The sequence below is a fragment of the Silene latifolia genome, chromosome 9, assembly GCF_048544455.1.
Source record: "Silene latifolia isolate original U9 population chromosome 9, ASM4854445v1, whole genome shotgun sequence".
Classification (NCBI taxonomy): Eukaryota; Viridiplantae; Streptophyta; class Magnoliopsida; order Caryophyllales; family Caryophyllaceae; genus Silene; species Silene latifolia.
The window spans coordinates 18,832,686-18,904,774 of record NC_133534.1 but is presented as its reverse complement, the minus strand read 5'-3'; the positions used below and the strand labels follow the sequence as shown (position 1 = coordinate 18,904,774).

The 72,089-nt window shown below is 37.3% G+C and overlaps 3 protein-coding genes, 1 long non-coding RNA gene and 1 other non-coding gene across 10 annotated transcripts; 3 read left to right on the top strand and 2 right to left on the bottom strand.

Moving 5' to 3' along the window:
- Window positions 1-29,582: 29,582 nt before the first annotated feature.
- LOC141599319 (universal stress protein PHOS32) lies at window positions 29,583-32,354 on the top strand. 2 transcript variants are annotated; one of them, XM_074419302.1, is made up of 5 exons: window positions 29,583-30,065; window positions 30,550-30,629; window positions 31,813-31,931; window positions 32,026-32,102; window positions 32,181-32,354. In XM_074419302.1, the coding sequence occupies exons 1-5, from the start codon at window positions 29,828-29,830 to the stop codon at window positions 32,204-32,206; spliced, it is 540 nt and encodes a 179-aa protein (XP_074275403.1). In that variant the 5' UTR covers window positions 29,583-29,827; the 3' UTR covers window positions 32,207-32,354. The 2 variants fall into 2 exon arrangements, with proteins under 2 accessions (XP_074275403.1, XP_074275404.1); XM_074419303.1 differs by having other exon boundaries at window positions 29,610-30,065; window positions 30,550-30,633; window positions 31,817-31,931.
- Window positions 32,355-34,780: 2,426 nt separating this feature from the next.
- LOC141599318 (uncharacterized) lies at window positions 34,781-37,932 on the bottom strand. The gene is made up of 7 exons (XM_074419301.1): window positions 36,987-37,932; window positions 36,415-36,684; window positions 35,997-36,131; window positions 35,836-35,907; window positions 35,521-35,730; window positions 35,338-35,437; window positions 34,781-35,037 (listed from the first exon to the last, which is right to left on the bottom strand). The coding sequence occupies exons 1-7, from the start codon at window positions 37,563-37,565 to the stop codon at window positions 35,000-35,002; spliced, it is 1,404 nt and encodes a 467-aa protein (XP_074275402.1). The 5' UTR covers window positions 37,566-37,932; the 3' UTR covers window positions 34,781-34,999.
- A 3,705-nt stretch (window positions 37,933-41,637) lies between these two features.
- On the bottom strand, window positions 41,638-67,645 carry LOC141599316 (uncharacterized). Of its 5 annotated transcripts, none has more exons than XM_074419298.1 (7): window positions 67,455-67,645; window positions 67,191-67,332; window positions 64,679-64,773; window positions 59,471-59,728; window positions 55,112-55,184; window positions 54,113-54,215; window positions 41,638-42,074 (listed from the first exon to the last, which is right to left on the bottom strand). In XM_074419298.1, the coding sequence occupies exons 4-7, from the start codon at window positions 59,528-59,530 to the stop codon at window positions 42,005-42,007; spliced, it is 306 nt and encodes a 101-aa protein (XP_074275399.1). In that variant the 5' UTR covers window positions 59,531-59,728; window positions 64,679-64,773; window positions 67,191-67,332; window positions 67,455-67,645; the 3' UTR covers window positions 41,638-42,004. The 5 variants fall into 5 exon arrangements, 2 of the variants coding, with proteins under 2 accessions (XP_074275399.1, XP_074275400.1); XM_074419299.1 differs by having other exon boundaries at window positions 54,113-54,149; XR_012523798.1 differs by lacking the exon at window positions 54,113-54,215.
- On the top strand, window positions 61,595-63,644 carry LOC141599317 (uncharacterized). Its single transcript, XR_012523800.1, has 2 exons — window positions 61,595-62,657; window positions 63,433-63,644. It is a non-coding gene; the product is annotated as an uncharacterized LOC141599317 (long non-coding RNA).
- On the top strand, window positions 66,970-67,042 carry TRNAR-ACG (transfer RNA arginine (anticodon ACG)). Its single transcript has one exon. It is a non-coding gene; the product is annotated as a tRNA-Arg (tRNA).
- Window positions 67,646-72,089: the final 4,444 nt, after the last annotated feature.

The window sequence follows — 72,089 nt, the reverse complement described above, 5'->3', positions numbered from 1 at the left end:
GATAACCCCAGCCGGAACAGAAGGTCACTGTTTCATCTTAGTGGCAATCGACTATTTCACCAAATGGGTAGAAGCAGCTTCCTACACCGGTCTCACGGCTAAACATGTAGCAAAGTTCATACAAAACAACATCATCTGTCGATACGGTTGCCCACATGAGATCATTAGTGATAATGGATCACATTTCCAAGCTGAGACCGAGCAATTGCTAGCCAAGTATAAATTTCGGCATCACCACTCTTCGCCTTACAGACCACAGACTAACGGCACGGTAGAGGCGGCAAACAAGAATGTTGTCACGATTCTGAAGAAAATGATTGACAACTATCGAGATTGGCCAAGCAAAATACCCTTTGCTTTGTGAGGCTATCGTACATCTGTCAGGACGCCCACTGGGGCTACTCCTTTTTACCTGACTTACGGCATGGAATCCGTACAACCAGTCGAGCTAGAGATACCATCCTTGCGTATCCTACTCGAAAGTCAAATCCCAGAAGCCGATTGGAAGAGGGATAGATATGAAGAACTTATCCTCCTGGATGAACGTAGGCTACGCGCCTTGCATAATGTCCAAACATATCAAGCACGTATCAAACGAGCTTTCAACAAAAGGGTTAGACCAAGAAACATCAAGGAAGGAGACTTAGTACTTAAATCGGTTAGAGCTCTTCTACCTGTCGACCCACGGGGAAAATTCAAACCTAATTGGGCCGGACCATTTCTAGTCAAATCCATACTTCCAGGGGGTGCGGTTAGAATCACAGACCTAGACGGGAATGAGTTTTCAAACCCAACAAACCTTGACCAACTAAAGCGGTACTATGCCTAGAATAGGAACAAAAACGCGCCTCGCGTAACCCCACGTGTCGCTCTTGTGACACTAAATAAACGGCCCCTGGCCAAGCTGAAATAAGCTAATGTCACTGTGCTCTTGCATTTTGACAATTTCGTCATCCTCATATCATCAAATAAACTAAATTTGCACCTTCAGAGTAAGCAAAAAAGCTCATGCTTATTTTCTAAGTTCATTACAAGCTCTTGCTTAGAACAATTATTCTTTTACATTTACTCGAACTACGCGCAAGGGTTTGATTTCATTTTTTTAAGTGAATACGTAGGCAATCCTTCACAGGACACAACCCATTATATTTAAGATGTAAATAGAAGGACATTTGCATTGCACTTGGAATTCGACAAGAATAATAAATAGAAAATCACAACGGTTTCATAACCATTCAACCTTTTTTATTTCATTTTCTAATAATAATAGTACGTTACATAATAAAAATAGAATAGGCTAGGATTCTAAAAACCCCACCTTTTTATTACAACAATAAATAATAATAATAACAAATAATAAATAAAGACTCGGGCTATTCCTCCATCTTCCCTTTGCCCTTGTCATTCTTGTCATATTTCTTGTCACGACCTCGAGCCGGTCGCTCTTGCGCCACTTCGGACCTAATCACCAAAGGTCTTTCTCGAGGCCTAGACTTTCCATTCTTGCCAACCACCATCTCTGCGACAGGAGAGGTCCTCGATTTCTTCGAAGGATGAACGACTCGAAACCCGGCTTCTTCCTCTCCCTCAGTCAAATGTTTCTCTTTTTCTTTCTCTACCTCGCGCACCTTGTAGTCAACGGGCTCGCGCTTCCTCAATCTCTCGCGCTCTTCCGGAGTAGTAGCTTTCCTCCATCGCAGATAAGAATCCGACACCCACAAGGCATTTGCAGAAGAGTTCAAGAACCATACATTTCTTTGAGCCCATTTAATGGCCCACTCTCTCCCGGCTTTACGTAGTAAGCGCCACGGCGAGTCATGGGACAAGATATCAAGCTTAGGGATTGTCTGCTTGATCCCACTGTCTCATCGCCCTCTCCGGGAAGATGCACACCATAAACTCCAAACCAGGAATGCGCACGGACCGAGTAGGATCCAAAGAAGACACTCCAAAGTGATGATTTGAGGTGCCACCACGGAACAATCCACCTAATCAAGGGACCATCATCGCTCTTCAGTTTGTTCTCCCAATAATTGCAGATTCGGGTGAAATCCACCATGTAAAGCCTAGTCCTCATTGCAATGGAACGAGCATGATAGGAAGGAACATGAACTGGGGGCTCGATCAATCGGAGCCGTTCCATAAGACAAACCTACCAAAAGCGGGTATTAGACATAAAAAAAACGAAAAAAAAAGGAAAGAAATGTCTTTTACCTGCAGAATGACGGGACTTCCCAAATACGGTAGGTCACGATTGGCTTTCCTATTATCCAAGCCCAACAGGATCTCTCCTAAGCATAAACAAGCTGGGCTCCTGCGTAGCTCCATTTGCTCAATAAGGCCCAGAAGACGGGGATCACCTCTCAAGTCTTCATCAACATGCCCTTGGAAGACATATACATGCAACAAGCAAAAACCAAATGCCCTTCGCCTGGCAACATGAGAAACGGTGGGGTCAGCCCTGTTGATGAATCGATCTATGAAATCCAACATTCGCACTCCCTTCGAAGTCACTAGACGGTCCACCTCAAGTCTAGTCAGCCCAAGCAAGTCTCTAAATTTGCTCTTGTACCCCTGTGAAGTGGAAGGAATAGCAGGCAAGTGTTCAGGGTCCCACCCACCAATAGCGGCAATTTCTTCAGGAAATAGGCAAATATCGCCCCCAAGGAACGCAAAAACATGGTAATTCGGGTCCCAATAATCAAGACAAGCATCCAAGAACGGTTTGACAACCTTGATGAGTTTTAAATTCAACAACGACCCAAGATTATAGGCACCCATATCATATTTCTCCATGTTCGAAAATTCGTTGGTCCATTCCTTCAAGCGAGTCTCCAAAGTATTCATGATGAAGAATTTATTTTTAAGAATTTTATGTAATAAGGCGAAGAAGAGACGGAAGAATTGTGTGAATAAAAAGCTCCATCGACGTTTCTATTTATACTAATTTCTGTTTCCAAAAATCCGTCGAAACGAAACGACTTGGAACAGTAGCGGCCCTGCTGCGCCTCCTTCAAAGGGACGCAGCTCATGCTGCGCCTCTTCCTCAGCTTCACTTCTGTAATTTTCTGCGATGGATCTTTCCTAATTCCATGACGAATAATTTCCTATTCCTACGAGTTATTGTTTTGGTAAATACGCGAAAATTACCATGTTTCAGGTTTCCTAATCCCGCGGGCACGCATTTCGAGGCGACACCGACATTTTTGTCATTTTACCACACTTGCACATTTTCATTTTAGGAAATAATTTTCATTTTCTTAATTCATTTTAGGAAATAATTCTCATTTCAATTCACATTTATTTTATTTTATTTTTTCTAACTTATAGATTTCTGTTTTTTCTTTTTTTAGGAGGTAACCCTCCCTACCGTCCGGTCATTTCCGACAAATTTTTGCAATTTTTTTGCATTTTTTTGAGTCTTTCGTTTTGCGCTAATTAAAGCCATATGTATATACAAATGTATGTTTTGCGTGATTTCTATGTAAATTTCGGCGGCATAACGGCATAAACCGTCATCTACCAAACCTGTTCAAAGCTAACCTGCAGACACAAGCAACGCAACCCAGCAGCAAAGGCACTCAGGCCATCGTATATACAACCAAAAAGGGAAACGTACAACAAATTGGGGGCTTGAGCCCCAAACAAAGTCCAGAATGTTCAAAATGAAAGTCCAAAATGTACAACTGTGCAAAATACGGCCAACAAACAAACAGAAACTGCCCAAAACTACTGCTGGTTGCCCTCTAGCTCTGCAACCCTCACCGCAAGAGCAGCAATCTCGGCGTCCCGAACCTCGAGCTCCCTCAACAAGCGAGCAGTCTCCTCCCGAGACTGGGTCAACTCTCGCTCTAGCTCGCGGTCACCCTGCAAACAACAAAATTGGCTCATGTCAATCGTTTCAAGAAAATTTGGAAAATCAAAATTCAAAGAATAGAACAGTCACAAGGTTCATACCTAACGACCTCGACCGCCGACAAGTGCCTCGGCGGCAGTAGCTCGCAGCCGGTTTGCCACCCTCCATAACGCCACGAACCGAGACGGCGTGACCTGCATTTTCAAAAAAAGAAGTTCTCAATAATTGAACAAACTCAATCAAATGTGTTCTTACACAAAAAGTCATGCAAAATTAGAGGTTTACCCTCCGAATCAGATGCTGCCAGTCGTCCAGACCAGCATCCATCACAGCCACGTCAAACTCACGCAGCTCGGAGATAGTCGTCCTCCCAGTCGCGTAAGTGTACTCGAGGGTCTCGGGGTACTCTGGGGGCTCGATGCCCGCCGCCTCAACCTCCTGCAAAACCAAATGTCTCTCATTAACCGATGATCTTTCATCATAAGTTTTCAAAAATCAAGTAAAGAGAAAGGGCAAAAATGCTCACCACTACCGGCCAGTACGCCAGCCTCAGGTAGAGGAACGCCGAGTAGTCCTCGCCATGAAGAAAGAGGGCGTCACCACTAGCGCCAGCCAGGTCCGCCTCCCCCTCTACCTCAGAAGGCTCCCTGAACACCGTCCTAGGAGGATCGATGGGAACCGTCAACACGTCCCGAGAGCACTGATGAGCCAAGCACTCGCCCAAGTACCACTCATGACCCATCGACGTCCTCAACAGCAGCCGGCTCGAGCTCCTAGGTCGAAGGACCTCAGCCACAAAAGGAGGCACGTCAGGGTACTCCGCCCAGGGCCTGGGCACCCACTGGGACAAGATAAACAAAGGAATCATTCTTATGATCAATTTAAAAGCAATATAGAAGCAAATGAATATAATTGAGATGCTTACGCTATCTAGATGAAGAGCGTTCACGTCCCGCCGGTAGACGCCGTGAGAAGAACGCTTGCTCTTCGTCCTGCACATCACTCAATCCCTCACCACGGGATAGGCCTTCTCCAGCGGCTCCGTCCTCTTGGGCGCGAGGCCCGGGAAGTAGAAGTACACCCACGCCTACGAGGCAAGATAGTTAATAACAATCTTTAATAAGGAAAGGAATTGATTTTAATCTAAATGAAGGTTCATACCTCCAGCAGTAGTCCAGGTCCGACAGCGCCAGAGAAGTCCCCTTCTCCATCAACTCCGGACGAACCATGGCCCTCATGAAGCGGATGAGGACCGCAAAACCAGCAATGACCCAGTCCCAACGCCCTAGCGAGCTCAGGTTAGAAAGGAAGGGAAGAAGCTTCGTCGACAGCCTCTCGCCCTTGTCTCTGAGGTAAATCGAAGACAGAAACCACCAGAGCCACAAAGGAGCCCTATGCTCAGCTGTGCAGGGAGGAGGAGCCGTCTCCCTCCCGTCAATCGTCACCAGCGCCGGGATATTCCCGCAAAGTAGTCTCGAACGTAGGAGCTGGGCTCCAAACCCGGCACTGTGACAGCCCTCAGCGACAACTTCCAGCCGATCAACCCCGTAGCCTCGGCCGAGTCCACCCTCATGGCAGTCTCCGGCCACTCCACAGCCTCAGTCCCACACGGCAGACCAGAAATCATGCCGTAGTCGTCCAGAGTGACTCCCACCTCACCAAAAGGCATGTGAAACGTGGAAGTCGTGTCCCAGAATTGGTCCAAGAAAGCGCGGACCAGGCTAAGGTTAGCCCGCAGCTTCCTCTTCGCGATACCCCTCCAGGCCTGCACCAAAGAACCGAACGCTCCGCGCTCGATCATGGCGCGCTCCGCCGCCGACAGCCGCTCGTAGTACTCCATTGCTGTCGTGTAGCCCGAGAATGACCTGATGTTCCCGGACTCCTATTATGATTTGAAACAAAAGCTATCTTCAGTTTTGAATGAAAATTGAAAGAGATGTGAACAAATAAATGAAAGAAGATGGGTAATGAGTAGTGAATTCCTATTTACCAAACTCTTCACCGTCCTGTAGGACAGATGACCCTTTGCAGCCCACAACAAGTGCCTACTCTCCCAGGTCTCAGCCCACGCAGGAGCTCCTCTCAGCTGACGACCTCCTCGCCTAACGTTGGCCCGTCTCGGGGCCTCCTCCTCCTCGACAGCCTCCTCCTCATAGACCTCGTCCCCAGCAGCCGTCACCGCAGCGGTGAAGGCCTGCTCTAAAGCCTCCTCAACAGTAGCAACGTCTATCTCCATGGGAGTCCTTCCAGAAGTAGAAGCCACGTCACCTGCAACATTAAAGTAAATTTAGGCCGCGTCACGTGACGACAAGCCTTAGTTAAGGGATTTTCGAGCTTTCGGAAACCCTGAAACCGCTCTTTTCTCGCCATCTTTGGCCGTATTCTCACAAACCCGATCACTCATGTGGTAATTTGGGTCAAGTCAAGCCTAATTTGAAGCCTAGTTCCGGGTTCGAGTCGAAATTTCGGCAGCATTTCGTTATAACGGCGATTATGCCCTAAAAAAAGTGTCCTGAAAAAGCCGTCACAAACCAAAATTCCGAGAGGGTAGGAAGTTTACCCATCATTCAAGGATACCAAATATCAAGTTTCATCACAAATGGGCAATCTTAAGGCTATTTTCGAAGCAATTTACGGTTTAGCTGTGAAATCGTCTCAAATTCCACTCAAAAGCTCAAAACTCAACGAAAATTCGAGACAAATACGTGGTTATATTCCTTATACTACCAATTATCCATTTCTAAATGTCAATTTGACAAGGCAAATGCATTTGGGGGAAAAGCCCCAAATTTTCGATCAATTGGGTCATAAACCCTAAGATTTTCGATCCAAAATTGGCCAAATACCGAAGATTAATGCAAGAATGAGACACATACCTCGATTAGTCATGATTAAAGCAAGCTTTTGGATCAAACCTTGGCAGATATGGTGAAGATTTGAGAGAGAAATGTGTGAATTATGTTTCGAAATAATGAACACAAACCCTTCTGATTATCGCGTTTTTACGCAGGAGATACACTTTGGGGAATAGACGCAGCAGCGGCGCGCGCTCTTCCAAGAGACGCAGCTCTTGCTGCGCCTCTTCCTTGTGTTCCCTCCATACGAATTTTCAAAAATTCGTTATGAGTTCGTTATTTGTGGGCCCATCTTTGGTGCGCCTCTTCCCCGATGATACTTTATCTTTTTGGTCCGTTTGACGATTTTCTTTCGTTCCGGCCCGCAATTTCCAAGCCAACTGCAGACTATTATAAGTTATTTATTGCTTCCAGACTTTGCTTGTCGCAACGAGCAAGTATTTCTTCACAGGTGTTTCGACACACCTTCGTTATAACGAGAGTAAGCGGATATACTTTCCCTCTCAAGACACGGAGATCAACATTGTTTTCTCTCAGCAGTTCCCGCATGTGTCCTACTACTCGCAATTATTTCTCGAAGATTACCCAAGCAGTTTTCTCTAAGCAGTTCCCGCCTATGTCCTGCTACTCGCAATTATTTCTCGAAGACTACCCAAGCAGTATTCTCTCAGCAGTTCCCGCCTGTGTCCTGCTACTCGCAATTATTTCTCAAAGACTACCCAAGCAGTCTCCTCTCGGCAGTTCCCGCATGTGTCCTGCTACTCACCTTATTTAGCTCCCACGCTTGACCTTAGCTCAATAGCTCCTATGCACCTCCGGAAGCATCTCTCAAGAAGTTTTAGGTATGGTTTCTTCTTATGGCTGGCGAGCCTCCTTACGTAGTCTAATGGACTTTAAACGACCCTCCCCGATAGTCGACAGACTCTAAAATGTTCCCGACGACAGGTCCTTGGCTCAGACCCCTTGAGCGCCTCGCGTCGCCATAGTCGTCGAGTTGTAATCTTTGATTGACCTGATGGCTATACTTTAACTTTCGCCTTGTCCAAGCTTCGATCAAAGTGGGGGCTCAGAGATACCTCATTTCTGCACCTCTCGCAAACCACCCGGTGATGATTGGGCCGCATGTTTGCTACGCGGAACGATTTGTGACAGTTCGTAAGTTTATCGTCAAGTGATTGCTCAAATATTAATGTCTACCTCTTAGTTGTCATCTACGTGCCGATACGGTCGTTTTGACAGTAATTAGAGTACATTTGGAGTCCGGGCCTAAAACCGTCTTCATTTTCTGATAACCGTTGAATCCCGGGTCAGAATGTTCTGGAATGTTCCGGATATTTCTATTCCATATTTTATAAATATTTCACAATTTTTATCCTTTGGCAAGCAATTTCCCGTAATATTTACATAAAATACTAAGGAAAACCAAATTATTCCATCCTACCATAACTTAAACACGGAAATCTTTCTTCCGCAGGAGGAAAGCACTTGGGAACAGACGTAGCAGGTGCTGCGCCTCTTCCAAGAGACGCAGTGGCTGCTGCGCCTCATCCCAGATCCTTCTCTGCATATTTCTCGTATCTTTTTCATATCTTTCCGAGATTCACTTCCAAAGAGTCTCCGAAACCCTAATTCCTTCACGTGATTAGTATAAATAGAAGCCTTCGCTCCTTATATTTCTCACGCGAGTGTCCGCCCTTCTCTTCTCCCTTTGCATTCTAGACCTTTGTTCTTACTTGTTGGCGTCTACGTGCTTGAACATTCGACCACGTAAGCTCGGATCCTTCTGAGTACCAGCCTCGTTTGCATGACCGACCAATTTGACCAACTCCACCATAATCAACTTAATTAATCTAATCGTTTTCCTCTTACGAGGGCACTTTCGTTACATTCGCGCCGAGCATCACTAATCGATATCTTAGTCCTTCTCGTTTCGTCAACATGTAAGTCTGAGGGTGTAAAATCTCTCTTTTATTATTGTTATTTACTTTTTGTATCACTAATGTAAGGTTTATGTCGAAAATACCAATTAAAACCGATTTCTAAAGCCTTGTTTAAAACCTCTTTTTACGGTTTCCGGTGAGATGACGCGTCGAGAAAAGACGCAAAGAATCGTTGCGTCTCTTGAAGGAGCGCAGATACTGCTGCGCCTCTTCGTGAGGGCCGCCAGCTTCCTCGCTTCTTTTCTTCTTCCTCCGTCCTCTGTAATTCGTTTATTTGTTTTATTTTCGTTTGTTTTCGTCAATTCTTTGATACAATAGCATAATAACCTCACATGTATATTAATTATCATCTTTAATATGTTTAATTCGTCATAAATTCGACTTAAATCCCTAATAATCTCATATTTGCGGGTTTTCGTCATTAAATTCAATCCGGGTTGTAGAAATTCGATTTGTTCATATTGAGTTTCTGGAATTCGACCTTTGATATATTCTCATCTGTCTATCGTCGTGTTCGTCATTAATTAATCCCCCCTACTATTAAGAGAATAAAAATTCTCTTAGTTTTCCCTCCAAAAACCATCTAGCTAAATAAGGTAATAAATAAAATTTTCTTTCATTACATTATTATCTTTTCAATTAATGTATTCTTATAAATAAACTCTAAATTTTTAAATAAATTCATAATTATAATTTTTTCATTAAAATAAAATAAAATTGATATTAAACTATAAATTATAAGTTGCTAAATTTTTCAGTAATGCAATAATTATTACTGTAGATAATAACCTGACACATGCTTACTATTAACTTCGTGACAAAAAAACATTTACTAAAAAAAAAATTCACAACTTAAATATTTGTTTTTATTAGTTTTCCATTTCAATTTTTTTGTTTCATATCAAAATACAATGAAGTGAACTGATAAATATTAATGAGGTGCAAATTTTAAAAGTATAAATCCTTCTATATACTATGAGAATACAACTTTTCTAAAGTTTTCCCTCCAAAGTGCTCAAACTTTACTATTTTTTCATTTAAAATAATCTATACATAAAAAACTGTATCTCCTATTATTAACTTCGTGATGAAAAAAGTTTTTTTTAAAAAAATTTGATGTAGTTAAAATATTTTCATAAAAAACACAATTCATGAAATTATACAATTCTTTTGATTAATTTTAATATTAGTTATTTTTTATAAAAAATCGCCGAGATATAAATCTAAAATCTATAACTAATACACAAAAAATTAAAAGGCCTATATTTACCGCGCATTTGCGCGGGATCTATACTAGTTGTTAATGAAGAGAGTACATTTCTTATTTTCTTTTATAAAAATGTTAGCTCCAGAATGAAGTACGCAAGTTCTTCTCAAATTCGAACTTTATTTTTGGTAATTATACTTGGTTGCTCTCTCTTAAGATAACTATATTCATATTAATTATGTTTAAACATCTCCTCTACTACTAAGAGAATAAAATTCTCTTAGTATTTTCTTGCCAAGTGCTCCCTACTTTAATGGGCTTGCTTTATGGATTGAAAACACCACAATCACATTCTATGTTGAGCCCACTATTTAAAAATAATCTTTGACTTTTCTAACTAACAATCCTATATGGAAACAAATTGATTTTTCATTGATTGCCAGATCTATTACTAACATTCTAACGTATAACCAAAAAAATTCCGACGTTGATAATAAACAATCCTATATAGAAACAAATGGATTTCCCTTTGATTTGGCAGATCTCATTACTAACAATTCTAACGTTAGAAACAAATTGATTTCCCTTTGATTTTTAAATCGTCTCTTTAAACACGTAGTATATTATTTCTACCGTTTTTTTAAAAATGATAATAGGTCTTTTTAATTATAATTTACATCTAACTTAATTTCATAAATTAGTTCCCCTTAATGATTTAAGATTATAGTATTATTATTAATAGTTTGAACAAGACTAACTTAGTTTCAACTATACTTTTACAGTAATAAACTTTATTTTTTTTCCTCCTTGCTAATATTATATCTACTATATTATAACATTAACTTAAAAGTATCATATATTTTATGCCAAAAACAATTTTATTGAATTCTCCTCTTTATAAACCTAATCTTAAAAATGTCGTGCTGTAGCACGGGTCCTATACTAGTTTGTCATTAATTCATCTTGTTTAGTTTATTTCATTCACCCATGTCACTAATCAATCGTTTGATCATGTAATTAATTCATTTAATCCAGTGTCGTCCGTGTTTTATTGTTTTATGACCCGTCAATCACATGTAAATAACCTATTAACCACTTTCATCCGAGTAAATAACTTAATCAATCATTAAATTTACCAACGAGTATTAACAACACGCAATTCGGCTACGAGAATTCGAGGTCGAAAAGACGCAGCGTCTGCTGCGCCTATTCTAAAGAACGCAGCTCTGTTGCGCCTGTTCCGGGTTGAATTCTGTCCCTGAACTCCGTTTTTGCCTTGACTTAATTATTTAGCGTACGTATAATTAACAATTATTCGTATTATCACTTTCTGATTTGATCGTTGATTTATTCTTTTATTCGTTTTCTCAAATTATCCGTTTTAAAGGTATTTTCGACATAAATCGCCTAATCCATTGTAATTATTGTAATTTTCTTTATTGCAATTTTCTTCAATGTATTTGTCATATTTCTTGTATTACTTGTATGTTTTCACATGTAATTGAACATTAAATCCTACTTCGACCCAATTGTATGCTAAACTAATTGTCAACCGACTTAGCCTAATTCTCACATGTTAGGATTAAAACTTGGATGTTGCATTGCATGCATATAGCCGACGATATACGAGTATAAATGATGTCCCTAATCATTAGTAGAGGCCGCTATCGAGGCGGGCGGGATTAGGTGTTCGATCAAAAGAGCTTCCTAATACGTACCCTCACCCCTTACTCCAGATCTCCGTGAGCACCCGTGTTCATTGGCATCCACGAGAGTCATTCTAGACATAGAATGCTAAGGGTAACGATTGCTTAGTGTTCATGTCTTTACTTTGTGTCTAGACATGACACGAGGTATTCGAACGGTTCTAATTTCCCATAAAAATTGGTGGCGACTCCAACAAAAATGCAAACGCTTGTTCTCTTCCTCCCAAGCGCCCCCGTGGGCCCTCCGTTGTCCACAGTGAGTCTAATAAAATGAATCTGGTGTATGTGTGTTGGGAGCCCTGGCAGTTGCTTGATTTTGGGTGAGAAGGCGCCCTCATTTCAAAGTCCTGACTCCAATATGCTTAAGCCAGCCACTTCGTATGGGAAAATTAAGTCGGGAATTGTGTGTGTATAGTTGTGTGTGGTTTATAGAATAGATATAGTGTGTTTGAGCCTGTGGTAATGTCTGGTTCGTGCAAGTAGTGGTGATAGATCGTGTAAGTGTTGTGAATTGTTGGAAATGTGTGTGTACATGGTGGAAGTGGTGGATGAATTGATAGTTGCATACGAGTATCTGATAATGTGACGGTGATAATGGGTTGTGAACCTTCATATGTGTCTTAGTTAGTATTAATTGACATGTAATGTTGTGGAATGCAATGGGTAAATGTTGCATGTGTGATATCTTGTTGTTGAATTGTTGTGATATGTTTAAACCTTGAGCAAACTTGAGTAGTAAGTGATAGTTAATTTGCCGAATGGAATGCTTAATGTAATGTAATCACATGTCGGATGATTGAATTTGAATATGCATAGATGAAAATAGAATAATGTGCTATTATATATATTCTTGTGAATTGAAGCAAGTCATAGTTGAATTGTGTTGTAAAATGTTTGATATAGGATGGAGTAGTATGTGCAATGTTCGGATGAGATAATTGTGTTTTATTTGTGCTAGTATTAATGGATAGTAACTGGATGAAATAATCAGTGACGAGTTCCAAATTCACCTTGGACTCGGAACGAGTTTTTGTTTTGCAGGAACCGTTAACCGAACTCGAAAATTTAGACCTTGTTCCTAACCTTATTCGACTAAGTACAAGTGCCTACACGACCGAGTAGACCTTACTCGATCTAGTTGTAGGGCTATTAGATCGAAAACGTTGGGACTGCCAGCGAAAACTCGATCGAGTAGAGGCCACTCGATCGAGTACCCGAGTTACTCGATCGAGTAAGTGATACAGTACTCGTATTATAACGGGATTCCTATATTTCCTTTGGTTCATTCTTCCTTCTTATTTCTTCACACTTCAAACCCTAAATCTCTACAACTCTCTCATTCTCTCAAAGATCTTGGTGAAGTTGTGCTTAATCCTTTTGTAATCTTCTTGTTAGTTCATTCTATCCATTTGCAATCATTTAAGGTAAGAATGCTTCCCTTTTCCTTTGTTTTTAATCAATTAGAAACATATAAAAGTGTTAGTTTTCTGAAAAATTCGATTTATACTCATGGATTTTTGTTTATAGTTGTTGTATTTTGGTAGAATTGCTTTAGTTTGTTGATTATTGATGCTTGAAGTTGCAAAATCAAACCAATTTGGGAGTACATATGGACCGAAATTTCTAGGGTTTGGGTTACAAATTGAATTTTTGCTTGTCTTTTGTGTATGAAAAAGGGAAAATAGAGTAAATTATGTTGTTGATATCATATTTGGTGTTGATTTTGACTAATTACACCGAAAATTTTGTCTTAAAACTCTGTCTTAAAGGTGCCCCAAACTGAAATTTGCCCCAAATCCTTATGATAATTACCTTTTTGAGAAGCTATTTTGAGGGGATTAATACCCCAATTTGCTGATTATCGTTGAAATTTTGTATTTTGAAAGCCATAAGACCGTCTTTTACGCGATGTGGGAGTAACATATTTTGGAAATTGTTTGTTGTTTTGTGAAAGCTATTTTGAATTGTTGTTTCTTTATCCATGAGTATACTTTGAAAAGTTCATTTTGTTCAAATAAGTGTCCGTTTTGTATGCCTAAATATATGTTGAAACAGATGCCAAGAGCCGCAGCTGCGACTCGTCAGAGTAAGAGGGGAAGGGCTTTTGAGCCCGAAGTTGGGCAGGGGAATCAGGGACCCACTGTCCCACCAGTTCCCGAGTATCCTACTGTTGTCTTTGCCGACTTTAAGCAAAGAGATGCCTTCGTTGAGTTGCAAAAGCGCCGTATGAAACCTACTAGATGTATAGACACCACCATCCTCAAGGACCTTAAAATAGAGACGGACATGAGGCATATCTTTGAAACCTTGGGTTTGACGGGTTTGTATCATCTTAGGAAGTACTTCTACCCTTTCTTGACTTTGGAATTCATGAGCTCTTTTTCTTATGATGCGGCAGCTAAGGCCGTACAGTTTCATCTTATGAACACCACTTTTCTCTTGTCTATGGACCAGTTTGCTTCTCACCTTGGCCTTGCTCGACTAGAGAAGGGATCCCTTAGGGACATCCCGACTGAGTGTGGGGCTAGTAGTTATATGCCGTGTTTCACTGGTAAGGCTACCCAGAGAGTTTCTTTTAGTGCCCCGGCCATAGTTTGTGCTAGCCTGGCTTTGATAGCCACCTCTACGACCCGATACTTGAGTTGTGGTGCCATTGCCACACACTTAGCTGAGTGACTGACTACCTTTGAGGCCTCTTCGGCCCCTACACCTATGGCCCCATCTGTGCCCACTTTGGACCAAAACTACTTCATCGACCAGAAATGGTTGAGAACTTTGGTGGGTGGTGGGTTAGCCAGAATAGTGTGGGGTATGAGTTGGATGAGGTTACCTAACCCCGAGCATCTTTCTGTGATTGAGCCTTTGACGGCGGCGGTGGTTGCATCAGACTCCGATGACGATGAGGAGGCCCCTGCCCGGCAGACCTACCTCATTGATGATGGTATTTTGGAGGTGATGTCAGAGCCAACCAAGGGGGATCATACTAGACCTGAAGATCAGCTACCTAGAGTGGGGAGAGGTCCGAGACGGGTGACAAAGAGAGTTGCGGAGACTTAGCCAGTGCAGCCCGTACCTCCATAGTATCAGTATCCCAGCTACCCTTCGTACTTTAGCCCCGCAATGCAGGTGAGCGAGCTCACAGAGAGAGTATCTGCCACGTTGACGCTCCGGAACCTTCAAGAGATGGCGTATGTGCAGGGCATTGGTACCGACTCGGCCCAACCAGTGTGGTGGAGGGGTGTTGGGGATGGTAGTGGAGTCTTCCACTCCTTTGGCGTGGATCCGACTAAATGGGGGGAGCCTAGGAGTTACCCCTTCCGTTGTTTGGCATCATGGCAAGCGGGAGCAGACTCAGGTATAGGAGCTACCATAGGCGAGGGTAAAACTGGAGCAGGCACATCCAAAGGAGGAGGCGGAGATGAGGAGATGGAGGAGTCGGGTTTAGAGTGATGTTGTTTTTGTTGTTATACATTCGTTTTCTTGGGTTCTTAGTTGGTAGTTACTTATTTTGGTTGGTACTTTGGATATTCTTGGGTTTGTACTTGGCCATAAGGCCGTATTTTGCTGGATTTTGAAACACATTATGCAAGTGGACAATGTCGGAGATGAAACTCCGGCTATAGTTATGTTTTCCTTGGTATGACGTATATTTAGAGTAACTTGGCCTGTGGTTACTCGATCGAGTGCCTCTCACTCGATCGAGTAACTGCGTATGCGAATTGGAAATGCCTATTGGACTCGACATACTCGATCGAGTAGCATCAACTCGATCGAGTTGCTTCTTAACTCGATCGAGTGCCCCTGAATACCGGTTGTTTCATTATAAATTTCTTATGGTCATCATGCATATGTACCTTGTTGATAATAAGTTCCATTGTCATTGTTGGTAATAACGTCGTCACGTTTCAAGCACGGTTTAAATAATATAAGCATGGTTTCATTATTTTCACCCTTTTTGGATGCTTAATTGAATTGTTTGAGGTGTCATGTTAAATGGTGGTTATAGCTTTTTGTTGCGGTCTTGAATTTACAACTAGTTGTGTCGAGTATAGATGTTTGGGTAATGTCATTAAGAAGTTTCTCGGTGTTCATGTATACTAACTAGATGATGGAACATCTCATTTGCGTATTTTTTGTTATCTACATTTAATATGGAGTGCAATATGCAAATATTTTATTTATGTAATGTCAATGAGGTACCATGATAATGGTTAGTCTCAACGTATAATACAAGTGTTTCGTAATGTCAAGATTGAATAAAATTATCGTCTCGCGTAATGGTTATAGTTCGTCTTGAAGGTGAACTTCGGGGACGAAGTTCCTTTTTAAGAGGGGAAGAGTAATGTCGCATGAGAAAATGACAAATTATGACAACCCTATCACATTTTGAGTAGTTGTTTTGAGTAATTGTTAGTAACTATTAGTAATTGTTGGCAATTGAGTGGTAAAATTCATCGTATTGTTGTATTTCATTTTCGAGTTGATTAACCTTTTGTTAAGAAAAGTTGTTAAGTAATTGAATTGTTACATTGTTGAGTATTATAAATGACTTAAAGGAGTAATATTAATGTTTTGGAGTTGATTTAAAATGAACGTTAACTTGCTTGTTGTATAAGTGGTGGATAATTTACTACGTTTTGGTGATTAGTAGTTAATTGTTGTTGATGACTAGCTGCTGAATGAGTAACCGAATAGTTGTATCAGGTAGCTAGTTTATGAGGTAGGGAATCGTGCAAGGATAGAAACCGGTTAGTAGGTGGAAGTAACGGTTGTGTTGGTTTGTTCTCGTGTATAATGCATGTTGATGACTTGATAGGAAGTCATGTTGGATGATGTGTGCTAAGGTGGGTGATGATGATGGGGGTTGAGCGTTCATAGCAGGGTGGTATATACGAAAGGTTATGCTTGTCCTTATCGGGGTGGAGGGTTGTAAATTGCCTTAGTTTCCTTTTTGCCTAGTGTTGTGGGGGAGGATGAGTTGAACTTTGGGGACGAAGTTCTTTTTAAGGGGGGAATACTTTAATACCCGTACTTTTAGGGACCCGTTGACCACCGTTGACTGACCTTAGACACTTGCCTAGACCTTCGGAAACCTTACGAGTTAACCTTGAGACGTAGTAAGCCTTTGAGTTCTGGTAACTCGATCTAGCGAAGGCTACTTGATCGAGTAGCTCAGTCACTCAATCAAGTAGAGGCCACTCGATCGAGTAAGTTGCACACTCGATCGAGTAATAGGAGTCTAGCGGGGAAATATAAATCGTGATATCGTGAAACCCAAATCATTTCTTTTTCTTCTCTCCTAAACCTAGATGTCGTCATATCATTTCTCCTTCTCCTTGATTCACCCTTTTGGAGCATTTGAGAGTGGAGACACCATGATGATGGGAAGCTTGAGTCGAGTAGCGGTATTGACGTTGGATTGTTATGTATAGGTATGTTGTCAGCATCATCGTCGTCTTCCTTGGTTTCGTTGTGATTGTGGTAGTTGTAAGAGATGGTTATACTGTTTGTTATAGGTGGTTATGATGGTTGCTTGTCATCTTATGGCCATGTGCGTAATCGTTGCGGTTTGCTAGAGGTAGGTTTTCCTACTCAATACTGTTGGCTGTCTAGTATGTCGGTTGTAGTATTTTATTGTGTTTGGTGTTATGATTGGTAGTGTGATTTGGTTGTGGTTGGTGTTGTTATTGTATAATTAGTTGTGTTGTGTTTGTCTGTGGTTCGTGAGGCGTGACCTCGGCTGAGTGGATTCACTTGTGGGAGTGGCTTCACACCCTTGATTCGCCCTTTGTGGAACCCGCCACAGGAGGGGATATGCACATTAAGGAACATGGGTTATCGCTCTGATTAGATGAGCGGGGATTTGATGGGTACGGCTGTGTCCCCCCACTACTGGCGTGGATTACTGGTTGCGATTGGTAATCTGGAAGGATTGGACCTTCGGGCAGTCAGAGGTGTGCTGGTGATTGGAGGAGGAGGTTGTGTATTTTGTTGTGTCTTGTTGTGTCGGCTTTTGTGTGTTCCTTCAGTTACTAACCTTATGTGGTGTTGTTGTGTTGTCTTCTTATGTTGTATCTGCCGTGATCCACTATGGTGAGCAGTTGATCTTAGCAGGTTGATGTCTGGATCATAGCTGGGTGTTTGGAGGGACGAGACTTCTACGAGTCCTGATAGAGATAGTTTCACGTAGTTGATAGTGGCACGAGTTGTATCTTTTATTTTTGTTTAATCACTTGTATAATTGTTCTTTTATCGACATTTGATTATTACTGTTACTCGGGCAACCGAGATGGTAACGTCCTTATCTATTAGGGAAGGTCTTGTTAAGGCTCCTTGGTAGATGGGGGTGTTACATATATACCTAGACTTGATGACAACCTGGATAAGCTAAGTGGAGCTAAAGTGTTCTCCAAGATTGATCTAAAGCAAGGGTACCATCAAGTCAGAATAAGGGAAGGAGATGAATGGAAAACAGCCTTCAAAACTAAGTATGGGTTGTATGAGTGACTTATCATGCCATTTGGATTATCAAATGCACAAAATACTTTCATGAGATTGATGACTGAGGTCTTCAGGCCATATTTTAGGCAAGTTTATTGTGGTGTACTTTGATGACATTCTTGTTTATAGTCCCTCAAGGGATGCGCATCTCAAGCATTTGCAATTGTTATTTAAAACACTCAGAGATCACAAGTTATATTGCAAGCTAGAGAAATGTTCATTTATGCAACTTGAAGTCCAATTCTTGGGATTTATTATTTCTGATCAAGGGGTTTTGGTTGATGACCAAGAGAAAGTTAAGGCTATTAAAACTTTCCCTACACAAGGACCATCACTAAACTAATGAGCTTCCACGGGCTAGCCTATTTTTATAGGAGGTTCATCAAGAATTTTAGCACCATGGCTCATATTACTAAATGTATGAAGAAAGGAGAATTCAATTGGAATGAGAAAGCTGAGAGCTCCTTCAACATCATTAAGGAGATGTTATGTGAGTCTCATGTGCTAGCTCTCCTAGATTTCAGCAAGCTATTTGAAGTTGAGTGTGATGCTAGTGGCATTGGCATTGGAGCTGTCCTATTACAAGAGCACAAACGAGTTGCCTATTTCAGGGAGAAGCTCAATGGAGCTAAGCTCAACTACTCAACCTATGACAAGGAATTCTATGCAATCATCCGAGCTCTCAACCATTGGAGCCACTACTTGAAACCAAGGCCGCATTTGTTCTTCATTCCGATCATGCGGCTCTCAAATACATCAATGGCTAACATAAGCTCAACCATAGGCATGCTAAGTGAGTGGAGTTCCTACAATTCTTCTCCTTTTTCAAGCAAGTACATTGAGGGGAAAGATAACGTGGTTGTTGATGCTCTATCAAGAAGGTTTATCATGTTAAGCTTCATGGAACAAAGGGTCCTAGGATTTGAGTATATGAAAGATCTCTATGTTGAGGATCCTGACTTCAAACAAGAATAGGAGCTACTCCAAGCTGGACAGATCAAAGTTGGGAGCAAATATTTAGTACAGAATGGGTCCCTATTCTTGGGAAACAAGTTGTGTATGCCTAAGTGGCCTTATAGAGGACTCTTGGTCAGGGAGGTGCATGCCAATGGCCTTGCTGGGCACTTTGGCATCCAGAAGACTTATGATATCTTGTAAGAGCAATTCTATTGGCCTAAGATGCTAGGATACATCCAGGATGTGATCAAGAGGTGCATGTGCTCCATGTTAACAAACAAAATCCTATTTCCAAACCGGCTCATATACCCCTCTTCTAGTCCCAAACAAATCATGAGAAGACTTAAGCATGGATTTTATTGTGGACTTACCAAGGACACCAATAGGGAAGGATTCTATAATGGTGGTTGCGGATAGGTTTAACAAGATGGCACACTTCATTACTTGTAAGAAAACAGAATATGCAATTGGTGTGGTTGAACTCTGCTTCAAGGAGGTTGTCAAGCTACATGGTGTTCCTAAGTCCATTGTTTCTGATAGGGACTCAAAATTTATGAGCCATTTCTGGAGGACACTATGGAAGCTATTGAGAACTAGGCTCCTATTTAGCACAAGCAACCACCCTCGAACTGATAGGAAGACTGATACCGTCGTTTTAGTACCAAAAAAAAAATATCTAAGTACTACTAACTGAAGTCAGCAGTATGTAGGGTCGATCTCCACAGGGAGGCTAATGTTTCTACTTACTCAACTAAGTCCGTCTGAGTCAATGAATTGGGGGGTTTGAGTTGATAATAAAAATAAACTAACAAAGCAATAAGAATAATAAATAAGCTAAGGTAGTGAGAAAATTATGATTTAAACAATAAAGAGGAAATAGCTAGGATTGTCGGTTCATCATGGTGTATAAGGTTTATAGCCTAGGTCACAAGTCAGCCACATGTCTCAGTCTAAGGGGAAGTGAATATCTCCTTTCGGTCTCAATTTGCCCTAAAATACTACTAACTTAACTTTTGCCCTCATTAGAGTATTCTAATGTGTTGTAGCGGGTCTCACTCTTTCCAATCTTTTGATCCAGGTTAGAGTTTACCAATTATGATTCAATGCTACAAGTGACAACATAAACATGAGAAAAGCAACAGATCTGCGAACCCAGTTAAGAACCGTCAACAACAGATTTTCAACTCAGTTAAAGGTAAGGTCTAGTTAGTCTCTAGTGAGAAGGGTAGTGGAAAGGTCCTTTCAGTCCGCCATCCGCCCTAGATTCTTCCTAAATAGATTTCGCTCTGATTAGGGTAGTCTATTGTTCATAGCAGGTCTTAATTCATTCCAATCTTTCGACCTAGGTTTGAATTCTACCGGATTAATTAATGAGTCGCATGCATTGAAATAATCAATTACCATTATATGCTATGATTAACAATTCTCACATGAAAACTACCAGATCTAATTATAACATTACTACAAATCCGCCATGGCTCCCCTAAATCCTAGCAAAAAGGGTATTAGCTACGCATGATATTAATAGAACTAATATCAATAATTGAAATAACTAATTTTGACATAGCAATAAGATGAATTAACACAGAAATAACATAAACTAGTTAATTATAATAAACAAATGATAGCAATCAAGGGAGTAAAGGAATCAAGAGAAGATGTAATTAAGAATTAAAACTATAATTAAATTACTAGAGAAGAGGGAATAGGAATTACAGAAGTATGAGATCCGGAATAATAGAGAGAGCAAAGTAACATGATATGAGGTTGAATGATAAGGAAAAAGTGAAGGAAGAAGTCCCCCCTTATTCTAACCTAATTATCTCTTATATAGTAGAAGAGATATTTATTATAAGATAAAACTAAATATAAGACAGTCTCGACATAAAATAAGCTGCGTCCGACTCGATTAGCTCGATCGAATAACATAAAGTTGTTCGATCGAGAGGTTTCGTCAGCGAAAGTTCTCGATCGAATGATAAAAACCTCGATCGAACACATTAAGGGCTCAAGGTGGTCGATCCAAAAGAGTAGCTGGTCATTCGAAATGTAAAGAGGTCGATCGAAATGTATATATTACAGAGCTCTCGATCGAGAGCTTTAGCGCGTAATTTCCTGCTTTGCGCACAGAACTTCAAACGGCCGCCATTTCTTCGTTACTTGTCCGAATCAAGCGATTTTTATGGCATTGGAAAGCTAAGAGGATAATATTTCACCTCCAATTGGAATAACCTGATTATTATTTGTATAACTTGAGATATGTCTCTTCAAAGTAGACACTAGTAGTTTGAAGCTCTTCCTTTGCTCGCCTAGCTTCTTTACTTAAATGCGCACCTCAAATTAGTAGTTTCCCAGCTTTAACTCAACTCATCTCCTAAATTCATGCATAGGGACATGTTTTAGGCTTGATTATGCTCCTCTTCGGTTCATACCTGCAAATAATACAAGACAAACCAAAGTAGACTATTCGGGGGACATTTGTAGCTAAATACTACTAAATATGCATAGAAATATGTGCAAATGAAGTACAAAATGCCTATACAAAATGCACACATCAAAGACACAGGTGACTAATAAGACAATATGGAAGATATTGAGGTGCACAGTTTCTAAGTCTTAAAAGATTGGGACCTCAAGCTAGCTCATGCTGAGTTTGCTTTCAATTGAGCACCCTCCACAAGCATAGGAAAATCTCCATTTGAGGTGGTCTATGGCATAAACCCTTTAACGCCAACTGACCTAGCTCCTATCAAGAAAAATCCAGCTGACTTTGATGCCAAGAAAAGGGCTGAGTAGATGATTTAAATTCATGCTCAAGTCAAGAAACAAATTGAGAAAACAAATGAGGCATACAAAGCTAGGTCCAAGGGTCCTAAACAAGTTAATAGCTTCGAGCTAGAAGACCTTGTATGGCTCCATATGATAAAGGAGAGGTTCCCTGATAAGAGAAAGAACAAGCTCATGCCAAGGGTTGATGGTCTCTTTGAGATTCTTGAGAAGATTGGTCCTAATTGTTGGACCATATAGTTATATATTTTGTTTTGGTAATGACAAGTGTTCCTTATAATGTATATACTTTGTACGCGTAATCGTTTGTTAGTCTTTGTTAGATTTCACGTAATCATTTGTTAGTCTTTGTTAGATTTAATAAAGGTTACAATAATAACAAGCAATGTTATAGCAACCATGGGTATAACTTTGAAGATTTGTGAAGCATCATTAAAGTAATGTTATAGCTGCTTGAGCTATAACATTGAAGATTCGTAAAGCATCATTGTGACTACTTCATTCACAAGTATGATGATCACTCAAGCAAAAGGCATGATCAAGTTTATAAGAAGCTCAAAATGAAGAGCTTATGATCAAGATGGAGAGATGATCCTACTATTGAAGATCTTTAGGAAGATTAGCTAGTATAGGACATCACCTAATTACGGTATTTTTGGAAATAATATTGGGAAGGTAAAGTTAAAGTTATTTCACTCATAACATTACTTAACCAAGCTTAATGTTATAGTCTTTTGTACTATAACTTTAGGTTGCAGTTTGAAGACACGATTTTAAGGTTTTAAAATCAATTTTCGAAAGTTCAAATTCTTCATATATTTTCGAAAATATGTGTATGTATAATAGAGATGAGATACGGGTTTAATTAGATTGAATAATTTATGTTTATCCTATTGGTTAGTAAAACGACTTAAGAGTCGTCATGCTACCTAGGGTTTGCTAAGTTATCTAAACTTAAAGCCTAATCCACTTCTATATTTCGTCTAGGGTTCGACTGTGGTGGGCTTATGAGCTGTGTTCAGGTCGATCTCTCCTTGCACAAGTAATCTATTGTGATAAATCTAAAATAGATTGACATAAGATCTTTTTATATCTTAAACAATTATTTTAGGTTATCTTAGTTTACTTAATTGGAATATTTGTTGATTAAAATAAAAATAAGATTTGCTTCTATAGAAACAATCTAGAGTGCCTCGCGGCACATCTAGGGTTTTCGTCCAACCCTAGTTCTCCTCTCTACTATATATACACATGTGCTTTTTATTTCAAGAACAACTTTTCGCAATATTAAAATTCTTTTGCAAACAAATCGAGTCAAACTCTTTATCAAGGAATTTTTTTTTTTTTTTGCAATTCGAAACTCTTACGAAAAGTCGTGCTTCAATTCGCTTATAATTTCCGTACGATTACGTTATTAGATCATAGTAATTTATATCGTTTCTTATACGTTCAATTATGTGAACACTTAGAAGAACAATCAAGTGCTTTCTTATTAACGTAAGTTAGACAAGTTAGAGTATTTAACGATACTTGAATTTGAGTTACAACTAGAGTTAGTTGTACGATTGGGTTGATAGTTTTGTAATCCGGAGAAAGGTACTAAAATTATTAATCGAGAATAGTGGACGTAGGTTTCGACTTGTGAAACTGAACCACTTCAAAAATCACGTGTGTCATTTCTTTACGTTCTTTTCTTTACGTTTTACATCGTGTAGTTAATTAGTTAAAGTTTAATTAATAAACTTTAAGCAATTAATTGTTTAATCACGGTATCTTACTCGAAAAAGTGGGCTATATTTTGAATACTCAATTCACCCCTTCTCTCGAGTATTTCGGATCGATAGACTCTACAATTGGTATCAGAGCCTCGTGCTCTTGATTGCCTAAACGCAAATAGGCTGATTCATCTATGTTTTTATTTTATTATTTCTGCTGTTTTATACGTGTAAAATGGACTCCAAATACCTTAAGTGTCCCGTCTTTGATGGGAAGAATTATGGGCTTTGGAAGAACATGATGACACATTATATAAAAGGACATGATTGGGAGTGCTGAACGATTATTAAGAATGGACCACACAAAATTTTGGTCGGATCTTCAGAAGGCGCTACTTATGATAAAAAGGAAGAAGACTATGTGGAGGCTGATTACAAGAAGGCTGAGAAAAACTCGAAAGTGATAAGCCTATTGCAAAACGGCATGACATCGAACGAATTCGACCATTTTTCTTCTTGTACTACGGTCAAGGAAATATGCGATGGTCTTGAATTGGCTCATGAAGGAACGTCAGCTGTTAGAAAATATCGTATTGACTTGTTGATTCAAAAATACGAACTCTTTATAATGGAGAAGAATGAATCAATCGATAGCATGTCGGCACGTTTTTCTAGCATCATTAATGAGCTTAAAAACCTTGGCAAAAAATTTGATTCCGAGGACATTTCCAGGAAAGGCCTTAGGAGTTTGTCTAAGAAATGGCGCCCTAAAGTCACAGCAATGGAGGAATGTAGATATCTTACAGCTTAACCCTATACGGAACTTATTGGAGCTCTTATGGCTCATGAACTTGTCCTGGAAGACGATGAGGCCAAGTCCAGTAAAAGTAAGAGTATGGCTCTACAAGCTTCTGCTAGTGAAGATGTTGATGTTGATGTTGATATTGAGGACGAAACTGTTCTGTTTGCTAAACGCTTCAAAACAAGACTTTTTAGAAATAAGCAAACAAAATCGACCAACAATAACAATAAGTCCTTCAACAAAAAAGGCTCAGAGTCGAAAAACACGTTTGCTAATAGAGAATGCTTCAAGTGCGGAGAATCCGATCATATGATTAAGGATTGTCCTACATGGGAGAAAATTAAAGATAAAACAAAACGTGAAAAGACCAAGAAGGAATTCAAGCAAGTTATGATGGCATCGTGCCGGGGATATCTCGACACAGAAGATGATGAACGGTCTGAAGATGAAGAAGTTGATAATCTGTGCTTAAGCAACGTAAGTCTTGACCTAATTTCGGACAATGATGAAGACAACTTAGATTCAAACTACTGCTTTCTAGGAGAATCAGGCTCAGATGAAGAAGAGGAGATAAGTTATCTCGAGCTTAAGAAGCGTGTTAAAAAATTGTCTAAAAGCGCCTTAATTGAATATTTTGAGCAATCTCTTGATAAATGTCATGAACAAGATCTGGAATTGAAAGAACTGAAAGAACAGATTCTTGATATTGCTGAAGAGAATCAACTTCTTAAGGCTAAGGCTAAGAAGCTCAAATCTAAAGTTACAGCTAACATTGCTACAACTTTAGAAACGACAAATGCTGAGAAGAAGATTCTTGAGTCTAAAGTTATAGCTAATGAAGCTATAACCTCACATCTGAAACTCAACATTAAGCATCTTCAAGCCAAGGTTACAGCCAATAAAGCTATAACCCTAAAATTGAGGAAAGTCAAAGAGCTCCTAGAGTCGAAGGCTACAGCTGGAGAAGCTGTGATCTCAGATCAAAAGAAGGAAATTGAATCTCTAATTCAGCAATTGAATGAATCTAAAACCGTACTGTCAAACACAAAAAAAATTACATACTGAAATGGTACGAGTTCTTGATAATAGATGAATTTTCGTGACAATTATGAAGAGACTAACCCCTAAGGTTATTGATTCAGATCATTCCAAATGTGCTAAATAGATTCAGTCTCTAAAAGACTTACTCTTACATGCTAGAAAGGTCCACGATAAGTGGGAAGGTAGCACGCGTGCCCTAAATTTTTCTGACTGCGCAATAAGATAATATGAAAATGGGTTTAGGACATGAGTGCTATGGTCGTAGAGACCACGCTAAATGCAAATCAACTCCTTCCGAACAAGATTTCAGGAAGAAAAAATACGTGAATCTACCTGAGTGTTTGGTTTGCAATTACTGTGGTCATACTGGACACCTTCAAGATTACTGTGTTAAATATATGAAAGATTTCAATGAAGGTATCAAGTTTGTTAAAGAATCCAACGTGGTGTTAGAAGAAAATGATGTTCCTATAAATGAACCAAACTTGAATGAAGAAAGGAATAATAATTATCGTTGGTTTTATAATATGAGCTTTAACTATAAGAAGAAGGCTACCGAACCAAAACAACCATCAAAGCCTAAAGAGTCTCCCAAGACTAAGGCTCCCCCAAAACAACCTGAGAGTCAACATCGTGAAAAACCCATAGCGCAACCTAGGACGATTCCTAAAAAGACCTTTTCGTCTCCTAAACGAAAAGTCATTAGATGAGTATGGATTAGAAAAGATTTAGTTTTTAGAGTGATTAACGTCAAAGGACCCAACTTAGCTTGGGTACCTAAAAACTGTATCTAATCTCTCTGCAGGTTGTGGTGAAAGAAAATAATCAATGGTACCTTGATAGTGGATGCTCAAGGCACATGACTGGTAATTGCTAATCTATTTCTTTCACTTGAACCCTTCGACGGTAGTAAGGTTATATTCGGAGATAACAAGAAGGCTAAGGTTGTTGGTATTGGTAAAATAGGCATATCATATTCTCATGCTATTAGCGATGTTTATCTTGTTAGTGGTCTCAAGCACAATCTACTTAGTATCTCTCAAATTATGTGACAAGGGAAATAAAGTTATTTTTTCATTCAGATTCTTGTCGAATAATAATTGAAGGAACAAGTAGTGTTGTACTTGAAGGTCAACGGAAAAGGAATGTATATATGATTGATTTGAATGCTATTCCTACTAACTCGTTTACATGCATGAAAGCTGCAATAGACGATCCATGTCTTTGGCACAAAAGATTTGTTCACATTAGTTCGACTACTTTGAATAAACTAAAGAGATGGGATTTGGTTGAAGGTCTTTCTTCAATTAAATTTTACCAAGAAACTCTATGTGACTCGTGTGCTCGTTGTAAACATGTGAGATCCTTGTTCAAACCTAAGAGAGTTGTAAGCACAAAAGAGCCACTAGAACTTGTGCATATGGATCTATGCGGGCCAATGAAGGTAAGAAGTAGAGGCGGATCCAAGTATGTTTTAATTCTAGTTGATGATTACACTAGGTATGTTTGGCCTATTTTTCTTAATTCAAAAGATGAAAGTTTCGAAGAGTTTGCAGTTCTAATGAAACTTGCCCAAAACAAGTATTAGTCGAAATTAGTTTCTATACGTACAGATCATGGCACCAAATTTAATAACTATGCTTTTATTGAATATTGTAGGGAAAATGGTGTTGGCCATAACTTCTCAGCACCACAAACCCCACAACAAAATGGTGTTGTTGAACGTATGAATAAAACACTAGAGGATAACACGCACGATGCTTTTGTGTAGTGTTCTTCTTAGTAATTTCTGGGCTGAAGCTATTAGTACTGCATGCTATGTTCATAATCGAGCTTTGATTAAACTTGTTTGACCCAATAGCCACTGTTAATACTCAACAAAGGCTTGGTTCACATCCTGAGTGCCTTCTCTAACCCTTCCATTTCTATCCTGAATCTGACCAATGATATTTTGATGCTTCCTAACATCAATTCTAGAGAAAAAATAACTAGTAGGAGTATTATTATATTTGATGTTTTGAATTTTAGCCCTTTGAATTAATGAACTCTTTTCAGTCCTCTTAAGAGTCAAATAAGCCTCCAATAGGCTATTTTCCTGAGCCGGTAAGTTTGGATCCAAAGGATTTAGCTGGACCTGAACCTGACATGCTTCCAGATTAGTATGAGTCTGCTTTACCCTTTTGGATATATCAGAAAAGTATGTCTTGTGTGGTTCAATCAAATTTTTTCTAACATTCTTCAATTTTGCAAAGAGCCTGAACATTATATTGCACTCCCTCTAACTGGAATGTCCCAAGTCTGGAGAACCTTATTATCATAATCTTGATACCCTTTCGAACAATTTAGATAACTGAACATCTTTCTAGTTTGATATGTCTCCTTTATCATCACTAAAAGAGGTGAGTGGTCTAATATAATCACTTGAGTATGAGGGTAATGAACCAACCAAGAAGAACTGGTTAAAACTCTATCCAATCAAATCCTGGCATTCACATCCCTCTTGTTTGTCCAAGGCTCTATTTGGCAAAACTACCTGAAAAGGTAGCTGAAAACTGAAAAGCTAACTGAAAATTAGGAGCTGATAAGATAACGGATTATATAAAAATGTGTTTGACAAACTACCTGAAAATGTAGCTGATTTTGGTAAAATGACGTAAAAGGATATGAAAATTATTTAATATTATAGAATAAAGGGGTACAAAATGGAAAATAGGTCATTTCAGGTACCTGATTTCTCAAATGCTATCCGAGGTAGCATTTCATTTCAGGTACCTTATTTGACCAAATAAGCTACTTACCAAACACTTGCAAAAAAATCAGGTAGCTGAAATTTTGGTTAAATAAACTACTTTGGTCAAATAAGTTACCTGAAGTGTCGTATCAAACGGAGCCCAAGTATGTTCACAGCCAAAGCTGTGAATGTCATCCAATTGACAGTCCAACAAACATTGATTAAAAGCCAATATTTTAGCTAGGGAAGGAGGATTTGGACCAATCCTTTCCTCCATGTCCCTGACAATATTAAAATCTCCCAAAATATTGTAGATTATCCTAAAGAGTTTTGCTTTGATTTATTTTATGCCTATGTTCAACTTAAAAATGCATTGGCCTGACAATACGGTAAGTCTACCTTAAACAACACTATCCGTTTAAGTTTAAGACGAGTCAAGTACACGTTACTTATGTATATAAAAATGCATAGAGAAAATCATTATATTTGTAAAAATGCATAGGGAAAATCATTATATTTGTTTTATAATACAAGTGATATAATATTTAATCTGTCTTAAACTATCGATAATGCAATCTTAAACGTAATTTATTTTTGCATACGTTTTTACTCATCTCAGTATTTTTTCACATTACTTTCCAGTACCATACCCCTACACAAAAAAAAAACCTCTAAACCTAATTTATCGAATTAAGAGACAACTTTCTCAATCAATCAATTTCTTCGATTTTGAAATATAATTTGTCTAGAATATAATTTTGTTCTTTTTTTTTAATTAAAATTTACGTTAAATTGATCGAAGAAACATCGCAATGTGCTTAAGAATCCTAAGACAACATACATATCAACCCTAAAGTCAACCCAACATAAGCCCTGCAAATCTTACGAGGAAAAAACGTAGTCCACCATATATGAACGATGCTCCTGTCGTTTTGTTCATAGCCTTTGTTGTTTGGTTAATCCCGGATATCATTCCAAAAATGGATGACGCTTTGTAGTGCCACTGCGTTTAATACCGCATTGTTGTGGTAAATTTGTTTCTAATTTTTGGTCAGAGAATTAGTTAGTTGAGTTTATGATTTGGGTTTTTTTGGTTGGACATAGGATTGGTATTGTTGTATTTGTGTGGTAATGTTAATGAACTAAGGAAAAACTAGAGGAAAACAGATTCAAAACAAATGAGAGAGAGAGAATGGGAGAGGAAATAAGAAAGGTATAATCGTCAATAATGTACTGAAATGAGTAAAATGCGTACTGCGAAAATCAACCAGAAAGTCTTGCTGAAGACGGATCGGAGCAAGTGACGAGTAATGTCACTCACAAAACGGATAAGGGGACAAGGTGGGGGCACGAGCACCCCCATGTGCTTCTCTCTCTCCTCTATTTGGGTCATTTGTGAAAAAAAAATGGTATTTGTCACTCCAAAGTGACGGATACATGCCGTTACAAATAAGATTTTGTGAAAATCAACACCCATTTTAAAAGGAGAATTTGCGTGGAAAGAAATATTCACGGAATGACGGACTCACGGAGATGATCCAAAAAGTTCTTTTTAATCGATATTTGTACGGTACGCATCACAAAATTCAAACACGTTAGGTGACTAAACATTCAACACTGGCGGCTACTTTTGTTTCTATCATCACACTTTACCGCGCATCCAACTCAAATCCCTAACCAAAAAACCTACTCCAAAACCAACCAAAACTCTAAACCTAAGAAATTCAAAATGCAGAAAATCGACGAAGAACAAATTGAAGAGTACAATATCCGAGTAGTTGAACTTCCATCGCTAATACCGAAGGTTCCAGAACCAGAACTAGAGAGAGAAACAGTTGAGAGAAGGAGAGGTCGTGATGTAATCATAGCCGTTGATCATGGACCTAACAGTAAACACGCTTTCGATTGGGCTCTTTCTCACTTTTGCCGTCTTGCTGATACTCTTCACCTTGTTCATGCTGTTTCCAGTATGTTTTCGCTTTTTTTTTTTTTTTTTTTTTTTTTAATTATGGTTTATGTTGATAATTATGTATTAATTTGTGATATTTTTGGTTTTTTGGCTGTTAATGTGATCGATTTTGATGTTTCCGACCGATTTTCGTCGGTAAACTTGTTTTCCGACCAAAAAACAGGCGGAAAACTCAAAAACGGTCGGAAATGAGCGGTTCCGACCGTTTTTTTCGCTCGGAAAATGACACTATTCCTGCAGTATGGTTTATGTTGATAATTATGAAATAATTTGTGAAATGTTTCGTGTTTTAGTTGTTAAATGATTGATATTGAAATAATTTGTGATGTTTTGGATGTTAATTGATTGATTTTGTTGTTTTTCGTCTTTCTAATGTTTTTTTTGGTTGAATTATGGTTTTCTGTTGTTGATTATGAATTAAGTTGTGATAATTTGTTGTTTTTATTGTTTAATTATTTGATTTTGATTGTTTTAATGATTAGGTGTGAAAAATGAGGCGGTTTATGAAGCTACTCAGGTTTTAATGGAGAAACTAGCCGTCGAGGCTTTCCAGGTTCTGATGGTGAGTTTGATTGTTAATCGCTGATTAATTAATTGGCTGTTTCTGTGTTGTTTTTGTTCATGTTAATTTTAGTGTACAAGTGATGAGTTATGTTAGAAATTAGGTATGATATTTTTAGGTATGTTAATTAGATAAATTTAGGTAAGTTAGAAATTAGGTATGATATTTTTAGGTATGTTAATTAGATAAAATTAGGTATGTTAATTTTAGCGTACTAGTAATGTATTTGATATGAATAAGTTCCCTAATTTAGGTAGATACTTAAACTAGCCGTTGAGTGTTTTGGAATGGATGAGAATGGAGTTGATCCATTCTAGTGTTAGGTTGGCTCACTTTGGAATGTAGTTAGATATTTGATGGATTCTAACTCCATTCCGCTACTTCAGTTGACCTCACAGTGTGAGAGTTAATCAAACTAAACAAGTTTATAGTATGGGATTCTAAATGCATACCTCTGGTATGAGATTCCAATCCATTCTATTTCACCGAGTGGAACCAAACGACCCTTAGGAATTTATATCGTATGGTAAATACTCCGTATATGATTATTATGATATGATAACCATTGTTCAGATCATTACAACAATTGATACAAAACAACTCTAACCTTGAGTTTGCTGCTAATGTCCCAAAAAAAGTCCCTCTAAAAAAAAACGGAAATCAGTCTTAACACAATAGAAATATGTGGAATCTTAAACCTTACTTGGCTTACGACAATACGTAGTGAGTGTGTCATTTAGCATGTAGCCATATACGTGGTTGATCAAGAAGAGCTGAGAAACAAATACAATAATTGATTATTTGAGTTATGAATTAACTAGGCATTGAATCTAGGAGAGTGCAGATATGGTTTCCACTGAAATGAAGGTGCGGAACAAGTGCCTTTACTCCTCACAAACAAAGGATAACGTTTGGATGTAGTTTTTCTGTTGGGTTTATGATGTGGACTCTCTCCTCCTTGTGCATGTGGTTCAGAGTTCAGACTGTTTTATGTGTAATTTTGAAATTTATGTGAGAACTGTAGTATTATATGGATGTGATTAGTGAATTATGTGGCCATAGATTGTCATTGTCAAATTTAAGGAAACTCTGTCCTATTCACTTGAACATCATTATGATCATTGAAACCATGTTTTCTCTAGAACAATTTTGAGAGACGTCTTGGCTATTTTTGTGTGATCAGGTAGAGTCTGTAGCTAGGATCGTGGAAGGTGATGCTGGGAAGGTTATCTGCAAGGAAGCGGAGAGGTTGCATCCCGCTGCAGTGGTAATGGGTACCAGAGGCAGAGGACTTGTTGAAAGGTTCGTAAAACACATCCATTTCTATACTACTTCATCTTGTTTTGCATATATATTTAGTATTTATTTTATTTGTTTCCTTGTTCATGTTCACTAGTGTACTGAAAGGGAGTGTCAGCGAATATTGCTTCCATCATTGTAAAACAGCACCAATCATAATTGTTCCTGGAAAAGGTACTACTCTAATTTTACTCGTACTTTAGCTTTGCTTGTATAGTCGGACATCTACCAATGCTGCTATTTGCTTTGCAGAAGCTGGTGAGGCATCATCGCTCTAGTTAACAAAGGAGATTGTAAGTGACAAGATGTTGGGTATTGTAGTAGGTTTTGTTTGTTGCATGTTCTTGTATTTACTGTACTATACTATTGTGATTTTAATGTGTGAAGTACATTTATAAATTTATATGACAAGATATGCGTTTCAATTCTTGCTGAAATGTAATATATATAATTTACATACACCATTCATAACATAGCATCCTCTTCTTCTTTGTTTTTAAGCTTTGGCCTAGGTATTTCATCTGTAACCCAAATCCAATTGGAACACTATCGTTTGAACACTTGGAGAAATGGAAGAAGCCGGGTGGGTTGTGTGCATAGGTTCCGTGGGTAGTGGGTGTCTTTAAGCTTTCAGTGATTGTCAAGAAATGGGACCAATTAACAATTAAGCTGGATTTACCCAACACAAATTCACACCATGAGTGCACCTGTGTCAAGACTCTAATCTTCTTCATGTTGTCTACGTCAATGAATGCTACTTTGATTGGTGCTTTTGATCTTTCAAAGCTTCTTGTCATTGGCAGTGTTCTGACTGTTGTTCAAGTTTCTTCTGAGTGCTTTCTTTTTAGAGCCAACATGTCTATTATTTCCGTGTAGTTATCTGCTTAATTATGGGCGCATGTCTGAATAGGACGTTTGCATGACTGAATAACCCTAACATATATGTTGATGGAAGATTGTGCTGTTCATAAATTGTGCTACATCAATATTTAGTGCTCTTGTAAGCTCTAGATAAACTACTAGTAGGATAGAAGGGAAAGCTATGGCGTGCTCTTCTTTCACAAGTTAAAAACCCAAAAAACCCTCTTAGCTATGTAATCAATCAATCATAGTAAAACTTCTCCTGTTGAGATGTCTATGTTTGCATTGAAATTAAGAACTTTAGTTTCAGAAAGCAATCACTGAAATAATTTTCTTCATCCTCAAGGAAGTGTGCAGTAGAGGGAACTTGGTACTCCTTTAGGTTTTGAATGGGACCGTGAGGGAGACTTCGCAACTCATTAGTGGTGCCATGGAGGCTTGGGAAGACTGCAAGAAGATAAATGTTATACTATGGTATTGCTAGAACAAGGACATTACAAGCCTGGACCATCAAAGTACTATTTTTATACACCTTGGAAGAGAGGTAAGCTGGGGCTGTTGTGAGAGTAATGTCGAGAAAAAGATACTTGTCCATTATTAGATATAGGTTACCATCGTGGGCCTTTAACTGGTGCAGTGGCTGTCTGCTGGTCCCTGAGTTACCCCTTCCTTGGTGCTAAATTCATCCATCAAAGTTTTATCAGCTGCGTTTATGTCAAACACTATGGTTTCCACGTGTATGATGCTTTGTACTCTAGGCCTGGGTATGGCGGTACACCTATCTTCGACAATAAGGTTACTGGCTGAGCCGTATCAGTTTACTCTTCCTAGGACTGTTTATATTAGTATTTTCAGGACATGTATGCATTGATTTTGCTGATGTGATCAATCTTAAAGCACATTCTTTTTTTGGCATGGTATCTAGATTTTGGCATATCATTTTCTTTGTTATCACTTAGAGTTAGACAGAAGTTATGTAGAATGTGTATGGAGTTAGAAAACATCTTCTGAATTTGTTATTTCTTCTATAGCTGTATATGTGTGAAGACTTTTATCTTCTCCATTAGGTAATGCTAAAGATTAGGGAAAATTGAATTGGTGAAATTTAATCGATGTGTTTAGTTTTTAAGCTGAAAAGTCAGAAGTGTAAGCAAGCAAGCAAAATTAAAACAATGTACTCATGTGCTAGAGATTAACCCTGTGTATGAGTTGTCAGTATGAATGTTCTAAAATGTGGTGAGACAACAAAGGAAACAGCACCAGCGCTTCCTTTATCTTGCTTCCTTGACACATCTGACAGAGGGTACATGTTGGTTGGTGGCTGCCAAATTTCTTATGGTTCTAGTGAGGGGTTTGATATTCGAAACCCTTGAACATCTTTAATTTTGTATGTGTTCATTTTACGTTTTAAATTTCTGCAGTATTTTGATGGAAAAGAACAGGCATATAAATACTTATGTATGTAGTTCATTAACCCTGACCCAGTCCCTTAATTTTTAGAAGGCAATCAATTATGTCAAAGCCGAGACATAGCAAATTTCAAGCATAGTAGCATCTTTTCATTTGTTGGATATTGCATAATGTCTTTATCATAGTCATGTCTGTATTTGATAGGAGTGGCAATTGTCCTACTTATTTCACTAATCTGATAATTTCCGTCAGTTTCCCTATAATTTTTCGATCGACTTCCAAGTGGAAAACACATTCACTTCCGCAACTTGAAAATTTATGTCTCATCATCCTCTTGTTTAAAAGATTCTGCTATCACATTTTTCCTTATCTCAATTTGTTTGTCTCCCTTGTTTGTTTATTTCATTAGGTTGTTGAATGATACAAAAGGGATCATATGTGGTTTATTGAAAACAACTTCTTCATTCCTTTTCTCTATTATCCTTAGTTCCTTACTGTTCTATCCTCTTTGGCCCACCAGTATCTCTGATTCTCTATTCATATCTATCTCTGATTAGTAATTTTCATCCTTGAGCTATTGCTTGACTGAAATTTAGTAGCATTAGTCGTTCTCTCTAATGTGGAATACAGCTGAATCTTGATTAAAGGAGGTGCTCAGATTATCAGTTTGACCGCACATCCGGTGCCTTTGGCTTTTTAAATACAATATATATTTGTCTATACTAAACATAATTGGAAAAGAATTGTAGTTAAGGCCATCTAGTTCAGTCTTCTTGTAGCTTCTACATTCACAATCTCGTTTAAATCTCCATCTTTAGATTACTGGCGTCAGTGGTGCCTGTACAAGGAATTCATGACAGTTAGGAGGCTTCTTAGATCTGTTGACTCTGTATGCATTACTCTTAGCTATATCTTTTCTGTACTCTGTTGACTGTAGGCGACTTTTCTGAAAACGTTTTGTGATTGATGCTCAAAGGATTATGCTGGGTTTAACACAAGTTTTTCTCAAGCATTAATCACTTGGACTTGTGGGTTATTGGTATATGTTTTAGTTAAGTGCAGGGTGAACTCTTAACCGTCAGATCGGAAATATAAACTCGTGCAAGGGAATATTTATGTAGACTTGAGTGCTATCTACCTGTGGATGTTTGAAATGGAAAAGTTGTTGATCTTCCTTGTAGAAATTCCATGTAGATATTCTGAGACTCAGCATCCCATTGTAATGAATTTGTAATATGCTGTTCATACCAAATCAGACAAAGTTATTAAGGGAATAACCAAAGGAGGAAAAGGCTACATCTAAGGTAGATGATTTATTTACATTGAAGTAGGATGTGTCATGACAAGTCTCTGGCATTGACACAGGAACACTGATGTTCCTTCGTAGCCCCATATCAATTGGGGTTGCTATGACTTCAGGTCCACAGACTGGATCTATTTGTTGGATGGGATTGTATTGTAGATAGTAGGAATTGGTTAAATCGGGTGATACTCCCATTGTCGGTACACTGTTGGAGGATGCTGCTAAAATCTGTTGACAGTCAAAACATGTGTTTCAGATGTGAGTAATGCTGTAGATTAAAGCTCATCTTCTTTGTAATAAAGTTTTCTTCATGACTAGTTTTGTAAGATTTACCTCTTTCGCCAGCAAGTCGTCAATGTTGAAGTCGAGGCTGGGACTGGCATTAGCCAGCTTCATAGAGAGAAACTGTTTCAAAGAAAGAAGGTAATCCTTAGTTGATTATTATCATAGAGTTTAGCTTATGCCTGTTTGCTCATTTCAAGACCTTTAGTTACCTCAACTTGTCTCTGAAGGGATTGCACGTAGTTAATTATTTCGTCGAGCATTCCCGCTTTTCCTGTGATCTTGCTGCACCCAGGAACTAGATCTTGTAGATATCTCATTCTTTCGCTGATTTTTTCCCTCCTTACCTAGAAATCAGAAGCGGAACATGAGTCATATATCCATATTTTTAAGTTAAAGTTGACATCTTTCTGTTTCTTAGATGTATGAAGATGCTATCAAAATATACAAAAGCTACTACTTAAAAAACGGTGATGAAAAGTGTCATTTTAGTGTATTTCTACATACATTTGGAGAAATTAATGGTTAAAGTTGACATCGGCTGACCTTTAAAATAAAATGGGGATAGTATAAATGGGATGAAGATGGTACTAACTAGTTTTATTTTATTTAGCTAGATTGTTTGCTTACCCTTTCAGCTAAGCTGTGGCTATCAGTGGCCTGGCCTCGCCTCGCCCTGACATGAATATAATCAGTTTTCTGCACCTGGGAATTCTTAGAATTATCTTTAGATGTGCAACCAGAAGTTTCTTTATTTTTCCTGTGATTGTTATTGCCACTGCTATCTTTTTGCCTGCTCTGGGTGCTATTTCTATTGTAACTTTGCTCTGTGATCTTTGATGATTCTTCTGCTGGACACCCTTTGCTTTTCTTTGATATGTTACCTTCTGCTTCCTCCACCTGTTTCACAATATTCAGACTTTTACTATGAACATATCTTTGACTCTTTGAGTATCTAATGACTAGTTCGGGATTACGATGGAAAAATCTAAAAAGGCACACTAAACTCTTACACATCATTTTATTATGGAGTAGTAATTATTTAAGATGATGCAATCTTCTAGCAATCTTTAACATGGGTCATCCAAACCAACTCCTTTGTGTTGTTTGCAAGGGAGAAGCTATGTACACCCAACCCCCTTAACCCGCCAGCCGTCAAGCCTTTAAAGCACTGGTGTAAAAAATACAGAAATGGCCATTACCTTAGATGTCATCAGGCTCTTTTCAGCCTTCCTCTTTCCCTCTCTCCCTGTTGTCCCACACGGCCTTTGTTCTGAGTGGAGATTTCCCCTCTCCATATTGTCGCTGTGGGCCATCTTCATGGTGGTTGTCGCTACTGATGCAATTGGTGCCAAACTGGTAGTTCCGGAAATGGCATAATTCACCCCGTAGCAAGGGCTATTGACCTGCCCAGCAGATTCAGCTCCTGAGTTTTCAACTGTCACTCCACTTTGTTGCAACCCATAATCCATCCACCCGTTTCCTATACTTGGGTCGGCTTTAATGGCCCGGTTCATGATTTCGTTCAATGTTGGGCCAGCTGCCACTGGGTTTGGAATACACTCCATATTAAGGATTTGGAAATCTTGTGCTTGAGCTGCTAAAAAAGGGAGCATGAAGTCATTGTAACAGCTTAAATCTTCTGGCTGTTTTACCTTGAAAAGTTGCTCTTGCTGCTTCTTTAAAACCAGGTTCTGTCGTTCCAAGACACTCATTTCCATGCCCTTAACTCCGGTGGTCGTGTTCGGACAGTTTAGCATGTCTAGGTAAGCTCTGTTCATTGTCTATGATTAAATACAAACTTTCTAAAACACAAATTATGATTGTTTTACGTTGTTGTTACCAAGTTTGGTGTGTTCTCATTCCCTTTGTTGTTGTTTTGCTTTATATTAAGGTAAGATGAAAAGGAAGTTGATGCAGTGAAGGGATAATGCAGGCTTTTGTAATGCTTTTGGTACCTAACACAAGTTCTTCATGCGCAAGGTACTGAGCTGAAGCATTGACTCTTTCCCTTCTCACTATTCTTTTTCCTTTTTCTTTGTTTTTTTGATTCTGTTTAGTTTTTGTGGTTGCCAAATGCAGTGAGAGAAGCAAGGGTATTTATAAAGGAAAAAATGGGTTGCCTTTCGACTGATGTATCTGACCCTTTAGACTTAATAGGCTGGTATCTGACATAAATAGCCAGAATAATTATGACGACACAAAGGACATAATTTTAATATTTTTTATTTCTTTCGCGAGTTCGACCCTCGACATTCGGTAGGTTTGACACTTAGATACATCATTTTAAGCCAAAAATATACAGATTTTTTTGTAAAAACAACCTAGCCTAGCACTTGGACACACACTCGTGCCAGATACTTCTAAACGAGCATGAGCAACTTAGAGTTAGCACTAAGTCTTCCTTAAGACGGCACTATCGGTCTAAGCTTAGACAGATCAAGTACATACCACTTGTGTATATATGAATGCATAGGCCATAGGGAAAAGCGATATATTTCTCTAATATGCACAAGGGGTATGATAATTAACCCTTCTTAAGCTTAAAACGAAAGGTGCCGTCTTAAATGAGAATATGTGCTTAGTTTATGGAATTCTTGGTGGCCCTGAAGGGGCAAGTAGAGAGAAGTGAAGTAATAGCGATTTGGGCAACTGGGGCATAGAGCCATAGAATATAATATATCCATAACAAGAGGTTGTGTGATGTGGGGTCCTCCTGACATATGACTGCCACGTGGTCTTGTCCCAGCCAATCGCAGAACGGGGTTTTAAGAGACAAAGTGAATTCTTGCTAAACGGGGTTTAGAGAGAGACAGACAATAATTAATTAATTATTAATAATGATTTGTGTTTAATTAGGATGTTTTATTAATGTCATTAGTTTAGGTAAGCCAAAGGAGCATTTATGTTTGATTAGGTAGTTTAGATTGTATCTTGGGTGATGGGTCCCACTGTGATATCTGCAATGAAGTTTGGGCCTTTGATTAGGTTTATGCTCACATGATTATGTACACGTGGCAGAAGCTTGGAGTCTCCACCTCTGACATGGTAGCTTGATGATGTATAAACAGTGACGAGTTGAGTTAGCTTTGGGTATTTAGGTGAACATCCTTTCTGCTGATTATACTGAAGTAATTAGGATTGGGAATGTACACTGACAAGTTCCAACTTAACAAAATTAGCATCATTGATTTGTTGAAAACTTCTCATGTGATCTGTACTTTAAAGAATCTTTAAGGGCTCAATCATTAATTATTTTCTGTTCTTCATTAGACGATCTTAACAAATTCGTATGTCAGTAATGATAACCTTACCTCACTTCTAATGTTGCTCCGACTCTTCTTATTTCCTCGCATACCCGTGTCCAACGCTCGACACTCGTACATGGGTATGACACTTGGACACCTTGTTTCAAGCCAATACACTGTTCTTTCCATAAAAGAGGGCAGGTCTTTAATATATGCTTCTCTTTTAATTAGTTAATTAAACAAATTAAGTCAAAATTTGTTTGTGTTTGCTAGGACTGTAGTTTGTGGTGATTAGGTGAAACTTCTGCATCTTTGTCAAGGATAGATGTCTACTTGACTACTATAGTTAGTTATACAATAGATCATGGCAATCTAATTATGTCTGATTAGAAAGTGATTGATTGATTAACATAATCTTTTTTTTTAGTGTAGCTGAAGAGACAAGCTACCTTAAAATTAATATCTGAGAAAGCAACTCTAGGATCTTATATAAAAAATCTAGCTGATTAGCTTATAATTAAGGTTTTGCTTGTCGCATTCTAGGCTGACTCATGCTAATTAACTTGCACCTTTAATTATTTGCTGATTCATAGATGTTTACGGAGTAATAATTAAGATTCTCAGGTGTCGTAACGACTAACGACTCAAGTACTTTGTCAATTCATGAATAATACGCTCTTGTTTAGTGGATGTTAATAGTTTCTTTGACCAAGAAGAAGGATCTTAAACCATTAGAAGGTGGTTTATTCTGGTAATCCTATGTTTCCACTTATACCCTGTTTGTATATATCATTTGTTTACATAGCTTTGTTTCCGAGGATTCGCTTCTTCTGTCCTATGAATACCAAAGGTGTTTTACGTCATTTGTGTTTTAGTTAATCACGCTTACTTGTATAAATTAATTAATCACCAGGTTGTGCTAAATTACAATTGCAGGGGACTAGAAGATTTTTATTCATTATATAAACTGATGATATGGTGGGGAGCAATTCCAGTAAGGATGAAGGCTACTTCCATTATAAATCTCATGGGACCGGCAAATACAAATGTCGATTTCGCCCCCACTTTCCTGTTAGTAAGTCTCTCTCCGAGTTTCTTTAGTAGTTTTAACTTGCAAGTTATCTACACATAATGACCCTTGTTTATAAACCAGAGTCATGTGAGACCTCTTCTTTGAGTTTTTCTTCCATCATTATTATCCCTGTGACCTTCAAATTAATTGATTTAAAGGGTCACCTTTTCTCTATTATACGTCGACTCCTAGCGTCTCTGGCCAAATTGATAAAAGGGTGTAGTGTTTATATTTACTATCTACTTCATGTAAATGTTTATCCAGTTTATTCTTAGATCATTAATGGGAGTATCATGACTTGCGCATGTCATCATTTATTTTTTTAAAATTTGCTTAAGTTCCAATAAAGGTTACTAGTGTTGCACCGCTGCTTGTTTGAGGTCGAATGTGAGATGATATTCTTGTGTTAAATGACAAATGTTCTTATGAAAAACGTATATGTGAACGAAATTTTTGTCAAATAAATTCATAAAAAAAAGAATACTCCCTCTATTTCAATAATTAGTGGATTTTCAATAATTTTTCGTTCCTTGTTTGTTTTCTTAAATCATTCCTAACTAGTGTAGTACGCAAGACAATAAAATGGAATAGAGGGAGTATAAATGTACGTGATTCGTGTTAAGAGAATGGGTGTGAGAATAGATGATTATGTCGGAAAATAGGTCCCATATATATCTACAAAAATCAGATAATCTTCAATAATTAAGGAGTGTAAAAAACATTAGTGCCAGTCTGCCAGAGAAGGAAGAGGGATTGTCAATTCTGGGAGTAATGCAGGTGGGGAAATCTATAGTGAAACTGAGAAAGTAAATAGGTTTTCTCCTGTAGGTCGTGCAATATACCAGAGGCTGATAAAACAACACTAGTTGCTGAAGAGCCAATTTGATAAAGAAAAAAAAAGGTGTACAACAATAATGCATATACTGAAAGCTGTCCAACAGGTAAAGGGGATGGAAATGCCCTTCTAACAATCTTTTCAAATGTACTTGTCATCATATGGAGTAGTAGTCTTAGTAGTACTGTAGTAGTAATAAGTACGGCGTGTACTCCGTTATCATTTGATAAACATTACGGAGTAAAATAGAAATACTCTGTAACTAATACTCGTACTCTATACTTTACAAAATGCGAACTATGAAATTGAAAAAATGGAGAAGCAGAAGAGATGAAAAGAGGTTTTTTTTAGATTTGAAAATAAATAAACTAGTGAAACTAATTATCAAAATGGGTATACGTAGAATGGTTTTTTAGCTATTGAGTCGCTTAACGACTTGTAGCGAAATTCGGCGACTCATTTAGTGGCTTATGTTAAAATGCAAAACAAGAAAACTAAAAAATAAAAACTAAAAAATAAAAAAATGGGTACTGTAGCAAGCCCCTGAATGTCAGCGGTTTGCTACAATAGTTCTTTTTTCTGGCTAACTAAAACGTTGTAGTATCAAGCAAAGTCGCTGAATGATTTAGCAGCTTTGCTTTCCCTGAATTTGTATTTCTTTACAATTCATTATTTAGCGGCTTTAGTGAAAAGTTGTCGAGCGAAACCGAGCCTTTGTACAGTGGATTGATAATTTGTTTCATCCGAACCTCATTTTTGATAATTTGACAGCCTAACTACGCATTTTGTTTGGGAGGTATTTGTCAGGTAACCCAAATAATGAGAGTAATAATAACAATAACAATAAATATTGTAGAAGATACTAGTGCAAGGATGAGTCAAAGCCAAATTGGTAGAAGTCTTGTCATCTCCATCTTATCTATGTTGTCGTCTGATCAGAATGGAAACTAATAATAGAAAAGATAGAGAGACAGGGGTGAAATAGGCGGGCATTGATAGACATTTAGCGGATCCGAAGCGAAGGGAATCCACTCATTCTTTGCCCATCTTCACCAAATTAATAGCTCAAGGTAGGGAGTCTGTAATAGTCACGGATGGAGGAGAGATGTTTCTGTCCTTTGTTGCAGCTTCAAGCCTGCAATTATTAGTAATCCAATAAGAGTATGCAAATAGGAACAAATCTTTTTTACGAGTTACTCCGTATCAAGTAATGCCACACCAGCCACTCTTTTTCCTGCTTCGGATTCTTTGGTTACACTAGTGTAGTGGTAGCTTAGGACTCCTTTGTTTACGTTTACTTTATTTTCTTCTCACAAAATAAAGTAAGCGTAAACTATTGACAGGAATATAGGGCGTATCTCACGGAGGCCTCACGCATTTCAGTCTTGTTTTGTAGGATCATCATGTTCTCATTGTGTCAAAGTGGCAGGATAATACAGTTCATGCCCATTTTCAAGTAATTCCACTCAATTTCCTCCTCTTTCCCTATTTTGTTCCCCACTTATCTTTGTTCTGCTTTTCTCTTCATAGAGTAAGAGAGGTGTAAACCTCGTTGAAATAGTAAAAGATGTAGTTCCTGTAAACAGGAAAAATCATAAAAAAGAAGCAGCAAATATTACAGTGAGTCTTCTATGACCTGTTACCTTTGGTTGTGGCCTTGTGTGTGGGTGCTACATTATCAAGCATCGGTCCCATCACAGGTGACTGCTGAACAAACGAAATCGCTAATTCAAAATCTGGTAGATAGCAATGTATGTAACACATCATCATCTGTGTCTCCCGATTCATTGAGTTTTCTATTTCTCAGAATTATTGGACTCTATATTTACCGTTGGTCTCGACTTTAACTCTCTTAGGAATTAGGATGCATCATTGTTGAAACCTGTGTCGCTCAGGCCCCTTCAATATTACCTCGCATACCGTATTAGACACATGATACTCAGACATGAGTAGGACACTGAGACATTTCATTTAAGACCATGTCAGATACTTCTAACCGAGTCTAAACAACATAGGTTGAAACTTGTCTACTTACCGAGAATTTTTGTCCTATTAAAATCTCACATGATTAGGTAGATATTGAGTGTCGAACCATTTTTTTTCTCCTTTACAAAATCGTGTTCGGTTTCATAGATACAATGTACTCCCTAAATGATTGCAAGGCATGCAATTAATTGTGAAACATCTGCAAAAACTTTTGAATCATGCTTATTTCTTGTTTCAACTAATCTTGCCCTATATGTATAACAAGAGTCTGTTAATGAGGTAAAAATGTGTCTCAAGAGTGGAATTACTATCCTTTAGAGAAAGGTGGAAAAGAAACAAAAGGAGTGAGTAATAAGGAGAATAGATTCGATGCATGAAGTCGTGAACATAAATTGCAGAAAGGCTCCACTATATTGTCTTTACAGAGCATTCATTTATAGCATTATTTGTCATAATCCATAAGCTGATGAATACTAGAAACCGAGTGGTTAGGATACCAAAGCAAACACTATCTCCTATTATTTGACCCACATAATAAAGTGGTGGAACTAGAGGAGGGTTAGTAGGGGCGCTCGTTCTCACTGGAGGTTAAAACTTTTGAAGTTTTAAGTTAAAATTTTCGAAATTTTAACTAAAATTCCTCTTTTGCCATTATCCGTTTACCCCCTTTTAAAATTTTAGCCCCCGCTAAGTTCCAATCCTGACTCCGCCATCTTGCAGACTGCGGAGTATATTGTTACGAATCATTGATTTATAAGTAGGTGACTACTGCGTAATCATTGATTTATAAGTAGGTGTGTGCATACATGCGCTTGTTGCATACGAACAGTATTCCAAATTTTGAATAGTACAATACGTACTTCTATCACTCCTTCTCCTTTCAGTGATATATTTACACTTGCTTTATTTTGTGAGGAAAAAATAAAACAAGTGTAAATATATTACTGGAACGAAGGGATTAAGTTATTAACGTAATTAATACAACACCCTTATAGTCTATAAATATATTAGGGTACAAACTCGAATGACAATAAATCATGATTTAAATATGATAGGAATAACCTTAAATTTACAATTTACACAAATAAGATCCTACAACCAGTTGTATATTAGCATTATACAACTGGTCTATTTATAGTATATTTAATTCAAGCCCAATCTAATATTTGTTAAACAAAACACTCTCCCTCTCCAAATCTCAGTGTAACTAAACGATTATTGCAAAACCCTCTCTAAACCTCTCTTAAACGAAAAAAACTCCATTGTTCTCTAATGTGGAAGACTTCCATACTCGTTTAAGTCCAACCAATTCCGATTTTTCAGCTTCAATGTCTATGAACTCGTAAATTAAATTCACATGAAGAATACGAGCTATTATGAAAAGAATATGAGTTATTATAAAAAGAATACGAGTTTAAACTTAATTGTAATGTACTTTCAAAAATACGAGCTATTATGAAAAAAATACGAGCTTTTATGAAAAGAATACGAGCTTAAACTTAATTGTAATATACTTTTAAAAATCTGAGCTATTATGAAAAGAATACGAGCTATTATGAAAAGAATACGAGCTTAAACTTAATTGTAATGTACTTTCAAAAATACAAGCTAATATGAAAAGAATACGAGTTTAAACTTTCAAGAATACAAGGAGATTTTAATTTCTAATTGTTTTTCCAAAGTCATTGATTATGAGTTAAATGTTTCAATTTCATTGAAATTTCATGTTCCTTTGATGTTCATGTTCCATTGATGATGATGATGATGATGATGATGATGATGATGATAGATATGGTGTTTCATCCGCCTTCGAAACTTCCTCCGCTATGTGTAAAAATTAATTAAATACTTATTAATTATGATTGAAGAAGGAGAGAAATAATTAATAGTTGATTGATTAATTTAATGGGAGAAGATGATTAATTAACTGCATAATGAAGAAAGAGGGAGAGAGGGAATAAAGATATGACTAAAATAACCTTAGATATACAATAAATAGCATTGTACATCTGGATGTATAGTCTATAAACTGTTAAATTTATGGTTTATAATAATTTGAATGAGAGAGGGAATAAAGATATGACCAAAATAACCTTAGATATACAATAAATAGCATTGTACATCTGGATGTATAGTCTATAAACTGTTAAATTTATGGTTTATAATAATTTGAATGAGGGTTGTAAAAGTGAAATTTGTAAGCACAGAGAGTCGAACCCCAGATCCCCGCTTAGTTTATACATAACTCTTACCACTGCGCCATTTAACCTTATTTATATTATAGCCTATGTTAAATACTTATTATCGATATTTAGGATCTCACGGTGGGCACGTGCCAACCCGGGCCCTCTTGATTCGCCCCTGTGCTCCTTCCAAATTTTTTTTTGTCTTTAACTAAAATACTCACAAAAAAAGAAAAAAAAAATTTAACAAATGATTTAGGACAAAAGAAATACTCCCTCTTATTCACTAATTTCTTCCCTATTTCTTTAAACGGATTATTCAGGTTTTCTTCCCCTTTCTTATTTTGGAAACTTTTACTCTTATTTTATTCATCCCTCTCTCCTATCACCAAACCCCCACCCAACTCTTTTATCCATATTTTATTACTTTCCTTAATGTTTTGACTCCACAATTCCTTATTTAACTCCTAATTATTCATACCTCTCCCCTATCACCAAACCCCACCCAACTCTTTTACTCTTATTTTATTCCTTGCCTTAATACTCGTGCCCACAAACAAAGGGAAGAAAATAGAGACTAGGAGAGAGTACAAGACTCTTAAGTCACAAGAGGTCGGGTCATCTCAGGTTTAGATTTGGTTTGTAAGCCTTTTGATTGATCGCATTGAGTCGAGTCAATTTTAAGTGTCTTATCAAGTTATTTAGAGACAGCGACAGTAGGCCTTTAAAGTACCTAGTGGAGGAAAGGAGGGCGTGTGACGATGAAGAGAAACGCTCTCTTTTTTATGGTTTTTAAGATGTCACTTTGGTGAAGTATGTTTTTCGTTATAGGGAAAATTAAATGCACGCGGTGCCCTTGAAGTTTCGAATTTTGTCCGAAATACCCAATTTTTTGTTCCGGAAAACTTTAAGAGGCTATAACTCGTGTCTACGAGTTCAGAAAGAGATAATTTGTTTTTTCAAATCGATTATTTTTCTGAGAACTAGGATTTGAAAAAAAAAATTGTCGTATTTGGACCCTGTGGCTAGAAGTTTTTGTACGTCAGTTTTTTTTACCGAACAAACTTTGAGTGACCATATCTCTTGGTCACGAATTCCAAACTCGACATTTTTTTTTCAAGTCGTACTTCTCGAAAAGATAATCCATTTGGAAAAAAAATCGTCACATTTTGAGCTCGTAAACATGAGTTATAGTCTTTTAAAGTTTTCCGGATAAAAAAATTGGGTATTTTGGGCAAAATATCAAAGTTCAAAGGCACCTCATGCATTTTCCGTTATATTTATGCATCGGTACTTCTTTCGTAATCGAACACTATTTGGTTTTGCTAGGAGCAAGTCCAATGGTAGGCTACTTGCTACTAGCTTGACAAATCCACATCACATTTTAAGCACAACAATTTTAAGCTACCATATTATTCCAATGGTTTAGCTAGCTTTCATAAATTTTATTTAATTAATTAAAACATGTAACTAATTTTCCTATTGGTTGATTTTAAGTTGTGGGCCACTTTTAAGCTACTAGCTTCATGAGGCTAGTTACTTCAACCAAGCTATCATACATGGTCATCTCCAATGATTTAGCCACTAGCTTGCAATTTTAAAATTGCAAGCAAGTCCCTATGCTAAACCATTGGACTTGCTTAACTTTCTACATCACCTTTTTGAGCTAGAACGCTTTTAAACTACAAACTCCTCCAATGGTTAAGCAATAAAAGTTGTTGCTTAAATGAACTCACATACATTTATTTAATTGACATATATCACTTTGTGGGTGCATTTGAGCTACTAGCTCCATGAAGCTAGTTGCTCAAACTAAGCTAGTTTATGTGAAGCTCTCCAATGGTTGAACAACTAGCTTGAAACTTTAAGAATTTGCAAGCAAGTCCTTTTACTCAACCATTGGAAATGCTCTAAGAGCATCCACAACGGTAAGCTAGTTGGTACTAGCTTACCTTTGCCACATCATTTTTTTGAGCAACAACAATTTCAAGCTACAAGTTACTTCAATGGTGAAGCCAATTTAGTATTAGCTTGATGAGACCTAGCTCATTTATATTGTTTTTTTTTTAATGTAGTAATGGTCAAAGTTTTGTAACATTAATCCTAGAAAATAAAGGGCCGAAGATAATGAAATGGAAAAGGTAGAAAGTTGTCCTAACAAAATGACCGTTTCAAATGACCTGACCCGAATAATCCGACTTATACTGGACCTGACACCCAAAGTAAGGATTTGAGCTTGACCTTTAATGCGAATTGCACTTATTTCCTATTGGGTTTTTTGTCAAACACAACCTTTAAAAAAAAAATTCTTCCAAACACCACCTTTAAAAAAAAAGTTTGTAAAATACAACCTTTAATAAATTTTTTGTTGCCAAACACGACTTTTTGGCCGAAGGACTTCACATTTTGCAATGGGGTAACTTTCAATCGATGTTTGAGATAGCAAACGATGTCGGTTTGAGGTGTTCTTAGACTCGTTGGAAAGGTGGAAATACAAGCTTTCCATGGGTTATCAACACGATGGTCAAAAGTGGCTTTATGTGGGGTCTATTGTTGTGTAAAGTAAGGCTGGTCGGAAAGATTAACGAGTGGTCGGGGATTTTTAGTGGGTCTTTTAAAGAGATTATGATGCTTTGTTTGGTCTGAAAATTGGTATGTAGGTAGCGGGGAGTGTAAGGTAGGCCGTAGTTGTGTTGTTTTTTGTGGTTGTTTGTTATAAGTGTTGGTTTGAGGTGAGTAAATTGACCAACAAAAAATAAATTCTACTTTGACATTCTTTTGAATGTTTTTTACCTTCAAATTAACTCCCCTCGAACCACCACTTGTAACCAACAACCACAAAAACAACACAACTACGGCCTACCTTACACTCCCCGCTACCTGCATACCAATTTTCAGACCAAACAAAGCATCATAACCTCTTTAAAAGACCCACTAAATATCCTCGACCATTCGCTAATCTCTCCGACCAGCCTTACTTTACACAACAATAGACCCCACATAAGGACACTTTTGACCATCGTGTTGATAACCCGTGGAAAGCTTATATTTCCACCATTCCAACGAGTCTAAGAACACCTCAAACCGACATCGTTTGCTATCCCAAACATCGATTGAAAGTTACCCCATTGCAAAATGTTAAGTCCTTCAGCCAAAAAGTCGTGTTTGGCAACAAAAAATTTATTAAAGGTTGTGTTTTACAAACTTTTTTTTTAAAGGTGGTGTTTGGAAAAAAAAAAATTTTAAAGGTTGTGTTTGACAAAAAACCCTTTCCTATTTAATATGACTCGACCTGAATATTTATTATTGACACACTAACCATCACCTTTAAATAACTTAAAAATAACAAATACGAAACCAAAACGACCCGAGCCAACCTGATGTAATTCGAAATTGTGAAGATCACCCGTTCGGTTAAACCGTTTGCCAAGTAGATAGCCATGGATGACCAAGAATATGAGACAGGTTTTGTCAAAGGTCACGTGAAGATGCCCCAAAATGCACTAAGTGCCAGATTGAGAATTTGGGCAGGGGAAGGTCGGAAGGATGCACCTGGAAAGGAAATAAAAAGGCCAACTCTCCCATCTAATTTGATACCAAATGAATCACTATTCACTATTCCTAAAGAAAAGATAAAGTAGCTAATACTCAATTTTTTTTTTAAGGGAACTCTATTTTCTCTAATACTCAATTTATCATCTATTGCTTAAACTTGAGGCCTTTAGATGGTTACAACTTGCATGTAAGGGTGATCACGAGTCGAGTCGATTTTAAGCTTATCCGAGCATGGAAAAATTGAGCTCATTATCAAGCTTACGAGCTTAAACTCGAGCTCAACTCAAGCCTATACATAATTGTTTAATTTTTGCTTTTTTTTTTTTTTCGATATTCTTAATAACACAATTAGAAGGTTATATATAAAAAATATTGAACAAATTAATGAGAACATTTGATATGATGATACAAAAATATAATCATGATAAAATATTTTATAAAATAAGAGCAAGATTTTATCTAGTTACTCATGTTCGAACCGCTCGCGAGCTTTTCGACCCGAACCAATGTTAGCTCAAATTGACTCGTTAAGTTCTCGAGCCGAGCTTTGACCAAGTTAAGCTCGAGCCGTTTACAAGCTGTCTCGTGTCATTATTACCCTCTTATATGATAAAATCTATACTGGTAAAAGAAAATAAAAGGATTTAGAGAAAATCCAAGTTGCAATTAAAGACTGTGAATTTAAAGGTTACGTAATTATGTCATAGCTCATAGGTATATTCTAACTAGTCAATTATATAGTCATAGTAATCTTAGACCGCTAGAATATTTTTAATTTTTAATTTTCAATCAAATTCGCTATTGTACATGGGAAATTACATGGAGAGTATATTGTAGATTTGTAGCATTATATTGGTGGTAATTTTGAGGGGTTTGTGGAGTTCAATTGAACCCCATAAAATAGATAATGTAAAAATGTTAAGAAATCATCTTAATCAAAAGTTTAAGCAAATGATTAGAGTTCCGAAATCGGTTTTATATTCTAGTACGCCCCCTCACATAAAAACCCTTTGGACTTGAAGTATGGATGTAACTGTAGCTTAAACTGATGGTTGGAGTCCAAAATCGGTTTTATACTTTAGCATGAACTTTATGATATATTCTACATAGTTTTTTTTTTGATATATTTTACATAATGTTTATTGTATCTAGAATGTTTTTAGAATGGTTTTTGTATTGAATTTTATCGTAAATATAGAATATTCTTGTAAAATACAATTCATACACTAATATTTTACATTATCTATTTCTTCATATTAGCATACCTTTATTAAAAAATACGAAGTAATAAATACTTGTAATCCATTACAATAATGTAGGGAGTATTATTGAAGATTTGTAGGGAAGTGAAAGATAAGAAGGGTGGAAGATTTGTGTCAAAGTCGATATCTTAAAACAACAGACAACCTGACAACAACTCCATTAATGTATGTTTAACTCTTCTTTTGCTTATCATACACCACTCTATCATATCATCACCAACTTCTTTTAAGTCCATTTGCCAGTCGACATATATTTCTAATAATAATTGTTTCAAATATTATTATAACAATTATCTTGAAGCATTAGCGCGTAGCTCACGTTTTACTTGAGTTATCCTATCCTTATTTTAATTTTAATTTGTCCCAACTCAATTCAAGTTTTAACCGCTATGAAAATAGTTTAAAAGTTATATTATCAAAGTAGAACGAATGAATTGAATTAGATCGGGATACACAAAGTATATAGATCTTTAAGGAAGTTCTTACTCTGTTAATTTCTTAATACGCTTGCGTGTAACTACACATCAAAGTTCACGTAAAATCTTGTTTAAGACGGTTGTATTCATCTTAAACTTGAAACAGGTCAAATATAATAGATGAGATAAAAGAAAAATGTCTAGGTACTCTAGAAACTAGCTAAAAAAACTTTTCCTCAACTAATTGCTATTTGACTCGTTTTAATCTTATTACAATGGATTTGCCCGTCTTAAGAAGGTGTTGGGTTCCTTATGTTGATGATAACATGCCCATTTGATTTGTGTCATCTTAGTTTACCTTTTCAGGTTTATTGATCATATCAAGCATGGATTAAGAAGTGTTGAAGTTGTTATTAATCCCATTGTAATAAGTCATGTGTCATCTAATGTACAAGTGAGAAAGTAGAGTATATTAGAGTAATAGAAACAATCAGACATTTATTGCTTTTTACAAGTAAACAAATTTGGATTGTTGCCACGACTCGAGAAACTTGAAGTCCCTTTTTATCTTTCAAAAGCCTTTCACGTGACTCATATTTTTCAAAGATAAAAATCAGATTTTTATTAAGGAGGTGGTCTTCATTAAAGAGTGGTTTGAATTATTATTTTCAAAATGTTTCCTCTTTATGCAAATTCAACCCTTTGGCTCTTTAAGAAAACAAAGAATGCTTTTTGCCATTTTAGTGTTAACTTGTCATCATGTGACTTGTCTTTTCTCCCTTTGTTTTCTGAATTTGCATGAGCTTTTAAGGTTATTTTTCAAACCATCTTTCCCTATTCTTGCCTTTGCAAAAGAGCCCTCTTTGGTGCAAGTTTTGGATGGTTGCTATTGTCCTTCACATGTGAGGTCTTTGACCCTTCAAAACCCTAGCAACCCCTTCACTCACCTCCTCTATATAAACCGTGCCTCACCCTCATAAAACCTAAGACTTTTCTGAAATAATTCTTTCATGTTTGCAAATTGTTTTTTAAAGCTTAAAATCGTGTTTTATTTGCAAAAACCTTTAAAAGTCTTCAAGTGTTTTCAAGTTGTTACAGTCGTGGCTACTATTGCTTTTCTATACTAAACTCTCTTGCTTATGAATTGTTGATCTTGTAAAAGCTGTCCATTTCTATTCTTTGTTAAGAATGTGTTAGTGGAAACTTGATCCTATAACATTCTAAGTGTGTTAGTAGAGTTTAGGACGGAGTAGTCTTTAACTCTTGACAACCGGAGTAGGTTGTGAGTTGGCAACCGGAGTAGGTTGCGAGTTAGCTTGTCATAAGAACGGAGTAGTTCTTGTACTAGCTTTACAACCGGAGTAGGTTGGTGTCTTTTATTGTAAGGGTCTTTTAGTTGTCGGAGTAGATCACTAAAAGAAAAGCAATAAAAAGGTAGATTGGACGTAGGCACTTGAGTATTTGCCGAACCAATTCAAAAATCTCGTGTTCATTGTTTTTTACTTTATTTCCGCTGCAATTTACTTTGTTTGTTTTGCTTTGCTTTGCTTAACCTTAGAAGTAATTCATCATCATATCGCGCATTTGGTCTGCAGTCATATTCCACAAACTGAGACAAATAGATACAGTCAGAACGATTGTTGCTTTCATACTTCAACAAATATTCATCGTGATACTTGTTAAGTTTTTCAATATTATCCAAAGTATCTCCTAATCTCTTTTGTTTTCGTAACTCACTTTAATTAAATAAAGTTGGAGTTATAAATTTTTTAAATAGTACCTAATTCACCCCCTCCCCCTCTTAGGTACTTGAATCCATAAACTCAACAGAAGGACTCAGATGAAGCTGAAAAATGTCGTGATGCGGTCGAAATAATTTGGTGGTTGGTAAATTGGGCATACTGAAAATACAAGGCCTCTAGGCTCAAGGGGGTGTCTAGGAAGTAGGAAGTAGGAACCCATGTTACACCAACTCACGAAGCATCCATATGTTCCTCAAGCTTAATGCCTAGTTGCCATATTGGCGCAGTCTTTCAAGACCTTAAGTTTGCAAAAGCTCTATCCAAACACAATTGGTCTCCCTTGTGACGGGTTACCATTTGTGGCGGATATTTTGTGAGATAAAATGGTAACAAAATGGGTTAGTGGAGAAAGGGGACCACATGAATAGTGTTGCAGAGAGAGAAAAAGTGGGTACTTTGTGAGGTAAAATGGTATCCGTCACTCAAGAGTGACGGATATGTGCCGTCACAAACAAGAATTTGTGATCCAAACAAGGAAGGTCATCATAATTTGATGTGTCACATACCCAACCACAATTATCAACATAATGCCTGGAGGCAGAGGTTAAGACTTACGAGTATGAGGCAAAAGAGGAAGATAAGGGAAAGAAATAATCAAAGTGGGTTTGTATAAGTAATTACGAGTGGTTTACAATTCAATTTCTAACTCGTGACTTGTGAGTCACGCGTGTGAACGAACAAAAAAAATCGGAGAATCTTCCTAGTAACTTATCTTTCAAATAAATCCCATGAAAGTAGAAATTTTTCACAAATTCTCACTGAAGACGTGACATATCCGTCACAAGCTGAAGACGGATACCATTTTACCTCACAAAGTACCCACTTTTTCTCTCTCTGCAACACTATTCATGTGGTCCCCTTTCTCCACTAACCCATTTTGTTACCATTTTATCTCACAAAATATCCGTCACAAATGGTAACCCGTCACAAGGGAGACTAATTGATGGTTTTTAAAAACACCTTGCCATTTTTTATCTAGCACTATTTAACTGACGAGAATTGACCTACTCGCCATTTAACTAGTTACCCCGACAAGAGAATTAACTAACACAAGGACATCCAATCCATTGTATTGCTTCAATTGGCCCTTAGTATTGGAATCTTATTTTTTGTGGCGCAACCTAGACCAGTTCAGATCTTCTGTCCTACTTTTGTATTCCATCTCATATCTCATTACCTTTATCTTACAACACATCATTTTTCACATGACAAGAACTTGTAATCATTTCTATTAAACTAATGATGTGTAACAAGGTGGGAAAATGAGATACAAGATGAAACACAAAATAGAATAGAGAAACCGCTCTAACCCTGTGATGCTCGGAGTTGGATATGAGGATCCGATACGGGTACGGATCCGAGTGTCGAATCCTTGAAATCTCAAAAACAAGGACTCGGATACGAGGATCCAAATTTAAATTTGGACTCGGCTAATTTTTATTTTTCCTGAAAAAATTGATTATTAGTGAAAAAAATCAAACAAAAGAAAGGAAAAGTAGTTTCTTCTTGTTTTACATGAATGAAGACTTTATTACAGCATTAAATTCATGTCAAGATCACTCCTGATATAGGGGCTGCTGTACAAAACAGAGGGTAAGAAGTAAGAACAAAACACTCTCACACCGAAGGATCCGATTCCTCATAGAAGGATCCATGTCCGGATCGTATCCACAGAGTCAGGTGAAGAGTCCGAGCATCACAGCTCTAACCTTCATGCTTGTGGATGGGCCTAGTCCTATCCGTTGCCACACATTCACTCGTCCCCTAGACTGAGTACACTAATTATGAGCATAACATATTTATCCCATATCTAATCATGAGTTGGTTCACCCTTCAATCTCTAAAATTAGCACCACATATGTCTTCCCTCCCCAGATTTGTGAGACTAAATATATTATTTCGGTTTGTCCAACACATACCTTCAGGAGACGAGTTAGAAAAACCGCACTTTTAATTTTTATCATCTTACCTTTGAACATATTGCCTTTGGTGTGGATTCCTTCCAACTGGAAAAAAACAGGCCATTATGATATTTAGTCCATCAAAAGTATGATGTTGCCTGGTAGACCAGACTGCAAACAAAGTCAAGATAATTTTGAGACCCACCTGTGTTGAAATACCCCTAATAATTATATTAAAGTTATAGTCGAGAAGATATTTTTATATACCAAAATAGAAAGACGGATGTGCGCGACCTTGGAAGTAATCATAATCCCATCCGTGTAGTGGAAGTACAGGAAGAAGAAAAACACTTGATTACATTCATCAATATCAGAACAATTTCCTTACTAAAGGTTTTTTAGAGTATTTGGTGGGATATCAATGAGTGGTGTCCATCGTACTAATGCAACACCAATTTTTGCATCATTTCCGTCCGAGCAACAATGCAACATTAATACCGTTATACCAGCATTACCCTATTAGTTCAATGGGGCCTGCCTATTGCGGGGTAAGGGGATTAAATCTACGCATAATTACCCTAGAATTAAAGATATATGAAGGTTGTTCCATATGACTTGTAATGAATATTACGTCGATACTTGTATCTCCAAGACGCAATGTATATCTACCCAGGTAAATTTCCACGTTCTCGTGACGTGAGTGTGTCTTGTTGCAGGTACTCTCCTAAAGCTCAATTACTGAAGAAAAGAAAAGGACCGACATCCTCAATGTGCTACTCCAACAACTCTTTGAAGAAACCTCTAACCCCACCCCTAATTTAAGTTTAAGTTTTTGTATCAAAATAATGTAGTATTAGTACCGGATCTATCGAGTCCTATGTGCTTTATGTAAAAAACTTTCTTTACAACTGTAAAAAAAAAATGCCTAAGAGGTGGCATTCATCAAGAGGTGGTTTATCAATTATTGTGGACAGTCAACTCGTTCGAGTATCAAAACACGGTGACACCAAAGAAGACTGATTGTGAACCAAACTTGGTTATTTCAAGGCTCGGGATGCTTATATTACCTGCTCCGGAATAGTAGTGAGGGTTCTGGGTCTTTGGCTTCAAACTTGTCATAGCCTCATAGGAGACCTTCAACTGTAAATGACAAACATAGCTCACAAGCTCTTAACAGAAAAACCTCATAAACATCATTTAGTTGCTTTGAACACGAGTATCAACAATATTAACATCACTCCAGGAAGCTATAAAAGGGGTCTGTACTGAAGTGATTTTGCTGGAAAAAAGGGTGCTCATCGCCGTCATCAAATAGATGTCAGATCTTGAAAAATGTCATTTGTTCCATAGTCAAGTTCATGCTTTTGTTTCAAATACCCCATTAATCCTCAAAACGACAACTTTCAAATTTGGCATTCAAACTAATTCGACTTTGACCACTAATATTTGAAAATTATTTAGCAAGCTTCGCAGAAACATAGGGAGTAAAATGTATGTCACCATTGTTTTCTAAAATCTTATCATACGGAGTAGTTGACAAAGTTCAGCACATTTTGTAGCACCTTATAGAGTTATAGCAAAAGTTTTGGTACATTTAAGAGAATTCAAATTCATATTCAAATCCTTGCTAAAAATGCAAGGGTATAAGTAAGTCCTCGCCTACTGTCAAAAAAAAAAAAAAAAATTCATATTCAAATCAATTTTAGAATGTTCCATTATTTATGACCTTCATGACTTCATCTAAATAACATTATGGCCCAAAGGTTGATTTTGAGTGGGCTTCGTCCTATCTACCATTTGATTAAAAAGTCCATATGCTTGAAGCTGATTGATTATCAGCCCTTGTTCCAGATGAGCCTCAAGCCCTCTAGCTAATCTTTCAAAAGCGTTTGGGCAGCCCACTTACTCTCTTCGTAAATTTTGGGCAGTAGCCCCTAGTTGCTCAGACTTGGTTAGAACTATCCGACCCAGGTACGTGTCCAAGTAACGGATTCGTCTATTTTATGAAAAACATTCATGTTTTTGGTCTAAAATGAAGTGTCCGAATGTCCAGTGTCCGACACGAGTACACGAAGTAATATTGAAGAGCCCGAGCAACCTAGGCAGCCACAGTATACAGTTATACACCTCTAAGGCTTAAACTAAGCATATCAACACCAAAAATAATTTCCCTTTCTTCTTTCTTAGTATAAGTTCACAATTATATTTGGCCCAACCATTCCCATCAATTACATAGCCAAAGAAAGTGAAATGACTCTCTTACCCCTCCTATATAAGGCTTTCTTTAACCAGGTTAGCTTTATGAACTAGTGGTGCACTGGTGCATGAGGAAGTAAGGTGTTGTGACCCCGATACGGATTTTAAACAGGAAATGAGATGACGCTATCAGGTGGTACTAAGTTTCAATAACTTAGTAGCACCTTCTCACATGCACATGTGGGTTCTACACAATTCTCTCCCCATTGTGTAAGGCCTACATCATGCATGTGAGAGGATGATACTAAGTTTCAGTACCATCGTTACAACGCTAATAACCTCCTCTCTCTAGATTTTCTCCTCCTTCTCTCTAAACAACAAAAAACCCTAAATTATAATCCCTTGATCCGCCGCCTCCTCTACCTACCCATTACCTCCTCTTTCTCTCCCTACCATTTCGCCGGAGATGGGTCTATCCCTTGGCCTATCTCCGGCGATTAGTCACTTCGCCTTTCTTTGTCTCGCCTAGCTGTTCTGATCTCATTCCTTTTCCTTTTGATTCTTCTGGCGCGGCTCCGCTCATCTCGATTGATCGTTTGGCTATGACGGCTGCTTGCCTCCTTGATCCACAAGTCGTCGCTTTTCTCCGTCTCTCCGTCCTGTCTGCGTCGGATTTGCATGCAGCCCTGGCCAGGGTGTGTTCCCCTTCCCCTCGCCCCTTCCCCCACCCCTGGTAAGGCTCTTTGTCCCTGTTCTATGTCGATGGGTATAACCCATCTTGTTTGTCTTGTGGTGTTGTTTTATGTTTTTGGGTCTGGCCGATTAGGTGTCCCCCTCCCCTCGCCCCTTCCCCCACCTATCGGCTTCATCCGTGCGTCTGTCGGGTCTGGTTTCTATGTTGGGACATTGTTGGTCTTGTTGCATGTATGATCCGGGCCTCAGGGGACTTCTTTTGGGATTAGGGTTGGCTTTGGTTCGTTTTGGTGTGTCAGCCGGGCCTTTTCGGTTGTCTTGGTGTGGCTGATGTGGTCGTCGTTGTGTTCGTCCAGGAATGATTTCTTGAATGGTGGGTCTTTTCGATTTGAAGTGACGTGGTAGGTTCGAGTTGGGGATTGGTAGTGGGGTTGGTTGGTTTGGATGCGGTGGTCTCCACTTCAATCTTATTATGCTTTTTAATCCTTGTTTATTTTGTTTTACAGTTTTCCAAATAATCTTAACCTCCTACTTGCTAAGGGTGTCATGTCCCTTATGCATTGGGGTGGTTGTTCGTCACTTAATTACCTCCTTTTGGCTAAGGGTGTCCGGTCCTTTAATCTTTGGGGTGTTTGGTTGTCAGCTTATTAAGGGGTTAATAATGACGACTGTAATATTGCATCGGGTCAGTGTTGAGCATAACTCTTTGCGGTCTGTTGAGATGGTTTTGGTTAGGGGGAATTTTAAGTGGTTTCCTCCTTTAGTTCCCAACTATTTACTCGCTATTCTTGACTTTGGGGTCCTGGTCAGCGGGGTTTGTGTTACAAAGTGTAGGAGTTTATTCTCCTCTGGAGACAGATTTTTGTGGTTTGTTTCCCGCCTTTTCTTTCTACGTCCTTGGGGCGTAAGTGCACTTTGTTTTCTCTCGTTGGGTCAAGGGGCTCGTTGGTGTCCAGATAAGGTGTATCACAGCCAAGGAGATGAATCTCCGAGACGCTTTCTTGTGTCTTGTAGTAGGTATTTCTCTGTCGTCTTTATTAAGATGAGTAAAAATGAGTTTGTGGAGACTCGTTGGATTTCCGAGGAAGATTTTCACAGCCAAGGAGATGAATCTCCGAGACCCTCTTTTGGGTTTTGTTGCAGGTATTTCTCTGAAGCTACATCAATCAAGACAAACAAAGATGGGTGTCTTCCTTTGGCTAGCGTTGATCATCCATTAGAGATTGGGGTGATTTTTGAATTTGAAGAGCGTGTCCCGACTACCGTCGTACGCCATCAACACGACGTTTACCGATGCAATTGTTACTATGCTTTAGTTTATGTTATTACTAGTTCTATGGTGTTTTATGTTGTAGTTTATAGGTATGGTTTAGTGGTAAATCACTATAATGTAAAACTCTTTCTGTATTCCAAAAAAAAAAAAAAAAAAAAAAAAAAAAAAAAAAAGTTTCAGTACCATCCAAGGGCGTTCTATCGTTGTCCTTTCAAAAATTCTAGATTTTCCAAATATACATTTTCTGGCTCCTATAGTTCCTATATTTCCTACTATTATAGGGTATATTTGGTATCTGTCCTAATGTCTTATCACCTTTTGCCAAGAATATTGCATAAATCCCTTTGCTAAGGCAATTCTATTTTTATCTCCTGATCTGCATCTTTAATAATTCTTATTCCTCTAAATTGGCTTACAATACCATTGGGCAGCAACTGGGTTGAATTTGGGACCAGAACTACAGTGAGGTAACGTTGTAAGGTCTATTCTTAAAAGGTAAATGAGTCTCATGACTGGTAAATCTTGTTATCCAATATGATAAGAAGATTTGATACTCTGGAATGTGAAAGAAAATACATCAAACAGTGGAGAGTAGCACTAGTAATGATCCCCAGGGAACTTCTTTGTATATGGTTGGTCAGTGTTTACTAGGACCACATGCCATAAGCTGGGAAAGAGACTTATAATGACCTTCATTTTCAAATGTTAGGTTATGGTTTTCCAAACTTCCTAGTTCATTTTAACAAGACTTTTTTTATACCGTTGTTTATCACAATATCTAAAGTACGACGGTTAGGTTACCTAAATAGCTACTCTCATAAATGGCGGAACCAAGTTTTAAAATTAGCAAGGCGAAAAATCTCAAGGGAACGTGCGCCACTCCTGAGCGTACTAGCCGCCTTCTCATTCGATACTAAGGGTGTGTTTGGATAGCAAAAGTGGAGGGAAAGGGAGGGGAGGGGGAAGGAGGGAAGGGAAAGGGAGAGAAGGGAAGGGGAGGGGGAATGGGGTGTGGGTGTTTGGATACAATTTTCCTCCAAATCTTGCCTATTGTGGAGAGATTTTGATTAGGTTTGGATGGGGGAAATTGAATCCCTCCAAATCTCTCCCCCTCCATTTTCCTCCACCCTCATTTGCTATCCAAACAAGGGATTTTAAATTCCCTACTCTCCCTCCAAATCACTCAATCCAAACACACCCTAAATGATACAGAGTATAGAATACTTAAAAGTTTTAGTTGACGTAAAGAGGTTGAGTATGATACCTCAAAGCAAAAGTCGTTGCAAGGCAAAGAACAGTAGTTATTCAACCACCAGCCCACCATCGAGTCGATGTAGCTTGTTTTTGTCTCTATCAATTTGACAGTCCGTTGCTAAGTACTGTAATGGTCTTTTATGCCACGCGGCCCACGCGACATCACGTGACATTTTAGAAGAAAGATGCTTGTATCATTGTCACTGTCCTAATTTACTTCCTTTTCACTGGTCACGATCTTTGCATTTCGTTGAAGCACTTAGCCCTCCTGGCAAAAAACAAAAAACCAGCATCATTACTTGGTACTCTGTATATTTTATTTTTTTTTGAACAAAACATTACTTGGTACTCTGTATTAAGGAGATCAATAAGTATATTAATAAAAAAAAGGTTTGGTAAATGGCTTGTTCATTTGGCTAAAAAAGGGGTTCCGCCGCCACCAAAAATAAAAATAAAAAGACCAATAAGTTGGGCAGAAAAGCTTATTGATTTTGATTGTTCTCAATAAAAACAAAAAAATAAATGAAGGAAATCCTCTATCTATTTATCGTTCTTGGATGTTGAATTCATGCAAACTGAAACTATAGGATCTTCATGACTACAGTCGAGAAATATAATATACAAAGTCGAGGGAATAATATCATGTTCAGGAAAATTTAATATATCTTTCTTAAATATATGAGGGTCGAAAATAAATGGAGGTAAAGCAACTTATTTATGGCCCTTCAGCACTACCCTTTCTAGCGATATAGTTGAGATAAAGTTAAAATTGTATACTCCTAAGTCCTAACTCAGCTAGAGCTTCAACAAGGACATAATAATGGTTGACAGTAATTTGTCTTAAGTTGATGATGGTAAATGATGTGATATGGTAACTGTTGATAAACAGGTCCTATCATTGTGAATGTTCTCAGTAGGTGCCACAGGCCGGGTTGGGATGGACCCGATTTGGCTAGACCAACCCTGACACGACCCTAGGGGAAGGGTAGGTTAGACAAGTCAGGGTTGGACTCAAGCTTGGCACGTTGGCGGGTTGGGGCGGTCTGGCACTCTGGCTGGGGCTGGTTCATGCTTTCTTTCTTTTACCCGTTCAGCTCTCCCCAAAATCGCTATTGGTTTCATGCATAATTTTGCCGGCTTGAGGTCAGGTAGCGGACCGGGCCAGATTAAAGGCGGGGTGGGTCAGGGTTTAGAGCAAGTCAGACGGGTTGGGTGTATGAGGGCCCAATATGCGGGCCAGGTTGGGTGTATCTGCACTGTTGGCCAGCTCTAGTCCTTAGTGTTGAAGAAAACAAAGCTGATTTTACACTCGTGTGTAAAATCGAGCCACATGCTCGAATCATACAGATCAGCTAAAGGAAATATATGTGTATGCTAGCAATTGATTTTAGCAGCGGTAGACAACAACAAACACATACCTCAATCAACAATCATACAAACTTTAAGCAATCTAGGCTGAGTTAGCCAGGTGGCCATTAAATGGTTTTGGAATATAGTTTCTGAGCAAAAAAATCCGCAACTCAAATACCAAAAAACTGCCATAATATATCAATATTAGCATGCGTGTGTTGATTTCTTGGCTTTTACCTTAGCTTTAAGCTATCAGGACCCAGGGGTCCGGACAAATCTGGTTGCAGACAAATTTTGAGGATGGCATGCAGATTTTGATGAAATATTGCACAGGACAAAACTCGAAAAAAAAAAATGACTTTTTTATTCGAATTTATATCCTAAGTCGGTACTTACTCATCATCATTCAAGTAAGTTGTACTACTTCAAACATCTATACCTATCAAATGCAATCAATTACCGAATGCACTATACTAGTCTCAAGTATACAAGAAAAGTTAAAATAAGGGCGGTAAATGAGCACAGTCGAAGCGGTGGGCTCTCGGGTTTGACTCAAGTTTATTCAAAACGACGCCAAGTGTAGCAAGGTTCGACTCAAATTAGCTTAAAATAAGTTTTTCTAAACCAAGAGACAAGAGTGCAAAAGATGTATTCTATGGAATCTTGGAATAATTGTTTGCCACATAATAACAAATCTGACAAGGTTGAAAAAACTTGTTTTTCTATAAAAGGGACAGAATATATTCATTTGTCACAATTGGAAAAAAAAAATAAGTATAAGAAATAAATAAAATTCAGTTTCACGTCACATTTGCAAATATAAGCAACATTGCTTAATTTTGATGTTAACAGAAAAGGGGAATGAAAAGAAAACAGGTCCCTTATCCATTTGTGTCCCATAAGAGACTTCTTAGGAGTTGAAAACTGACTGTTGGTACTGTTTTCTACTTTGATCACGCATCATTCGCTACCTAAGCGTGAAATTTTTTAGCAAGAACGCTATGACAAGGAGAGACTGAGTTCGGCAAGAATAGCGTTATAAAAGGTTCAAAGGTACGCAACCTTACCTCTAATTAGTGAAAGGCTTTTCCCGGAGATTTGGATTAATTTCCCTAAGAGAAAAGAATTAAAAAATAAAATCAAACAGTTTTCCCCTGTGATAAAAGGAGGTTCTTCCTGGAAAATACATAGTCCATAAAGTTAGAGTCATAGACTCAAGAAGAGATTCCCTTTTTCTCTTACCATCCTTTTCAAAGTGATTCCCTTCTCTTTTGTTCTTGTGCTCTCTTGCTATATTTCTCCAATGGAATTTCGATCGTGTGGTTTGAAATGCGATTAGTCATTCGTTTTCACCACCTTTTAGCTGATACCATATTCGCCAACTGGCTCTCTCACACACTCTTATCTCACTTCTGTTTTGCCACCCTTTCTTCCTCTTTATAAGTAGCGTTCGATCCTAACAACTCTCAGCAAAAATCAAAGCCTGCAAGTTACTACATCAATTTCATCTTCCTATAATTCCCCTGTCCAAGGATTATACTAAATATTCTTTTTTGATTTCCTACATAATGTCATCAAACTTTCACCGCCCTGGTAGGAACTTAAGCTCACCATGGACTGCACAACAGAACAAGGATTTCGAAAGGGCGCTTGCTTTGTATGACAAGGACACAAAAGACCGCTGGCAGAATGTTGCAAGGTTTGTGGATGGGAAATCCGTTGAGGAAGTCAGGAGGCATTATGAAATCCTTGTAGCTGACATCAAAATGATTGAAGAGGGTCAAGTTCCCTTTCCCAACTACAAGCCATCCTCAAGGAAACTCCATGGGTTCCAATGATGACTAAAGGTATATACATCCTACCAACATGTATAGTACTCAAATGCTCAGGTGTCAAAATATGACATACAGTATTAGTTTTAAAACTACAACAAACACAAAGCATATATGATCAGGGTCGTGTAATAGACCTGAGAGATCATGTTTTAAATGTCAAGTTGAGACGCCAAAACAATAATTAAAGAAAAACGATATTATGTATACATAAATTAAAATATACTGAGGATGTAAGAAGACTGTTGGCCTCTTTATGTATAAACTGAACATCTGAACCCCCTAATACATTGCATTACATTTGATAATGCATGTGAAATTGTGACTTGTAATTAAGTGAATGTTATCACTAGCTTACATTATGTCATGTTTATGTACCATGCGTAATCATCTGACGTTGAAACTCAAGAAAACTTGGAAGATACAGTTGAAGTTGCACATAGTTTGTCTTTTGATTATCAAATACGTCGTAAAGTTCTTTGAACACCAAATATAGCTAGTTTAATCACAAAGAGAAACTGAATCTATATATATTCCTTCTTTACCCTACTTATCCTGTCTCTAAATCAAAGATAAAAAGTGCAACATGAAATCTCATCCCAAAATGATGCGAGATCCCACCAAATTTTTGGTCTTGGAATTCCAATATTAAATTGTTGTCAAAACATTGAAAGACACAGAAAAATCCAATAGGAAAACCTACTCTCAGCTTTTATAAAGATAATGACCCAACACACGACTATTAATTAGGTTTTTTCATTAATTCCTTTTGCTTTGAACACTTTTGCAGGCAGCTAAGATATATAAAATGGCAGTGAGGAGCACCATTGTTTGATCTAAAGCAGCCTTCTCTTCCTTCGCCCTTCCGTTTTTTTTTTCTGTAATCTAAATGGTCATTTTTAAAAATGGCTTCTGTAATCTTGCATCAGTATGTATCATAAACCTATGATTCTCTAATGCTCTAACTCCTGAAATCAATATCAACAGCTTTTTTCTTTTGAATGTTTTCAGCGTTCCAATTCATTCAAACTTGAAAATGTGAACATTCATGACCAACTCAACAATACTTAGCTGTGTAAAAACTAAAAACTCATAATCACCTATGTAATTAGAGACATTGAGGGATGGTACTGTTAAATGAATTCTAGACGGCTCGGAATCAAAAATCGACCTTGTGGGCCTTATGGTTTCCTCTACAACAGAAAATGGAAAAAAAAAAACAGAAAGAAAGAAATGAACCTTGAAAAAAGGATCAGGTGGTAACAACATTACCCCTGAGCACATGTACAAGTAAAAATGTAAATCACCGAGTTTTGGAACTTACGGCCTTGATTTAAAACGTTTGAAAATTGACAGCCATTTTGATCCCTTCTCCTAAAAAAAGAACACTATCCCTGGCTCCCTCAGAGTTCATTGAATCATTGGCATGTACAAATTCGTAACAAAAGCCTTGCAAAAAATCCCTGAAAATGCATTTGTATTTTCTTCTCCATCTTCCACCGACCACAAATCATAGTTATAGTTTCCTTTTCAAAGTAGCTAGTAGTCAAAGTTTAGATTCAAACCGTGCTTAAGGCAAGAAATAAGTTGTTAGATTAGACCAATGAAGAGGTTTTAGAAATAAAACTGCCAGATCCCTCCTTGTTAGATCATACTTTTAATAGTGAGCTGCAGTTGACCAAAAATGTTACCTATATGAGAATTTACCGAGGGATATGTCCGATTTCCTGATTGGCGGTGCCGTAATCTCATTTACATCCATGCATATAAATGCTTTTGGATGCTGACATCGAGGAACAAAAGATAGATATCATGATATGAAGTTCTCAACCATATTTGACAAAGATTCGTCATCCTGATAAAATTCTATTAAGATCAGGCATCCATTTATATTATAACATAATAATTTTCAACTAAGGCAAATCAAAGCTTCCCCACACATAATACAAATACCAGATGGACTTTAATCATAGAATAGAACAGAAAATAACAAAAAGCAAGTGGAAAGCATAATAAATAAAGTAGCAATAACTTACTCGACCTCAAGACCTAAACCCTCCAAGGCAGCTGCTGAGTTCAAAAAATTGACACTTTAAGCCCGAATATATAAAATCTGTAATCCTTTACCGTCCTGTAATTGAAAAGCACCTCATATTAAATCTCACTGCCTGGAACATTAATCAATTCAACATTAAGCCTTAAGAAGCCTTAAACAATCTCAAGCTCCTTCACAACAAACAAGTTTTTCATTCATGAAAACAAGAAATTGCACATTTTTAGTCGTAACAGTCCGGGAGAAGAAATATTAAAAATGGCAACAGCAGAATGGAATAAAAAACTATTAAATGCACATAACATAGCCGGCCATTTTAGTTCTAGATAAAAAGGAAAACTGCTGCATTAGTTCTAAGTGTGAATACTACAGAACTGTGAAGATTGAACAGTTCACAGCAAACTAAAATGGACGAGCTTGCACTGAATATTGGGGGGAAGAAAAGAAACATGAAACCAATGTAAACAAAGCCTTTTACAACAACAGAGTAGGATTCTAGAAAAAACGTAAGCTAGCTAACGTTTTGGATGATAAGTATATTTTATATGTCTCTTATAATCAGAACAGAAAATTTAAATACCATGGGAAAGGTCAATGGTTGCGGAGGCCTATATGCAACATCTATTAAACCATTAGACAGGAAACTTGATAGTAGAAAATTTCTAAACAAAGAATCCCTTATATTTCAACACGATGGTGATGTTGCGAATACCAAACACCTAATGTCATCAGAGTTAGGGACCTTTGAGACAATGGCGGTAATGTTGTCTTTGTGGAAGTCCTTGTTTGCGTTTAACGTCCATGGATTATCGAATCCAAAGAAAGAGGGGGTTAGCTTGATGCCAACTGAACTACAGGAGTCGGGAATTCACACTCTAAGCGAAAAGACAGACATGGACATGGTTCGTTTTGAAACCATTCAGTGGACATACCTTTGTGGATAGAAAATTAACCACCAATCAGAAATTCTAGTTCTGTACAGATGCGCAGCTCAGTTGTTGAGCATCAATGGATTTATTGGCCAAAACAAAGACATATTCACATATCCCTTCAAACTTGCTAAAAAATCTCAAAATGTATTAACCTGGGAATCATCCTTTTTACACCAAATATATGAGAATCCCATCTAAAGATTCTAAATACGGAACAATCTTAATTAACATCAATTGTCAGGCAACTCAAGCATCTCCAAGTTGATACCATGTTGAGCATATCTGCTTTTGAATTAGTACTTCGAATATTTGGCCCCGTCTTATAATGGTTTTTAACCTCTAGAATTTCCAAGTCTTGTTAAGCATCTATACATTGATTCCCCAAAAAAGATGTCTTTGAAAGTGGGTGCTTTGAATATTTGAAGGGAACAAAAGATCTTCATGTCTCAAGGTCAACACTACAGATAGGTAAATCATCATTTCTCCAATGAAACAAGAAAACACAACAATGTTAATAATATCTAACTTCTCGCTAAAGAACCCAAAACATCATGTAGATCACGAGAACTGGCTCTCCATTTAAGCAAGATGGTAGTAGGTGGAAAGATTTTGCTTATATATCTAAGTGAATCTCTGTAAAAGAAGTCTCGATTGTCAGACCTAAGACAGCGATACAATAAACATCTAATATCATTCTCACATACGTACTCCGTATCTAGCTATCTATGATAAATGGAATCTGGCGTCCAGACTAATAACCTGTTCGGCTGTTCCTACACTATCGTTCAACAATTATTTATCAATAAATCAAATAATCAGCTCAAAAGATACATCATTGTTATCATTCGGAATGTTTTTCTCTTAAATTTCTATTTTAAAAATACTAATTGAACTTGATCATAGTTTCAATCTATATGGCTTAGACTCGGCTATGTATAACCACACAAGTTCACATACATGTCGTCTCAAAGACTCAAAACGCAATATTTCAAATAATGTTTACTGTTTAGTACTTCGCCAACTGCTAAGACCAAGTATGCATAAATACATACCCTATATCCAACAAACGAATGTCGAATTTGACTCAAAATAACTGTCCAAAACCCCAAGCAACCAAAGGTTCCATGAACACTTCCATCACATCAAGGTACACCGAAAAGTGTAACAATGTCAGAAACATCGCCAAGACGCCAACCATTACCATATCTCAAATATTCCCTTTGTCTCAATCATTTGTGTAACGGTAAATTAAATACCTCTCCCAAAAAAAACAAAAAACTAACATATTATTGATTTGACCGAGCCAGATAAAACTATTTACCAGCAAAAAGAAAACAACCAGGACTCCATGGCCCAATGGATAAGGCGCTGGTCTACGAAACCAGAGATTCTGGGTTCGATCCCCAGTGGAGTCGTTTTATTACTAATATTCCCTCTTTTTTTTTACACACGTGAAAATGCAAACATAATCAAACATTTAATTCAGAATTATGAGCAAATCTTAAACAAATTGTCTTCAATTTTTTAATAAAAATGAAAATCAAAGTTGATAAGTCAGCTAACCGGAATTGAAGATAATTTTCCCCCAAAATTGATTAAAACTTCGGAAATTCAAATCCTTTATTCAAATTACGTCGCCGAAATTCCGACTTTCTTGATTGTAATCACCAGAAATCGTCGTCATGAAACTCAAGAATTGATATATCTGTAAAATTGGAAGAAATTAGGGTTAGGGTATGAGCGCGTAATTAAAATAATTACGATCATCGTAAATAAACAAATTAACATGAAAACAAATGATAATTACAGCATTGCATAAATTTTTACCGTAGTGAGCTACAGAGCGGAGATCATTGATAGAGAGATTGAAGATCATGGAGGAGAGAGACGGATCACGGATCAGAAATTTGATTTGATTGAATTTATTTTCGAGGTGGTTGACTTAATTGTTTGCCAATTGCCATTACTCAAAATGTTCAAACTTTTGGCGGTTTTTTCTCCGATCAACCCCACGGAAATTTTACAATTTTTTGGGATTGTTTGTCAACTAATTTAGCGGATAAAATTAGGAGCGTTTATTCGCGGTTCGGTTCACCGAATCTCTAATTTAATTCGGTTCGCACATGGTTCGGTTCGGCAAAACTCCGAACCTAAACCGCACCGTTAGAAACGGTTATAAACGGTTCGGTTAACCACTTTAAACGGTTATTAGCGGTTCGGTTACCGGTTAACCGATAATCGTTCTATGTTACTTTTTTTTTTTTTTTTTTCAGTTTTCGTTAATTTTTAGGAATTTTTTCTAATAGTTTAATTAAATTTTCATTATATATTATACCCAACAATAAAATTAATAAGCTAAACTTTAGCATTAATCAATTTAAGAAATTTTAAATTTGGATATACTAAGAAAATTAAACGAACGAACAGTTTTTTATATAATATTTTAATTTTTTGCTTACTTTTTTGTGAAACAGTTCGGTTCGCGGTTAACCGGTTATCTAAAATTGCGAACCTTAACCGAACCTTTTTCATAATAAAGTTAACGGTTCGGTTCAAAGAACCGCTTTGTCGAAACGGTTCGGTTAATCGAACCTTAAAAATGGACGATTTTTCGGTTTTGCGGTTCGGTTATTGCAATTCGATTTATTCTGAACACCCCTAGATAAAGTTACGCATGATGGTATTGACTGAGTTTGAGTCTTGAACAATATATTTGTATCTTTAACCTGTGAATTTATGATATTTTCGATTTTTCCATCCGCCTTGTGTGATTATCTTTTTTTCCGATTTGGATTTCTCTCCATTGCTTGAAAAGAAATTGACCTCCATTACTTTTGAACGGTCCGGATTAAATCTTAGGACGATTTAATGATTGTAATTATTTCATAAAAGTAATGTTTTAATGAATTGAGGGAAAAAATACATTAGAATAAAAGTTAGATTAGAGAGAAAGTAATAGAGAGGATCCAAATTGCTTTTTTTCTACCAAGCAAATTCATCTTACACACACTTGAATGAACATTTCTATTAGTTTTCATTTTAATCATTCGTTTATTCTTATTTAAAGTTTTCTATTGGGTGCACTTAATCAAAGGTAAATAGAGGATTGAGACGTGATGTATCTTCTTAATCAATTAAGCTATATATAGAATATATTTATTTTCAAGATTTATTATATGACACTTCTATTTAACAATTTACCTAAACTCAACCCTATAAATCTAAATTGTACTATATAAAATGCTACCTAGAGTTCTTTTCCAATCAAAAAATTCAACAATTCGATTTTTTATCATTAGATGCACATAATTTACCTTATTTTTGTAAGTGGTTCTCATTTTACCTTCAATTTTTACATTTTTCTCAAATACTCTTACTTCTCTCTATTCATTCTCTTTATAAACTTACTAGTGCAGATCCCGTGCGAAAGCGCTTTTTTTTAGATAGTGTTTTTATAGAGAATTTAACAACTAAATAATTGAATGTAAAAATAAATTTTAATAATGTGTAGTAATAAGAGGTAAAAGAGGTAAAATTAGACATTTTTAGCCTAGATGAAATTGATAGTTGAACTAAATTTTTTTAATGAAAAAGATATCTATTATAATTAAGATTATCAACTTAACCTAAATAACACATGATTTTTTTTATCCATATAAAATATTTCAGTAAAGTGTATAATTATTATTGTAATTTTTGTTAAAACATACGAATAACAAATATAAAGGAAAAATGTAAAAAGTATACACTAATAATTTAATAATACGAGTAAAATTTATGTGTAGTCCATAAAATGGGCTAGTTGAAAAAGCATAGGTAGTGGAAGACCAATTAGTAGCCCAATATTTATTTATAGTTTAGGATTTAGAAAAGAACCCGATAATTGTGAGTAAATATTCTGTAGGTGGAAAAACTAAGAGAATCTTTTATTCTCTTAATAGCAAACAAGGGGGATTTGTAAAATTTGCAGATTTGCGTTGAATATTGAAGGGTTTCACATGATTAGATAATGGAAAATATTATTTTCTTATAGGAATTATACTTATTGATATTGATATTAATATGATATGATATTAATATTGATATGATAATAATATAATAAGGGGCTGTTTGGTTGGCTACTTTGGAATGAAATGGAATGGAATGGATTTGAGTCCATTCAACTGTTTAGTTGGGTGATTTTGGAATTTAGTTAGATACCCAATGTATTCTAACTCCACCCTAACCCCTTGGGATTCAATATCCACCTCCTCCCCTTGGATTCCAACTTCATTTATTCATGCTTATTATTAAAACGGAAAATCAACCATATCTTCGATTTTTAATTTCCAAATGACCATTTTCGTTTTATCAATTTATAGATCTCGAAAAAATAATCAATCTGGAAAAAAAAATAGTTAATTCTGATTTCTGGTCTATGATTTATGCTCATTTGAAAATTTTAAGAACGATAAAGAAGGCACGTTGTGCTTGAAAATCAAATCTCAAGGATATCATGTGCACAAACTTAAAAAGTTGGATACCACGTGCAAAATGACAAATTTCGAGGGTACCACGTGAATTTTCCGTTATTAAAATGAACCAAACAAGTTTTTAAAGGAATGAAATTTGAACCCAATACTAGTATGGTTTCTCATCCCATTCCATTCCATTTCATTCCTACGCACTGAACCAAACGACCCCTAAATATAATTGAGTACCAAATCTTACGTTGTTTTATCAGTTTTAGTGGGATCAAAATTATTTATTATGACCCAATAAATTATTATAGCCCAATAATTAGATGTGGCCCATTTTCGAGTTTGTAGCATTAGTAGTAAGGGAGATTTTCAATCTTGTAAATTGTAATTCATCATTGTTGCTCATAATATTGCTCATTTGGTGATCCTTCATTTTTTTTTCACCGTTAATAATCCGATTTATCTATAAAATTTTCATTATTGTCACAATTTTACCATCGTTACTCTTATACATAGTCTTACTAGTTTGAAACCTTTTTTTGTTACTACATACTATAAGTAATTCTTTGACAATTCAAGTAATCCGCTTTTATTAAATCAAGAGCTAGCACTAAAAAAAATATCATTTTGAAAAGGAAAAAAAAAATCAGTTTATTTTGCCTAAAGTACTCATACTACATTACTAACTAACCCTCTAAATTTCTAATAATACACTTGGACTCCCTTAAAAGAGACATATTCGTCTTAGGTGTGAAATGGCTCAAACACTATCACATATAGATAGATGAGAAAGAGTTTGTCATTTACTAAACATTTTGTTCTGTTTTTTCCGCATCTATCTATTAAACCCGTTTTATTGTTCGTCTGATACAAGAATTTGTACGAATAGTAGGGTGGGATAATAGGTCTTTCCCACGTCTATGCTAGATCAAGAATCCATTGAGACAGCTAGGTTAGTACTAGTCCATAGTCCACATATGACTATATAATCCAAATTCCTAATTTTTGACATATAATTTCAAAGTGGTGCTCCATAATCAAATAAAATAACCAAAAAATATTCCGGCTTCGGGCTTCCACGTCGGAAAATGCAAAAATTACACGCTGTCACCAATAGTAGCACAGCATAATAACTAATTTAACGAACACGTCAAATATTTCCTCTGTTTTCAGAAAGTCGTTGTCACGTTGATACCTAATAGAAATAAGTCAATGCCTAAATTCAATGAACATCAAATTATTTTCTCACCATCCATTTTTTCCGAACCGAATTTCTCAAAAATCAAACAATCATTTTTCAAAAATTTCTCCTCGATTCAAGATTTTCGATATTATATTTTCTTGATATCGAAAATTTTATGAACCTCTAGGACATTCTAACAATTTGTGACAATTTCGAAGATTAGCACAATGCCAAGCAAGTTACAGAAGGCAATCGCGGCAGTGAAGGATCAAACGAGTATAAGCCTCGCAAAGGTAGGAGGATCGAGTGCATCGAATCTTGAGGTGGCAATCCTCAAGGCTACAAAACATGAGGAGGTACCGGTAGATGAGCGGCACGTGACAGAAGTCCTCCAGTACGTGTCCTCAAATAGGGCATATGCGGGGTCATGTGCTAGAGCTATAGGACGGCGTATAGGTAGGACTAGAAATTGGGTCGTGGCAGTAAAGTCACTCGTACTTGTACTCCGTATTTTCCAAGATGGGGACCCACATTTCCCTAAGGAAGTTCTTCACGCGATGAAGCGTGGGTATAAGATCCTTAATCTCTCGGGATTTCGTGATGATTCGACTAGGTCTTGTCCGTGGGACTTCACCGCTTTTGTTAGGACTTTTGCGTTGTACCTTGATGAGCGCCTTGATTGCTTTCTTACTGGTAAGCTTCAACGTCGTACCTCTCACCATCATTTTGGAAAAACAAAGGGTTTTGCTCAGAAAAATGTACCTATTGTTCGCGACATGAAGCCTAGTGTACTCTTAGACAGGTATTCCTTTCCACAAA

Excerpts from the sequence above, each read along its gene's own strand:
- LOC141599316 (XM_074419298.1), bottom strand. The coding sequence starts at position 59,530 with ATGGTGGGCTGGTGGTTGAATAACTACTGTTCTTTGCCTTGCAACGAC. Across the intron at positions 55,185-59,470 it reads GCAACGACTTTTGCTTTGAG|TTGAAGGTCTCCTATGAGGC; the intron begins GTATCATACTCA and ends TGTCATTTACAG. Across the intron at positions 54,216-55,111 it reads TCACTACTATTCCGGAGCAG|TCTGGTCTACCAGGCAACAT; the intron begins GTAATATAAGCA and ends CTTTGTTTGCAG.
- LOC141599319 (XM_074419302.1), top strand. The coding sequence starts at position 29,828 with ATGCAGAAAATCGACGAAGAACAAATTGAAGAGTACAATATCCGAGTA. Across the intron at positions 30,066-30,549 it reads CCTTGTTCATGCTGTTTCCA|GTGTGAAAAATGAGGCGGTT; the intron begins GTATGTTTTCGC and ends TTTAATGATTAG. Across the intron at positions 32,103-32,180 it reads CATAATTGTTCCTGGAAAAG|AAGCTGGTGAGGCATCATCG; the intron begins GTACTACTCTAA and ends TTTGCTTTGCAG.
- LOC141599318 (XM_074419301.1), bottom strand. The coding sequence starts at position 37,565 with ATGAACAGAGCTTACCTAGACATGCTAAACTGTCCGAACACGACCACC. Across the intron at positions 35,731-35,835 it reads ACGACTTGCTGGCGAAAGAG|ATTTTAGCAGCATCCTCCAA; the intron begins GTAAATCTTACA and ends GACTGTCAACAG. Across the intron at positions 35,438-35,520 it reads ATGACACATCCTACTTCAAT|CATATTACAAATTCATTACA; the intron begins GTAAATAAATCA and ends TGGTATGAACAG.